A 70,160-nucleotide genomic window follows, 5' to 3' on the forward strand; every position below is an offset into this window, starting at 1 on the left:
TGAATGTTTGCTGTATTAGAAATGAAGTACTACCTTTATTTAAAAAAAAAAAAGAAAAAAAAAGCACTTTAAAGCCGTTGAAAAGTTTGTTTGTAAGTTAGTAAGTAAAGTTGTCCTTAGACATCAGACAATCAGGACTCAATTAGCAACGTCTTAAGTGGAACTTTTTACAGTTTAAACACTCATACATTCTTCTGATCTGCTTCAGGACTTGGTTTGACCCTTTTCACACTTGTTTATAATTGTATAATATGCTTGAAATCAGACCAAACTTAGATTCATAAAAACATGTAAACAATGGGAATAGAAGATCTGTAACATTTCCTTTATCTAAGCTGGCCTGCACACAAATATACTTTTACAAATATACATTCATTAAGTGGTTAATGAATGTGAAGTGTAAAAGTGATCAGTTTTTGAATTCATCAGATTTATCCGTCAGTATTTGCAGCATGAACAAACAACCTCAAACTATAAGGGTGGAAGTGATTTAGTTTCTAAGCTGAAGTTGGTTTAAGGTGCATTTTTGATTGCATTGCATAAAGACAGAAATCAACAACAGTTAAATAAAAAAAACAGTGTCTTTCTTTTATTTAATCATTGGCTTGTTGATGTTCGACCTTGCATTGCATTTTGGCTTCAAATCTTTTCGGAAGCTTTCCTGACGAATGTTCACCAAGGACGCCATCGCTAATAGTAAGAAGCTGATTAGAAAAAATGCATTTAGCCATTTATGCCTCTGACATTGTAACAAAAAGTGTCGCAGGCTGCAGCAGTGCACAGAAGTCTGCGTTATCAACACAGCATGCTGTTTCAGGAGCATGCTGTGTTGATAACGGCACTTTTGTTCTGTGTTTCTGAATGCTACAGTACATCAACCAATAATGTATCTGTCAGCAGCTGTTTCATCTTCCTGGGGTTACCTACATGCACACAACACAACATTCAAATATATAACAGAGTTACACCTGCCCTGATGAAGACCTCTAATGACTGAAACATGTTGCCGTGTTTTTATCTCTAGCCCTGATGTTTTCAAGGCTTTTTAATAAATACCCCTCTGACCCCACACTGAAGAGCACCAGAGGCACACTTTGTCAACGTTTGTTCAACCCATGCAGCACTTCATATATCAGCTTTTTGACTGTATAGCAGATTTTCATTCAAAGTTTAAATAACACTAATCCAATACTTTTGAATTGGAAATGTCACACATCAAAAGTAAGCCCTGAATAAATCATCAGATTGGAATGAGTCGAATGGTTCAGTAGGTTTGATATTAAGCTTTAGTGACACTTAGTCAGGCCATTAAGTCAAGTCAGCTATGGCAAAAGTATGTCTTTAATTATGCATCACCGTGGTGCAGTGGTTAGCGCTGTTGCCTCAGAGCTAGAAGGTTATTGGTGTGGAAACCTGTGGAGTTAATGCAGGAAGATTTGTGATCCTTCATACCGACTGCCATGCAGGTTAATCATATGCCCGGAACAAAACGTGCAACTTTCTCAGTTGAACGCAACGGTTGAACATTTGCAAATGTTGCAACACAACAAAGACCTTTAATATTGATGGTTTAGATGTGAAGCAGTGTGTTTAAATGTTTGCCAGCCCAAGTCCCTAAAACCTTAACGAGCTGTATTGCCCAAAGTTTGAAGAAAATGAAGTCGTATTTCTTGATAATTTTAATCAACAGTTCCTGGTTCTTGTTCTTGGGAACCCCATACAGAAAGCCTTTAGTTCTTTCTTTTAATCCATTTTCTTCTTTCAGTCATCGAGTCCAACCACCATGTCACCAGCGTGATCCCGGAGAGCGCCCTGCTCATCTGCTTCGGCTTCATTCTGGGTGGGATCATTTGGGGCGCAGACAAAGTGCAGACCTTCACGCTGCACCCGATAGTGTTCTTCTTCTACCTGTTGCCTCAAATCATCCTGGACGCGGGATACTCCATGCCCAACAAGCTCTTCTTCAGCAACATGGGGGCCATCCTGGTCTACGCGGTCATCGGGACCTGCTGGAACGCCGCCAGCTTGGGGCTGTCGCTGTGGGGGTGTCACATGGGAGGGGCCATGGGTAAGAGGGACTTCTCTTTGTTATATCAGACTTCCTGCCTTCAACCTAAAGCAACAGGAGATTAGCAATTTTGAAAGTATATTGCAGTTTATTTGTGGGTGAAATTGGATATGTGTGATTTGGTGTAATACAGGAGTGGCTTACAAAAGGTCTTGATCTGTTACTGATTTCTTTCTGTTCAGTCCCATGAAATCAAAGCCTGATTGATCGTATCACCTGCCCTGTGTGCTGTAGGTGACCTGGACATCGGGCTGCTGCAGTATCTTCTCTTTGGCAGTCTGATTGCGGCCGTTGATCCCGTAGCAGTCATCGCCGTGTTTGAGCAGGTTCACGTCAACGAGGTTCTGTTCATTCTGGTGTTTGGGGAGTCGCTGCTCAACGACGGTGTGACAGTGGTGAGAACGCTATAACGCTGTACTGGTGCTGTGCTTCATAATTTGTACATATCCGTAGAAGTAAAACAGTTTGTGAGTTTGCGTAGACATTCAATTTTAAAAGGATATTTCTAATATGTGAAGTGTTCTGCACTTCAAATGTAGGACCCTAACTTACCCTAACTAAGGACTATTGACCCTTCCTGATTTTATCAATTACTGGTCAGTCAAAGTGTTTTTTTAGGTTTTTCATCTAATAATCAATATTGCTCGAATTTGTTATGGTTCTGGGCAGGGAAAGAGCGGGAGTTAGTGCGGTAAGTGAGGTGCTAACAGCTAGCTTTAGTTAGGCTAACTTCAAACACACGGCACCATTTCTGGAACCAAACTCCTGGAGAGGGGCTGGACTCTCTCCTATTCTGGAGTTCCCTAGGGTTGAAAGATGCTGGGTGGTTGTGGGGATACTCACAACATCCTGGCTGAGTGCCTCTGTGTTGGGGTTTTACCTGGTGAGAGAGGGTAAGGGTTAGGGTTCCTCTCCCTGCGACTTCTGGTCATGGAGAGGAACGGAGCACACAGTCCTGGGTGCGGTTCTGGAAGTGGTTTAACCTGAGAACTCAGTATTTCTACTTGGGGACTTCAACGCCCACATGGGCAAAAATGGAGACACCTGGAGGGGGGTGATTGGGAGGCCTGTCTGGTCTGATCCTGATGGAACTCTAGACGGCGTTGTGGTGCTTTGAAGCAGAGTGCCAAGCGGCTGGGATTGGGGTTAGCACCTCCAAATCCTAGTCCATGGTTCTCTGCCGGAGAATGGTGGATTGCTGCCTCCACATGGGAAGTGAGTCCCTGCTTAAAGTCAAGGAGTTCCAGTATTTTGGGGGCTTGTTCAGTGATGGTAAGATGGACCGTGAAGGTGGTGAATCGTTTCAGCATCAGCAGTAATGCAGGTGTTGTACCGGACTGTTGTGGCGCTAAGCCTGAAGGCAAAGCTTTTCATTTAATGGCCGGTCTTTGTTCTAACCCTCCCCTATGGTTATGAGCTATGGCTAGTGACAGAAAGAATTAGATCACTGAGTATTGAGTTTCCGGGCTCAGCCTTAGAGATAGGGTAAGACATTTAGGGGTTGAGCCTCTACTCCTTTGCCTTGAAAGCAGCCAATTGAGGTAGGTTGGGCATCTGATTAGGATGCCTCCTGGACACCTCCCTTTGGAGGTTTTCTTTGCACAACCAACTAGGTGTCTTCTGCATTACGTAATGTCAATACACACATTGCAATTGGCATTACATAAAAAAATATCTTCTTCTTTTAGGTGCTGTTTAATGTATTTGATGCTTTTGTGTCGCTTGGAGGATCCCAAATTGATGCTGTAGAGATCATTAAAGGAATAAGTAAGTTTGCACATTATTTGAGACTGTAGCTGTTTTTTTACAGCAATATTTTTGTATGCAAACACTTTTCTAAATATCGTATAATTTCCTCTTTCTCTCTCTTCAGTTTCCTTCTTTGTGGTGGCGTTTGGCGGGTCTCTTGTGGGCTTGGTGTTTGGCCTGCTGATCTCTCTCGTGACCAGATGCACCAAAAACATTCAAATCATCGAGGCGGGCTTCGTTTTTGTCTTGGGTTATCTCTCCTACCTGACAGCTGAGATGCTCTCCCTGTCCGCCATCCTGGCGTGAGTACTCCATGGACAACTTCCTATTTCTCTTGATACTTTAGTGTTTCATTTTTTTCACATTTGTTCCATAATAATCATGCTACGTCCGACTTAATGTTAGTATTTCTGTATTTTTGTTTTGTCCTGTAGGATTGTCTTCTGTGGTATGTGCTGCCAAAAGTACATCAATGCAAACATGGACGAGCGGTCTGTCACCACAGTCAGATTTGTCATGAAGCTCTTAGCCAACGGATCAGAAACGATCATCTTTGTGTTCCTCGGGATCTCCGCCATCGACAAAGGGATCTGGGTGTGGAACACAGGCTTCATCCTCCTCACGCTGTTCTTCATTTTTGTGTACAGATTCATCGGTAAGATTTGCATTTTGTCGTCAATAATCTTCTCACTATCTGGTATCAGGGGTTAGAAAACAGACTGGTTGTGTTCGGTTCAGGTGTCTTCTTCCTCACCTGGATCCTTAACAAGTTCAGGCTGGTCCCCATTGAGTTCATTGATCAGGTGATTATGGGCTACGGTGGCCTGCGAGGGGCTGTTGCGTATGGCCTGGCCACCTTGCTGGATGAGAAAAAGATAAAGGAGAAGAATCTGATGGTCTGCACTACTCTCATTGTTGTGTACTTCACCGTCATTATTCAGGTAAAAACATATCCAAGCTCCAAATCTTCACTGCTACATATAGGAGTTTTCTACTTTCTTACAAAAACAGCTTAGTTAGTTCTTTTGTTTGAATCTTCTTCTACTGTAGGGAATAACAATGAAACCTTTGGTCAACTGGCTTAAAGTGAAGAAAGCTGCAGTGGCTGAGGTCGCGCTCGTCGAAAAAGTGCAGGACAAGGTAAAGCTCAACATCAAACATGGCTTCTTACAGAAACAGAAGAAAAAACTACAAATCCCTTATACTGGATCTTTCATCTTGTTTTAGGTATTTGATCACCTGCTTGTTGCCATAGAAGACATATCTGGACAAATAGGACACAACTACATGAGGGACAAGTATGTTCATTAAAAACTTGATCGCTTTGCTGAATACATTTTGTTAATGGATTGTAAGACTCTTAAGGTTTACTTCTATATCTATCAAGGTGGAATAATTTTGAGAAGAACTGGATGTCCAGAGTTCTGATGAAGCCGTCAGTGAGGAAGAACCGCGACTACGTCTTCAAAGTCTTCCACCAGCTGAACCTCAAAGATGCTATGAGCTACGTGGCTGAGGTGAGGGTCGTTTATTTGATATGTATGTATGTATGTATATGTAAGTGTAGGCCTATATAAGTGTGTTTTCCTCAACTGCAAATTTAAGGAAAGAGATTTACGATTTGGGGTGAGTCTATGGCAGTTAATAAAGGGAGTTTCCATATTGTATGTCTGTTTTATTTTTATTTTTTCTCTCTATTCAATGTGTTTTTACTCCTGATTCACAAAAGGATTGCATGGCTTTTGCTCCCACTAAACCTGTGCAAAAAGACCAGCGCCCCCATTCACATCCAGTGAATCAGGCCCTTAGTCTGTCCTACAGGATGGAAATTTGCAATTCAAGATACATTTATTTGTCTTTCAGGGTGAACGTAGAGGCTCTTTGGAGTTTATCCGCAATGAAACAGCGCTTGTTGATTTCAAGAAGAAGTTCGATGATGAGTATTCAGAAATCATGCCTGACATCACGGCTGACACGTCTGACGATCAGGGTGGAATGTCCACAATGAGGTGAGAAAACTGTCGCCCAATTTACACCAACATCACAGAAGAATTTATTAAAGCTATATATTGCAAAAGACACCAAATCTCAAGCAAAGTTTTTTGTTTTCTTAGAGCTGCTCAAACACTGCTCCCTGGTGGTCTCATCCACTCACAGCATACTTATTTCATACTTTTGAAATAAACAAAATTAGAAAAAAATGATCTTGCGCCAAATGTCTTGCTCCAATTTTCCACATATTTTATATCAGGAGCCTAACGTTGTGCTGAGTGAGTGTAATAAAGGAAATGAATTCCCTGAATTGTTTTTGCTGTAGAAGAGACCCTGTGCCTTGTGTGAGTCTGGAGATGCACAAGCAGACAATGACCGGTGTGAGGGAAACAGAAGACATCAACTCTCACCACCTGCTGCAGCAGCACCTGTACAAGGGCAGGAAACAGGTCAGCACATTGGGTCCGGTCACCATACAAATATAATCTACAATGAAAATATTACAGGGGTAATGCATACACTACATAATGGAACGCAATGAGATCTTTAAGATGCTTATAACCAATTATAAGAGTTAGCGAGTCATTTTCCTCGACAGACAGTTCCCCTTGGAGGATTTACACATATTAAAATAATACGCATCTGATATCCAATCTGAAATTTAATAAAGATTTGTATGTCTGTTTTCTGGTTTCTAGCACCGGCACAGGTACAGCCGAACTCATTTCGATGTCAACAAAGATGAAAGCGAGGTGCAGGAGATCTTCCAGAGGACCATGAGGAGCCGTCTGGAGTCTTTTAAGTCTACAAAGATGGGCGTTGCTCCACCGAAGACGATTAGCAAGCACACAAAGAAAGACCAGCAGCAAAAGGTCTAAACCTCAGAATTCATTACATAACTTGTTTCTATTAACCTATTTTTGATTTGATATTACTTTAATAATTTGCCCATACGTATTCTATTTGATTTAAATATTTTTTTGGTTTATTGGGTAAAAATGAGGACATTCAAATCTTTGCTCATTTTTGGAAAAACCATTTATGAACTTTACATTCTTCTGCAGATGTCAAATGGGAAATCAACGGACAAAAGTAAAAGCTACTACTCTGGTGATGAAGGTATGTATCTGTTTCTGTTTTAAAATCATAAATATACTCTTCATTGTGCAAGTGCTCAATGAGATATATTTCTGACAAATCTTTTCTACTTCCTGCTAGATTTTGAGTTCTCAGAGGCCTCTGAGAGCGCCTCAGGATACGACTCATCATTCTCTATGAGGGTCACGTACAGAGCAGGAGGTAAAATGAATCCAACATGTTGTTTATTTATCTTTAGCCATTCTTTAAAAATTCAACCAGATCATTTAGTTAAAAAAGTAGTCATACAACAACCTTAGGTCCAACCGAAAGTCCTTCTCCGTAGCTTCCCCCAAACTCCTCCCGCAGCAGGTTTTTGCTTCCTGCTTCTGGAGGCCCCCAATGGGCAAGCCAAGCCCGAGAGGCCACCTTCTTAAGCCTGATGGCTTCATTCACCGCAGGTTCTTAAGTTGCTGTCTCGACAGGCACCAACGGTCCTGTGGAGGCTTTGAACATGGACCACTCCATTTCCCAACCTCTTCTAACCTTACAGAGGTTGAAGCCCTCATGGACAGGGACCTCTGCCAGACATTACTAGTTCATCCACAATACCCGTTTAGGTTTACCAGTTCTGTCCGCCAGCATCCCAATCCATCTGATCTTACTCATCACCAGGTGGTGATCAGTTGATAACTCTGCTCCTCTCTTCGCCTGAGTGTCCAAGACATATGGCCGCAGATCTAATGACACCACTACGAAGTTTGTCATTGATCCTTGGTCTAGGGTGTTCTGCTATAAAGAACACTTATGAACATCCCTATGTTCCGATCATGTTGTTTGTTATGACCAATCCTTGACTTGCACTGAAGTCCATTAACAATACACCACTCAGGCGCCTCTCATATTTGGGCAACTCCAAAAAAGGTTAGAGTCCAGCCTCTCTCAATGAGATTTATTTTACATTTTTTTTATTATTATTTTTTTTATTTAACCAGATAAATAACCCATTGAGATCAGGATCTCTTTCACAAGGGAGACCTGGCCAAGAAGGCAGCAGCACACGTCATAAAAAGCATTACATGATAAAGAGACAGTTTACAAACAATAAGTTAAGAGAGAACAACGATTTACAATGTGCAAATTTATTTACAGATAAAGTGCAGAATCTTGATCACGGATTACAATTCAGAAACACATCAGGCACTGTCCAATTGTCTCGCATATTTTATCTTTTAAGATTGAGCCAAAGGCTTCAAGCGAGATGAGATCCGCCATTTTCAATTCATTTTGGAGAAAGTTCCATGCGGTGGGAGCAGCAAAACTAAACGCTCCGTGCGGACACAAGGCACAGACAGTTTAAAGACATCACAGGAACGCAAGGCATAGTGGCTTCTGGTTCTTTGAAGGTATGAACATAAGTAAGAAGAGCTTTATAAATGAGCTTCAGCCAGTGTATATGCCTGCGCACGTTCAAAGATGGCCAATCTGAGTTAGTGTACAGGTCACAGTGATGAGTGAAGCGTCTACAACCAGTCAAAAATCTCAACGCACAGTGATACACGGTGGCCAATGACTGTAAACATTTGGCCGAGGCACACATATACAGTACATCTCCATAATCCAACAAAGGAAGAAAGGTTGATGAAACAAGAAGTTTCCTTGCTCTGAGGGAAAAGCAGGATTTATTTCTGTAATAAAAACCCAACTTCACCTTAAGTTTAGAGGCCAAATTGGCAATATGTGATTTAAAAGACAGATCACACTCAAGAATAAATCCCAAGTACTTGTAGCTTTTGACAAGCTCGATTACATTTCCTTGAGAAGTTAAAATCAATGGGACATTGATTCAAACGAGAGGAGGACTCAAACGAGACTGGACAACATTGAAAGCTGACTGCAGAAACTCAAAAGCTTGTGCAACAGATGCTGAGCATGATAGTGTCATCAGCATAAATGTGATACATGGCATCTGACAAATTTTCACACATGTTATTGATATAAATGGAAAATAAAATAGGTCCTAATATTGAACCTTGGGGCACCCCTTTTGAGATTTCTAAAAAGGAAGAGGTGGTTGGTTCCAGAACCAGTACTGTGCGTGGATGTGAGCCCCACCATATCTATGTTGTAGCCTTCTAGCTCCCACACAAGCCTCTCTTTCGCCGCAAGACGTTCCACATGCCAAGAACTCCCTCTGCCTGTTCAAGAGGCCTCCTGGTTGCCTGCCTGAGACCCTAGGTTAGACCAAAAACATGCTTAAGGGATTATATATATATCCCTCTTGGAACGTTTTGGGATCCTCAACGGGGGGCTAGAACATGTCCCTGCAGAGAGGGACATCCAGGGCAACTTGCTCAGCCTGTGGCCACTGCAATTAGCCCCGGATAAGTGGAAGAAAAAGGATGGATGGATAGTCATTTTTGTGATATAATATGCAATAAAAGATTAATCTGAGAGATATTTTAGAAATTTAGAGTGTTTAGAAAAACTAAAATCCCAATTGTGACCTCAATTTCCAATTGAGAACAATATTATAGGGTCTTTCCATCAGCATGTTAAACACCTAAACCCCGTCCACACTGATTCACTTTTTTCTTCCATCCAGCTGGGATTGAGAATCCAGCCTTCATGCCAGACCTGGACCCTATGTCGGCGGTGCAGATCCCCCCATGGCTGGCGGAGGCTGAGCTGGATAGCGACATGGTGGCTCCATCCGAGCGAGCTCAGGGGAGGCTGCCGTTGACACCCAGCAATCTGCGCCGCCTCGCTCCTCTTCGCCTCAGCACCCGCTCCACCGACTCCTTCGTGATAGCAGACACCTCAGCCACACATCCACCCCCACCCAAACCTCCCGGAGACTGAGGTCGCTGGCAACGGCACCCTGCCCCTCCCTCTGCTCCCTTTTACTTTTCCCAATATTATGTGTCAGCAGAGCCAGAAGCTGCAGATTCAGGAGTTCTAGGACCCTTGTGTTTTTGCAAAAGTGCCACCTAATTGACGACTGTAAAACAGCATTCAAATCAATCCATCTAAATTCCATTTTTTGTATATTCAAAATAGTTCAAAGTTTTATTCACCAAAATAACAAATTTATAAATAGTTTAAAGGTTTATTACACCCAAATAATTAATTGAAGTCTCCTGCTTCCTCATCCTGCTCGGTGTCCTCTTCACTTGTGTCTAAGACCCCAAGAATCTGCACATATAAATGACATTAGCATGACAGGTGGTCAGTGCAGGTATCAGCTGATCTTCTTTGTCAGCCCAACAAATAGGCAAAGAGAAAAAGACGCAGAGACCAAATAAAGCGAGCAGAAATTAACATGTTGACATCTTGTCAATAAAATGCAATCATTGGCTTTCCAATGCTCAAGGTGGTGCTGTTGGAAAAAACAAGGCTCCAGCTCTGGCTCTGCAGACATGTGCCACTCCTTTACCTGGCTGCCAAAGACACAGAACCTCACCTCAGACTTTGCTCTGTCTCCTCTTGATATACTCACCAGGGAATAAGGGTGAGAGAAATTGGATGCCGAGGGTGCTGCAGCATCCCCTGTCGAAGACGGGACAAGCACACCAAATGTGTAAAAAAATCACTATTTTAATATAACTACTGCTGGACATGTATTTTTAAAATGAGAAAAACATATAATACTGTTACTTAAAGAAATATACTTTGAAAAATATGTGTAAAACGAATATAATTCATTCATTTAAGGTCAAGGGCAAAGGGTCAACTGCGGGTCAGCATATCTTGTTGAGACATTTTTCTTTTTTTTTTCCCCCAAAACACAAAATTTGGAAACCAACCAAGAGGACGCGTGATCAAGTTGCTGTAAAAGTGTATCTCCCAACATTACACCAGCTTCCTCACCTCCCTAACACACATGGCTGTGCTACTGTTCATCAGGATATTTTAGAGTGGTTAGGCATCATGCCTTTAGCTCAAATCTTTGTGCAGCACACAGCGCGACGCAAAGCCACTTTAGGCATCTTCATTTAAAGTAAGTTATTCCATTATTTTTATATTTTTGCTCTTGATATGATAATCATTTATCGGCTGGAAGTGATTGTTGCATAATTTAATTGTTGGTCATTGCAAAATGTAACAACCTTATTAATACATAAAACAGTGAATTGTGATTGGACTATAAAAACAGCATATTTTGCAGTGATAAAGACAGCATGCTATTTTAAATAAGATGGGAAAAAAGCAACACAATTGAACATAATAACTGGTGGTCTGCTTGTGCAACTGATGAAGAGTTCATAGCGGTTGTATTTGACTTAACGGACAAGAGCTACTGTATAAAAAGGCGTTAAAGCTTTATGAGTTGTGTTTGTGAAAACTGAACATTTTGTTTTGTGTGGACGCTGTTTGTGCCTTGGCAGATAAACGGGGGGATGCTGATCTCGTTTGATAGATGTTTATTATAGTCTGATATTAATGCAAGTTTAAGATGTTTCATTTGATTATGGTAGCACTGAATGTTTTCTTTTCCGTTTGAACTTAGTTTTGACAAAAACATTCACGATCCCATAACCTTTGTGCTCTTCAGAGAGCTTCTCCTGTGTCTCTAACTTCACACTTCACTGAGCAGAGGGAAGCAGCATGTGAGCCAACACATCCTGGCCCTCACTTATCAAACGTACGTACGGCAGAAAAATGGGTGTACGGTCATTTCCACGCAAAGTTCGGCACTTATCAATTTGGTCGTGAGCGGAGGGTACGCTCAAATCCCACGGCAGGTCTCAGTTCGTGTACGCACGTTTTCAACTCAGTGTGGACTTACGGTGCAGCGAATCTGTCTGTCGGAGAACAATTAGATCATACTATAACAGTGCTTGTTAAGACGGATAGATAGAGGTTCACAGATTTACTGTTAGATAAGATATCTCAAATGTATTTTATATTACGCTCCACCTCAAACGATCTCTGTAGGCTACATTGCTTTTTAAATAATGTTGAGCAGCGCGAGCTGTCAGGTGATTTATTTAGTTGTGTGTTTTATTTGATTAATTTTTGTTTGTTTAATCGATTACAAGATTGGAGAGGCTGCCTTCAGTAAATACATGTTAAGCATTCATGCTGCAGATATCGCTGCAGAAAATACTGAGACAAATTAAAACAGAAAAACTAAAAACAGTTACTTTAAAAGGACAGTGAAACTTCGAGAGGATAGGCTACTAAATACAACTTTTAGCTTCTGAAATATGAAATATTTAGGAATACAGAACATTAACATTAGATCATAATTAATCGGTATGTCCGGAGATTAAAATTATACGCTGATGTGCCTCATGCGTAATTGCGCACAGCAGACGCCCTGAGGCCAGACTACATGTGACTTAATAACGAATAAAGAAATCCGGGGGCTGTAAGACGGAGTCAGGACTTTCTTTTATGTAAGTGTTAAATTCTTATGTTTGGAAAGAAAGCTAATCGGATGAGAAGTGCACATTGCACAGCGTTTGATGAAACACTTTATTCATGTGATGCAGGATGTTTCAGGTTTCTCTTCTCTTTTAAAGTCTCATTAATGGCGAGCTGCCAGTGCAGCCGACGTTATCCGACACAGATGTAGGTTCACCTGTACCACTTGTGCCTGATATTGAGGCTGATTGATGAAAGAAGCCACTCGCTCCACGATCTGGGATAATTTCAGGTGGGGTCCGGCTGGCGTCCTCCAGTCCGCTCCGGGAGCTGCTTCTTTTAAGACCCGCAACACTAGACTACATTGTAGCGACCGTATGGTCTGACCAGGTTTTTTACACTAAAAGTATTTTAAAAAATTATATTATAGCCTATATTATGTACGTTACATATCACGGATGTTATATATTTTTTATATTTAAAACCAACGCTGTTGAAATTTCCATTTCCTACATGGACTCTGTCGTGCGATGATTTCTACACCCAAATCTGCGCTGGTTTTTACACCAGATTGATAAGTGAGGGCCCCTGTGTGCACAGTAGCATCTTATTTACCAGCACATGTTGAACATTGTCTAATATATTTACCTTGTGTTATATATTGTAATATTTACCTCTGGTTCAAAACAAACCTGTCAAATATTGTTAAGAAGTCCCTCTGGAGTGTCTTATTATCCCTGAATGTGATCACAAACCTTTTAAATAATGTAAATATTTATTAATTGTGCTGTTTAGAAAGATAAAAAGCTTTAAATCAAATCCAGCCATACAATTTATTTACTCCATTTTCCTGTGATAACGAGTGATGTCCGGTTGTTTCCTCGAGATCTCTTCTCTAGTCTTGGGGTAACAAAGTTTATTTCTGGGGATTTAATTGGTCCGGTTGCTGTGATAGGACAGACCATGACATCCCATTTCCCCCACTAATGAAGTAAATTAAGCTTCTGTATTTAGTTTTGTGCTTTTGTAACCCTGGAGATAAAAGATAAATACGCTGAGATCTCAAGAAAACAACCAGAAATGACCGGTAACCACAGGAAAACACAGTAAATATAAACTGTATGGATGTATATTCGCAAAGGGCTTCTGTACTGAATATAACAGTTTTAGGTGTTTATTATTTGTCACTGAACAGAACATACTGTTGAATTTGAAACTTGAAGCGTAAGACCTTTGTAAAAAATATCAAGTGTACAATAAAGACAAAATTATATTTATTCAAAATTGAAGTATTTGTGTTTGGACACTTCGATCATCTCAAAAAATGAAAACAGGCAAAAAGTTTCATGGGATTTCATTTAGCCCCCCCCAAAAAATCACTCTGTGACTGAGTCAATGTGTTTGGAGATGTTTGAACAGGCCACTTAACTCGGATTTGACACCTTTACACCGATTCCCCGATTGATACACCAACGTTACATATCACATATACAGCGTAACTTAGTAGCTCATCACCCTAGCCAGGTAGCTTATAAGCTAACCTGAGGGACATCAGTGTCTGTGACTGAGGTGCTGGATGAGTTTTGAAGTGTTTGTTTTGTAACATCTTTAGCAAACAGGGTAAAGGATGAAGTAAAGGATGTTGTGATTCTCGTGGACAGCAGGCCTCAAAATCTCATGTCTGCTTTTTGAGGATGGCTTGTTCAGGCTGAGTGCCAAGCAGATGGGTTAGGGTCAGAACCTTCAAGTACGAGGCCATGGTGGAAGTGAGTCTTTACCCCAAGTGAAGGAGTTTAAGTATCTTGTTCGCAAGTGAGGGTGGATGAGCGGCTGAGCTTGAAGGTTAAGATTTCAGTTTACTAGCCAAACTTCTTTCCAACCCTTACCCCCTGTCATGAGCTATGGGTGATGACTGAAAGAATCAGATTGCAGATACAAGTGGCCGAGAAGAGTTTCCTTGTGACGGCGTCTTGGCTCAGACGTAGAGATAGGGTGAGGAAGCTTGGACATTCTGGGGGGGAGCTCGGAGTGGAGCCGCTACTCCTTCGCCTCCCTTTGTGGGCTTTCTGGGCATGCCCAACTGTGAGGAGACCCTGGGGTAGACCCAGAGACTGCTGGAGAGATTATGTATCCAACTTGGCCTGGGAACGCCTTCGAATCCCCAAGGAAGAGTTGAAAATGTTGCTGGGTGAGGGAAGTCTGGGTTGACTTACTAAGCCAGTTGCCACCGCGACCCAATCGCTCATGAGGAGAAGACAATGGATGGATGGAATAATGGACAATAAGCTACAAGGTAATGTAACATAATATATATAATGTATAATATATAATGATATATGATGATATAATGCCTTGAACCCTACATGGAGTTTACTGCTTACTATTGACTCCATAACGTGTGTAATGATTAATTTGTTGTGGTTGTAACACTTACTGTAAGGAATAGATTTCATTGTCGTCATTTCCCATGTATGACACACATATAATAAATCTCCTTTATCAATCTATGATATTATATAAGTTCAATAATACCAGATTGGGCACATATCAGAGGTCAACTGGCAAACAGCAAAGGGTGTACCCTGCCTCCCGCCCAATGACAGATGGAGCCGATCCCAGCAGTCATTGGGTGAGAGGCGGGTTACACGGCTCCACACAATCTCCTGTCCAACGGTCGGTGTCTCAGAGAAGTTTACCAGAATGAAACGAGGACAAAAAGTCGAAGGCCATGATAAGATTTAGGTGCAAATCACCCCTGAAACCTAGAACTTTCTCATATGTTTTTTTCTGGATGTCATTTTCTTCTTGTCTTCGAAATTCAACGGCAGCATCTGTGAATTCTGATACAGATACAAAAGAATTGAAAATGTTATTTTAAGGAATCAGGAAATAAGTTATAAGGAAAGCACTCCACTTTTTGTAAAGTGTCTCTTTGTGGTTTTTTTTATGCTGGATTTCTGGAAAGCCCTTGCCTTCACATTTCCTCAATGTGTTATAATAATGCAATGCACAGTTACAATGCAGGACATAAATCAAACAAATTTCCCTTCAATATGAATGGGAGCTGATAGCTCTGTTTAAATTTTAACCAAAGGGATCAGGGAATAAAAATCTTGACGTCAATCAAGATTTTTATTCCCTGACTGAGGGAAAAGAAACAGCACACCCAAACTAAGGTTCACTTACAAGTCACCTAAACACACAAGCATGAAGCCATGAAGGATCAACACAGTCTTTGTTATTCAGTTTGGCAAAAGGAGGGGACGTTTGAGGGGCTGATGCTACTTTCCAATGAGGGAGACAAACGGGTCAAACTTCCTATTCTTTCTATTCTTGTATAACTGGGTACTCACTTTGTACAATTAATCCTCCATATAGTGTCTTTTTAATCTCTGCCTGTTTGATTTGAGTTTTTTTGATGTCTTTATGTGCCTGAATGTTTTTTGTCCAGTGTTTTATGTAATGTCTTAACCGTGATTGCAGCTGTTGTAACTTTAATGTTATGCAAAGGATTAAAACAGTATCTATCAATCTAGCTAGGTTATAGGTCAAGGCGGCCTCAAACAGGTCGCCAAGTCGGGTCGATTGATACTGAAGTTATGTCAGCACTCCTAAGATAGCCTACTCAACCATTTTGAACATGTAATATCTAGCTTACTGACAGGCCGCCAATAGCCATCATCTCACATTATCTAGTTATCTGAACGTTCATTTATCGAAAAAGACACACAACAACAATCAAACAATAAATAGACTTACACATCTTAAGCATTTAATCTCTCCGCAACCTTTTACCAAGCTGTCTCCTCTGATTTGATCTGAACTTCTCTACGTTCTTCATTCACTATGTTCTTCACAAATGTTGATCGGCCACAGAAAAGAAGAATACGGCTCTAATTTTTTTAGACGTTGTGTTGTCTCTTCTGGACTTCTCATTCATCCCATGAACTTGAACACTTCAGGATTGTTCGTGCCTGGCTGGAGTTAGTTTGAGTCGTGTTAGGGGAGGTTGAGGATTAGGTGAAAATTGCAGCTAATTTAAACCAGGCCAATTCAAGTAAACTCAGCCTTCGTTAGCTGCTTTCTTTGAATTCTTCTAGATGCCCACCATTGGCAAATTTCTTGTTAAATCACAAAAAGCAATTCAGGCAAACTCCTAAAAATCTAATTTAAACAAATACATTGGAAACGTGTTGGTGCATATCAATGAAGCGCAACAACAACCAAAAACCAGATCACCCTGATAAAAGAGAATTACAGTAATCCAACCCGGAGAGAACAACGCAAGAACTAGTTTTTGCGGCAGGATATAATTTAAGAGATGTTACGAAGGTGAAAATAGGCTGTCCTTGAAATGTGTTTGATACAAGAGTTGAAGGAAATATTTTGATCAAATAAAACTCCCCGATTACTAACAGTGGTGCTGAATGACAGTTTTTCATGAGAAAAAGTGAGATTAGATTAGATTAGATTAGATATACTTTATTGTCCCAGGGGCAAGAGTGCAGAGAAAGTATACACAGCTCTGCACAATTTACAATAAACACACATAACACGAGACAGGACAAGCATAAAACAGCATCAATAAATGCATTCCCTCTTCAATTTAGAGCTGATTCTGACGTTACAATAATAATTTATACTTTATTGATCCCGCGAGGGGAAATTCGTTTTTACACTCTGTCTAGTAAACATGCTACACAAACATAGGCCGAAATACACAAACAGGATCCTATGGACATGCACTAATGGAGAGATGTCGGGGTGGGGGGGCTGCCCGTGGTGGGTGCTCCTGGGCTGCTCAGGGGCACCTCAGCGGTGCTCAGGAGATGGAATGGCACCTCTCCAGCTACCAACTTCCAGACTTGGTCCGTGCCAGGACTTGAACAGGCGACCCTCCAATTCCCAACCCAAGTCCCTACAGACTGAGCTACTGCCGCCCCTGTGTTACAAATGGCAGGAGGTTAGTCATTTTGTCTCTTAATTTATATCATTAAAAAAGCTCATGAAATCGTTACTGCTGAGGGCTAAAGGAATCCATGGAGCTATGACTCTCTGTTTTTATTTTCTTTGATTAGCGAGGCGTAGTGGGCGGCTTGAGCGTGTCGTAGGGCCTTCAATGAGTTATTTATAATGACTATCTTGCCAAAGCTAAGTAGAATCTTCAATTCTGATGAAGTGCCACATTCTTTGGGATTTGGTGATGTTTGCTTTGGGTTTTGGGGGGGGGGGGGGTAGTCTGGGGACAAGTGGAGTCTGGTAGGAGGAAGTCAAGTGTTGCAAGAATTGATCTGATAAAAGGGTTTTCTGTTTCAAGGTCTTATGCTCGAACAAGGTCCAAGGTGTGGCTAAAACAATCAGTGGGTTTGTTTACACCCTGGGTGAAGCCATAAGAAGACAAGCCCATGGCATGAAAGCTGTGCTGAGGCTCGTTATCAAAGTCACTGATGATTATTATTACATCAGTGCCACAGGCTAAAGCAAATTCAAATGAAGTCAACAAACATGCGGGCCAGGAGGGCTGCAGACTTTAACAAATTAATTTGGCTGACAGGTTTTTAAAACTGGTTGAGAAATACTTAGGACGAAGCTTTCAAAATGAGTATAATTTATCTTTGGTCGAGGGTTGATCAGAAGACGTGAATTAAGAGTAGCTGCCACTCCACCACCTCCTCCAGTGTCTTGAGGTTTATGAGTATTAAAATGACTGAGGGGAGTGGATTCATCTAAACTAACATATTCATCCCGACACGGCCAGGTTCATTTATTTAATTTTCAGAAGATTTATTGACACAACTGTATTGGTAGGTATAAAGGGTCTGGGTCGGGGGACAGACACAGTCTATATAGTATGATTATAGTGTTTGGGAAACTGCTCTAAAGGAAGCACAGAGGAGCGTATAAGACCAAAGCTCTGCCCCCTTGTCTCAACTCTGCAAAAGGGCATTATGGTTATGTGAAAGAAAAATAGAGAAAATAAATCCTTCAAATGTGTTTGACTGTAAGTTGCATGACAAGTATTTTAACATGACACCTCGTCTACATTTTCTGTATTTTGTATTAACTTCTGAAAACCTGCTTTTAAAGCTTCTAAGACTTTAAAGAGCATCAAATCTCCCATTGAGATAAGTCACTGAACCCACTGATCTGGGTACAAAGTGGGAGGTTACAGACTGGCATCAGGATGGGTTGAGCTTCAGCCTCTCTAAAAAGGGTGATTCACCACGGAGAGCAAAGAGGAGGCCACCAGGCTCAGGTGTGATAAAGATGTGGACGTGTAGGAAGAGAGTGAGAGACACCTGAGAGAGACACAGGAGACACAGGGAAGGAGTACCAGTCTCCCACAGGATCTGATACGGACTTAAACATTGATTCAATACTCTGAATAAGTTTGTAGTATCAGTTGTGTTTTAGTTTTCCAAAAACATGGCAGCTACCTGGAGATTTGCACTTTTCTTCTGCATGTGCCTGATAGTGTCAAGATGCCCGAGCGAGGCCAATTCAGACACGGGACATGACAGTGCAGACACTCGACATGCATCTATCCCAAGCTCAGACTCTGGACATGTGCAGCCTGGAAACGAGGGAGGTGATCATTCAAAGCCCATCACCACTCTTCCTATTGTGAGCTGGAAGTGGCCCCATGTGTCTGAACCGTACATAGTGGCCCTCTGGATCCTGGTCTGCTGGATCTGCAAACTCAGTGAGTCCTAACAAGTATTTTTCCATTCAGGGATGATCCTCTGATTACACTCTCTTTGCACTTATCTATCAAAACACCAGGCTAAAAGTAATGCAAAGCCGTCATGTAATATACCTACCATCGTAATATTTTGATATTTAGAGTAGATATTGTCCCGCATTAAAATGGAGTAAGAAAGTAAGGTGCCTAAAAAGAAAAAGTTGACCTCCCTACCTCATTCAAAAATATGTTTAAACTAAGAAATATAGATGTAAAAATAAATCAATAACCCAATGTTTTCATCATCAATATTTCAGTTTTTAAAACGAACTTTTGTGAGGAACTTTTGGGTCGTGTTGATTTTGGCGCCCCCTGTGGACAAAGCCGTACCTACTATTTATTTGCTCATTTTGCCCTGTACATTTATTTATTTATGTATTTAATGAATTATAAAAGTGAACATTCATCAACATATCAACAAATAGCATCCATGTAAATATGCCGGAATTAGCACAAAAGCCAAATTGAATCCGTAGTCCTAAAGCAGGTATTACAACAAAACATAGAACAAATGTAGAATTACAGGACACCTCAAAGGACAGTCTACAGACACATGAGCACTCAGACAATTTTACAAACAAGTTGGACACAATAGTCAAATAAGAAATAACAGACACCTGGATGAGCCCGAAGCCCCCGGGGAACAGATACCAATATGATATTATATTTGAGTACATGACTGGTTTGTTTTCACCCAATGTTTGACTTTGCATGTGTAAGTAGTGTTCTTAAAATCTTACTTACTTTATTAAATTATTTATATTTTACAGTCAAATGTATTAGCCTACTCATTAAAAAAGAAAACCCTGCTGTGAAAAATTCTGTTTTGCTAGTTAAAAGTTTTTTCTCTCACCTAACTCGCTGCAGAGGTTCCAGGCATTTATGACTGTAAATCTTGTTTTCTTGTGTTTTTCATAAAGAGCCAAGTGTATTAATGTCAGTCTTTTTTATAAGCAGTTAAAAACTCCTTACAAGGAGAAATGTGTCAAACTCAAATTGAACATTCAGATGTGCCGACACAGAGCACGACCTCTGTTTAACATGTCATCTTATGAAGTACTGGTCTTGTCCTGTAACGTGATCATTAGCGTTTCATGTATACACAACAGAGGAAAATGGTTTGCAGCACTGTGGACAATGTCAATGAATTAGCGTGTGTGTGTATGTGTTTGTGTACACATTCACTGACATAAATATTGGACTGTATAAGAAGCAGGAAATGACTCTGTGAAGAACCAAACAGTGAAATCTGACACAGCTAAAGTGACATCAGTGGTAACATTCGATTAGTCAGTTTTAACAAAGTTTTGGACAAACAGCTATCAGCCATACTTACACATGAATACATAGAAGGACACAGGAATAACAAGTGAAACAGCAAATATTTGTCAAGATCGACTACAATCATAAATTTATCAGGCAGAACATTTACATCCAGATGTGTCTGCCTCCAAGTCCTTTAACATCTGCTTAAAAACATCCGGTGAAATCAGCTCATTAAGTCTCAGGTCTCTCAGTAATTTGTTCCAAGCAAAGGGACAGTTCAGTTCTGACCTTTGGAGCAGACAGTTAGAAAAGATCCTGAGACCGGTGATTATAAGTTCCATAATCGACTGTATGATGTAGGTCAGAAGGTATGAAGGAAGTTCAATCAGGAGAGACAAGTAAATGATTGAAAGATGAAAGGCAAGGCAAGTTTATTTATAGAGCACATTTCAACAACAAGGTATTCAAAGTGATTCACACAAGACATCAAAAGCATCATGACAGAGGAAAGAAAAGAAACATTAAAATAGAACATTAAAAAAAAAAAATCACTGGAATTATTAAATCTGAACATATGTTCAAATAAAAAGAATTCAAATGAAATTAATAAATAAATAAAAAATATAAAAAGAGTTAAAAGTTACAGTGCAGAAGCTGTTTAATGAAAGGCAGCTGTAAACAGATGTGTCTTCAACCTCGATTTAAAAGAGCTGAGAGTTTCACCAGACCTGCAGTTTTCTGGGAGTTTGTTCCAAATATAGGGAGCATAGAAACTGAACGCTGCTTCTCCATGTTTGGTTCTGACTCTGGGGACAGAGAGCAGACCTGTCCCAGATGACCTAAGCGGTCTGGATGGTTTGTAATTAATCAGGAGGTCACTAATGTATTTTGGCCCTAAACCTTTAAGCACTTTATAAACCAGCAACAGGATTTTAAAGTCTATTCTCTGACAGACTGGGTCCTGCTGGGACGTAAGTCCTCTAATTCCTGATATGTTCTTCAGGTGATAGTAGGCTGACTTTGTAATTGTCTTAATGTGGCTTTTAAAATTGAGGTCTGAGTCCATCACTACACCCAGATTTCTTGCCTGGTCTGTGGTTTTAAGTCTTACTGACTGAAGCTGATTGCTGACTCTTAGTTGCTCCTCCTTTGCTCCAAAAACAACAACCTCAGTTTTGTCTTTGTTTAGCTGGAGCAAGTTTTTGCACATCCACTCATTGATTTGCTCTATGCATTTACCCAGTGCTTTTATGGGACCATGGTTGCCTGGCGACATTGTAATATATATTTGTGTGTCGTCTGCGTAGTTATGATAACTTATTTTATTGTTTTTTATAATCTCAGCTAGTGGGAGCATGTAGAGGTTAAACAGAAGAGGCCCCAGGATGGAACCTTGGGGAACTCCACAAGTAATTTTTGTTTGCTCAGATTTGAAGTTACCTATAGACATGAAGAAGTCCCTGTCCTTTAAGTAGAATTCAAACCAGTTTAGTACTGTGCCAGAAACTCCCACCAAGTTTTCCAGTCGGTCGAGTAATATATTGTTGTCAACTGTGTCGAACGCAGCACTGAGATCAAGTAAAACTAAGACTGAGGTTCTGCCACTGTCTGTGTTTAAACGGATGTCATCAAACACTTTAACCAGAGCTGTCTCAGTGCTGTGATTTTGTCTAAAACCTGACTGGAAGACATCGAAACAGTCGCTCAATGTCAAGAAGTTATTTAACTGTTGAAAAAACCTTTTTTTTTTTCGATTATTTTACTTAAAAAAGGAAGATTTGATATAGGCCTGTAATTGTTCATTATTGACTTGTCTAGATTGTTCTTTTTTAATAGTGGCTTGATGACTGCTGTTTTCAGGGCCTGTGGGAAGACACCCGAGGGAAGAGACAGGTTTACAATTTGTAACAGATCTGGAGCCATGACTTGGGAGACTGGGAGAAAAATCCTGTTTGCAGAATATCAAGACAGCAGGAGGAGGAATTTAACTATTGTATAATGTCCTCCAGGTTTTTAAGGTTGATTTGATTAAATTGTGTCATGGTGCTTAGGTTGGTTTTAAATGGACACAGCACATATCCTGATCCTGATGATGAGTTACTGACAGTTTGTCTAATTTTCTGGATTTTTTTTAGTAAAGAAGGTGGAAAATGTATTACAGGCCCTGGTAGAATGAAATTCAGATGCTATTGACACAGGAGGGTTTGTTAGCCTGTCGACAGTAGCAAACAGGGCACGAGCATTATTATTGTTGATTGATGTCAGAGAAGAAAGATTGCCTTGCAAGTGTGAAGTCTCTCTTTGTAGATGTCATAATGAATCTGGAAATTAGTTTTACGCCACCTGCGTTCAGCTTTTCGACAATCTCTTTTTCCGTTTCTTACCAGTGTCGAATTTCTCCATGGAGATTTTGTCTTACCAGAGACAACCTTCACCTTAGTGGGAGACAGGGTAATTTGAAGATGTCTGCCCTGAGCGGCAAACAGATCTATCCCCCCCTAGAGTCCAGACACTGGTGGTGGAGGTGTCAGCGGATGATGTCGGCCGGGTTAATGCGATGAAGAAGTTGATTGAACTGTGAAGACTGGAGTTGATGAGGAGATGGTTAATGATGTCATCTGAGGCAAACTGCGAAGGCTGGGGCTGATGGGATGAAGGAGGTGATGAAACTGCGACGGCTTGGTGGCAATGGGGAGGTGGAGGGTCGCTCGTAACGATGGCATGAATGAACTAGTGGAAGAGAAAGTCATTTTTAAAAGAGACAGCAGCAATGTGATAGGCTAACAATGAAGGAGTGGAGCAGTGCTATTGGGTAGATGTGACCAAATTACCAGTGAGCATGTGTGGAGGAGTGATTTGACATGGTATGAGAATAAACAATAAAACGAGCGTGCAAAATATAGTCTTCCTGTCTGAACTTTCACTAGAGCTACATTAGACAGGTAAACTTATAGATAAGATAACGCCAGGGTGAGTCTACCTATGGAACAAAAAGAACACCATCCAACATGTACATAAAACAAACAGTGAACCAGCCTACTTACTGCTCACATCATCGAAGCAATACGCCCTTTAAACTCTATGATGTAATACAATTATTACACTATTAGGAGAAAAATGTTTTGCCTGCTCCATAATGTAATAAAAAGTTATTAGGTTTTGGGCTCGGCATCCTGTTACATTATTGACCAGTTATTACATTTTGGGTTTTATTACATTTTTATTTGTCAGATTTCGGGTCGTTGTTACATTTGGGGCTCTTACACTCCTCCTTACCTCTTCAACTGACATTCAAGCAGAAGGTGTTGTACAGAAACAAAGTATGAAGTGGTTAAACGCACGAGTAGAAATTCTTGTGTAAACATCCTCAATTTGTGATTTCATCAACACTCTCTTCCCTTCTTCTCTATTTTCAGTCATCGAGGCCAGCCACCGTATCACCATCGTGATCCCGGAGAGCGCCCTGCTCATCTGCTTCGGCTTCATTTTTGGCGGGGTGATTTGGGCTGCAGACCACTATCAGGAATTCACGCTGACCCCGACGGTGTTCTTCTTCTACATGTTGCCTCCAGTCATCCTGGACGCGGGATACTCCATGCCCAAAAAGCTCTTCTTCAGCAACATCGGGGCCATCCTGGTCTACGCCGTCATCGGGACCTGCTGGAACGCCGCCACTTTGGGGCTGTCGCTGTGGGGGTGTCACATGGCAGGGGCCATGGGTAAGAGGGACTTTTGCTTTATTTTATTCAATCAGTTTGCCACTAAGAGAGTTACAGATCGATCCAATAGATTTTAAGATCACATTCTGCAGTCTACTTTTCTACCCAGTGAGCCAAGCTGCTGTCAGGTGTCAAATTCCATGAAATCAAAGCCTGATTGATCGTATCACCTGCCCCGTGTGCTGTAGGTGACCTGGACATCGGGCTGCTGGAGTATCTTCTCTTTGGCAGTCTGATTGCTGCCGTCGACCCCGTAGCAGTCATCGCTGTGTTTGAGCAGGTCCAAGTCAATGAGGTTCTGTTCATTCTGGTGTTTGGGGAGTCGCTGCTCAACGACGGTGTGACAGTGGTGAGAACGCTATAAGATATGATAATCCTTTATTTTTCCCACAACGGGGAAATTTACATTGTTACAGTAGCAAAGAGCAAAGATTGCAAACAAAAAGTGAACACAGTACAATTTAAATAAAAAAATAATAAAAAAATTAAAAATGTACAAAAAAATAGATAGATACCACAATATAGATTTAAAAAAATAGATCAGCTGGGGCGCTGGTGGCGCAGTGGTTAGTGCGTGCGCCTCATGTATGGAGGCTGTCGTCTCAAGCGGGCGGCCCGAGTTCATCTCCCACCTGTGGTTTCTTTCCCCACTCTCTCTCTCTCCCTGATTTCCGACTCTATCCACTGTCCTATCTCTCCATTAAAGGCACAAAAAGCCCAAAAATAAATCTTATAAAAAAATAAAAAAAAGATCATCTGAGCAACAGTTTTGACAAAAAAAAGGTGCTGTTCTTCACATTTTGTGTGTATCCTTGGAAGTAAAATAGTTTGTGAGTCTGCTCTTCAAATTTAGGACCCTTTACCCTAACTGAGGACCTTCACTGATTTCATCAATAACTGATCAAAGTGCTCTCGTAGGCGGCGGATCTAATGAAAAATATTGCTTTAATTTATTGACAAATGTTGAAACTCCACTCAGTTTATTCCTAAGACTCAGTAAGAGTCTTTCTACCAGCTCCCAACAATACTCTTTAACCTTTAAAAAAGCAACGCAGTGTCATTTTAGGATGCTTCAGATATTCAGATTTTTCTATTCTGCCTTTTCTAGACATCTCTTTTTGCATTTCCTTCTTCTGTTTAGGTGCTGTTTAATGTATGCGATGCCTTTGTGTCGCTGGGAGGATCTGGGATTGACGCTGTGGAGATCATTAAAGGAATAGGTAAGACCTTTTCATATTAAAAGAGATCTTTTTAATTCAGCGATGCATTTACCAAGAGAAACAGAGTTAAAGATCAAAATGTTTGTCATATAGCGCAGGGGTTCCCAAGCCTTCGACTGGATAAATATATATCACCTAGATAACGTATGATCATGAGAATAACTTTGCCTATATGTTTCCTCTTTCTCTCTCTTCAGTTTCCTTCTTTGTGGTGGCGTTTGGCGGGTCTCTTGTGGGCTTGGTGTTTGGCCTGCTGATCTCTCTCGTGACCAGATGCACCAAAAACATTCAAATCATCGAGGCGGGCTTCGTCTTTGTCTTGGGTTATCTCTCCTACCTGACAGCTGAGATGCTCTCCCTGTCCGCCATCCTGTCGTGAGTACTCCATGTTTGTTTTGCAATTTCTCTTTCCATTTTATCACATTTGCAGCAGGCTTTGTTGAAGGTCAAGCTAAGTCCTTTTTAATTTTCATACTCCTGCTTTTTGTTTTGTCCTGTAGGATTGTCTTCTGTGGTATGTCCTGCAAGAAGTACATCAATGCAAACATGGAGGAGCAGTCTGTCACCATAGTCAGACTTGTCATGAAGCTCTTAGCCAACGGAGCAGAAACGATCATCTTTGTGTTCATTGGCATCTCCGCCATCGATAAAGTGATCTGGGTGTGGAACACAGGCTTCATCCTCCTCACGCTGTTCTTCATTTTTGTGTACAGATTCATCGGTAAGATTTTTATTTTGTCTTCAATAACCTTCTCACTATCTGGTGTCAGAGGTTAGAAAACAGACTGGTTGTGTTCCTGTGCATGGATACTTCAGGTGTCTTCTTCCTCACCTGGATCCTTAACAAGTTCAGGCTGGTCCCCATTGGGCTCATTGATCAGGTGATTATGAGCTACGGTGGCCTGCGAGGGGCTGTTGCATTCGGCTTGGCCACCTTGCTGGATGAGAAAAAGATAAAGGAGAAGAATCTGATGGTCTGCACTACTCTCATTGTTGTGTACTTCACTGTCATTATTCAGGTAAAAACATATCCAAGCTCCAAATGTTTACTGCTACATATAGGAGTTTTCTACTTTCTTACAAAAACAGCTTAGTTAGTTCTTTTGTTTGAATCTTCTTCTACTGTAGGGAATAACAATGAAACCTTTGGTCAACTGGCTTAAAGTGAAGAAAGCTGCAGTGGCTGAGGTCGCGCTCGTCGAAAAAATGCAGGACAAGGTAAAGCTCAACATCAAACATAGCTTCTTACAGAAACGGAAGAAAAAAACTACAAATCCTTTACACTGGATCTTTCATTTTGTTTTAGGTATTTGATCACCTGCTTGTTGCCATAGAAGACATATCTGGACAAAAAGGACACAACTACTTGAAGGACAAGTATGTTCATTAAAAACTTGAATGTTTTGCTTAATACATTTTCTAAATTGACTGTAACATGTTTACCTCTCTCTCTATGAAGGTGGCATCATTTTGAGGAGAACTGGATGTCCAGAGTTCTGATGAAGCCGTCAGTGAGGAAGAATCGCGACTACGTCTTCAACGTCTTCCATCAGCTGAACCTCAAAGATGCTATGAGCTACGTGGCTGAGGTGTGGCTCATTTGTTTTACATGTTCTTTTGTTTAAGTAACTTTTAACTGAATCAGGCCCTTAGCCTTTCCTAAGGTAGGAAATTTGGAATGTAAGATAATCGTATTTTGTCTTACAGGGTGAACGTAGAGGCTCTCTGGAGTTTATCCGCAATGAAAGACCATTCATCAATTTCAAGAAGAAGTTTGGCAAGGAGTTGTCAGAAATCATGCCTGACATCACAGTTAACATGTCTGACGATCAGGGTGGAATGTCCAATCAGAGGTGAGAAAATGGTCCCCCAATTTACATCAGAATCACAGAAGAACTTTTTTCTAGATGCTGCGCCAAAGGTTACGAATGTAACCATGGTCCTCTGAACCCTGGATGAGGCAATCCTTTTCACTGGAAATATCCATCTCTCACAAGCATAGGTTGAAAATTGATATCAACAAAGTCCAGTGTTACCTCTGGACAGGTATAACTGTGGGTGCCGTCTGAGCACAGTCTACTCGCGTCTCACAGATTCTGAATGGCTGAGAACACTGGCAGTCACCAAGGTTTCATAGATTAGGTACCATGCTGGCGTTCTTGGTGCCTTCAGGGGACGCAGTTTCAGTTTCAGTGTCCCCTTCAAAAAGAGGGACACCAGGCTGTGGCCGCCCGAGTGTGGCCATCAATGTTTACATGTTGCGAGGAGATTTTCTGCAGCTTATACCCCTATGGTTGGACTTCAGAATCATAGGGACAGAGCAGTGTACTGTGTAGGTGTACTGGGAAGGCGACAGGGCATCCCACAGCAGAGTCTGTGCAGTAGGCTAGTGAAAAACCAAGTCCTGGCTGGCCAGAGGCAGGCAACCAGAAGGCTACTCAGGAAAGCAAACCCTGCTACACTTGCAGCAACTGTGCAGACCTGGTAACCCCTTGATGGTTTGTATGAAACAGACATGTTGTCTGACCATACTAGCACGTGTTTCTTTCTCAGATATGGCAGGAGGTCCTTGAGTGCGAGATGCATGGCTGGTTGGGGTTGTATCAAGTCAACTTTGGTTATATTCTTTAATAATTATATTTAATTATTAATAATATAAATAACAATATCATTAAACTATGTTTAATCAACTATTGGGGCACCACCCTGTAATCAGGGAAATATAACCAAAATATCACTCAAATCAGTTTCAAAAGTTATTTAATTACTAATATTATTAATAATTAATAACTATAGTTAATAAATTGAAATCTGTACACAAAGCCTTCGCACCCAGCTTATATCACAATGCAAATACATCAGTAATCACAAACAACTGCTCTCTTATATTATAACAGAATTTATTTAAACAAAGCAACATCAATCCAAAATCAATGAACTGATGCGTCGTCTGATCCAAAAGGAGTCTCAGCTCCCGGCTCACCTAGGGTCTTGGTACACATTTTACGTGATAAAATGGAACCACAGTGGATTACTGTTAACAAAGCCGCTAAGCTAAACAAAGCTAGATCAACACAAGAGCAAATCTTATCTAGGTTTCCCAACTGATCACTGCAGTCCATCCTGGAAGCTAGGAGAGGGGATTCACACCTCAAGCCCTCAAAGGAAGAGAGGAACTCACACCTCTCAGACAGCTGGCTATGCAACAATGATGAGGATACACTCTCAACTGGAAAAATGGCTAAACTGTTGTCTTAAACAACAAAGAGCACACAAAAATTTAAACAACTCATCTCACCAAAACACAACAACACAACTAAAACACAACTTAATGTCTGCTTTGCTTGAAATGAGAATGTTCAAAACAAATACATTTCTTTAGAAGAATTACTTCAGGATAAAACTCTGGATTAAAGCAACAAACTAGTTCATTAAAAAAGTCGCCCTGGCTGCATCATTATGTTCAACAACATACGACACAAACTAAGCCACAGCTTGCTGTCTGTATTGAATAAACAACAAGCAAGAAAAGTAAATCTTCAAAAGAATAGACGATTTTTTCTCAAGAAAAATCTCTTTTAGGATAAAAGGTTCGGATTGCTGTGGATTTACAGGGCAATGAAGCTGGTTTATTGAAGGCCTCACACGGGGCACCATTTGTTGGGGTTGTATCAAGTCAACATTGGTTATATTCTTTAATAATTATATTTAATTATTAATAATATAAATAGCAATATCATTAAACTATGTTTAATCAACTCTTGGGGCACCACCCTGTAATCAGGGAAATATAACCAAAATATCACTCAAATCAGTCTCAAATTAGTTATTTAATTACTAATATGATTAATAATTAATAACTATATTTAATAACTTGAAGGCGTGAAATCTGTACACAAAGCCCTCGCACCCAGCTTATATCACAATGCAAATACATCAGTATACATCACAAACTACTGCTCACTTAAATTATAACAGAATTTATTTAAACAAAGCAACATCAATCCAAAATCAATGAACTTAATCAAACAAATAACTATTACAAACTAAGCTAAGCCAACAAACATTATCAAGCAAAACTTGTAAATGAGGTGTAAAAGTGTAGTTACTTACTTGGAGTAACTCCTGGTGATCGTTGCAAAGTTGGTTAGATCGTCACTCTGTTGAATATTAAATCAACAGATTCAGGCAGGGTTCCTTTGTGGCAGATGTAGGATGAGGGAAGCGGGATTCAGATCTTCGACCAGATCGCTGCTCTAGGGTCTTCTGGTTGCAGGAGCCGAGTTCTTTATGTGTCCTTGTGGATTCAGGGATCAGTGGGCTTCCTTCAGCGCTCCTGTCCAGTTGCGTTCAATGATGTCTTACGAAAAATCAAAGGAAAGAAACTCTTCTTTTTGCTCGAACCTGTAGCATCTGATTGCACCCAAAACTCCTAAAAATATGCCATGGAAGTAGTCAGCTAAATCCTCTGATGCTTGAATTCAGCATGTGAAGAGCTACCTAGACTGAACAACCTCAGCTCTGGAGTTTAACCTATGTAAGCCAAGATGAGGAAAGGGTTTGTCTCGAATGCTGGAGTCCATCTTGTTAGAGAGTGTGTCCTCTGGTGTCAGCAGACAACACTTGAAGAGTTTATCCTCGGGTGTCAGCAGACAACACTTGAAGAGGAGGAAGCAATGCCTGGTGATTGCTTTTAAAGACTGGAGCTGCCTGTGGGTTTACCTCAGGCCTCCTCCAATGAGGATAGAGAATTCAGACACCCCCCACCCCCACACTTTTCACACTTATTTATTAGTTTCTGTTGGGGGTTTGCTGGACTAAGACTCCTTTGTTTAGTTACCTCCAAAATAACTCTAGTCAGGCTTGAGAACTGTGATACAGGCCTGAGTCCTTTGTCCAGCACACATGGCTGAGGCCCAACAAAAGTATAAGCTGTGTGTGAACTGGCCCCCTCTGAGCCGACACTAGGTTGGCTCTAACTTAGAAGACAGCTTGATACCTCTTTAACTAATTAGCCAAATCAATTGTAATTTTCTTGCTGACAAAACTGTATCCACTAACAAATAAATGAATAGTAAGAAAAAGTGAAATGATTGAGTGTAATAAAGGTTAAAAAGTAATTGACACCTGTATTGTTTTTACTATGGGAGAGACCCTGTGCGGTCTGTGAGCCTAGAGATGCACGAGCAGACAATGGACGATGTGAGGGAATTAGAGGACATCAGAACTCACCACCTGCTGCAGCATCACCTTTACAAGGGCAGGAGACAGGTCAGCACATTGAGTCACAATTCCCACAATTCCCACAATGCTAAATTATCTTTCAATTGAGGCAAAGTTAAATCAATCGTTGTTTTGAAACTTAAGAAGCAGCTGAAGATGTTGTACAACATTGTTTATTGTCAAAGTCTATTCAACATGAGAAGTGCATGTTATGTGTAAAAGTGATGGAGTAACTTTATCATAAACTGTCCGGATGAATGCCAGCTTTAAGACCTGTTTTTCCATTTTTCTTATCAAATATCACATCCGAAATTTAATACAGATTTTGACTTCTGTTTCCTGGTTTTCAGCACAGGCATGGGTACAGCCGGACTCATTTGGATGTGAACAGAGATGAAAACGAGGTGCAGGAGATCTTACAGAGGACCATGAGAAGCCGTATTGAGTCTCTTCAGTCTTCAAGGATGAGCACTCCTTCACCGAAGACGATTACCAGGCACACAAAGAAAGACCAGCAGCAAAAGGTCCAAACCTCAAAATGAATCGCATTAATTGTTTCTATTAACATATATTTTGCCAAATCTTGTTCTATTTGATTCAAACAATTTATGTTTGTTATATTGGGTTAAAATCAAGTCTAGAACAATACATCTTTGTTGATTTGTGCAACAAACATTTTTGCAGGAGAGAACAAGATTATATTTATCAAATTTAGGCCTTTGAAAATGTCATTTTGGTTGTTTTGTACCCCTCTCATATACATGAATAAAAATAATGTACAAATATACATCATTTTGGTATTTTAGCCCAAATCTGCATCAGTGAATGATACCAATTTGTAGCATGTAATACGGTTTTTCACATTTTGTAACACTCTCTTAAAATTAAATTGTTCTTCTGCAGATGTCAAATGGGAAATCAATGGACAAAAGTAAAAGCTACTTCTCTGGTGATGAAGGTTTGTACCTGCTTCCGTTTTAAAATCATTCTGAAACTTTTCATTGTACAAGTGCTCAATGAGAAATCTTTTCTACTTCCTGCTAGATTTTGAGTTCTCGGAGGGAGGCAACATCTCAGGAAATGAAACATCATTTCCTATGAGGGTCACGTACAGAGCAGGAGGTAAAATGAATCCAACATGTTGTTTATTTATCTTCATCGATTCTTTAAAGATTCACCCAGATCATTTAATAGAATAAGAAGGAGTCGTACAACATCCTAGAAACACTTGATGAGTGAAGTCATTTTTGCATCTGAATCACTCATTAAAATGGGGTTTCTTATAAATATGCACAAGAGAGTGTATGGAAAGAGAGAAACAAATGTTTTGTTCTACTGGACTGCCTAAAGGATAATTCTATTTTTTCTTTTTTAATCGAGTGATCATTGCAGCGGAAATTGAGAACGTGTAGTAAAAGTGCAACTCTGACCTCTTGAATGTAGACAACAAAAGTAAACCCTCAAACCAACTCACCGCTGATTCCATTTTTTTCTTCCATCCAGCTGGCATCGAGAATCGAGGCTTCACGTCGGACCTGGACCGTATGTCAGGGATGCAGATCCACCCTGACCCGTCGGAGGCTGAGCTGGACAGCGGCATGGAGGCTCCATCACAGCGAGCTCAGGTGAGGCTGTCGGTGCCGCCCAGCAATCTGCGGCGCCTCGCTCCTCTTCGCCTCAGCACCTCCTCCACAAGCTCCTCCCTGATGGCAGACACCCAGCAGCCTCAATCTCCAAGTCTGCCTCCATCCCCGCCCCCACCTCACAGAGACTGAGGTCACATGTGGCAGCACCCTGCCCCTCCCTCTTCTCCCTGTTACCTGGCTGCTAAGGACACAGAACCTTACCTCGGACTTTGCTCTATCTCAAAATACTGACCGGGGAATGTTTTCTTTTCCGTTTGAACTTGGTTAAGACCAAACATTCATGATCCCACAACCTTTGCACTCTTGAGAAAAGCTTCTCCTGTGTCTCTAACTTCACACTTCACTGAGCAGAGGGAAGCAGCATGTGAGCTGACACATCCTGTGTGCACAGTAGCATCTTATTCACCAGCACATGTTGAACATTGTCTAATATATTTACCTTGTGTTATATATTGTAATATTTACCTCTGGTTCAGAGCAAACCTGTCAAATATTGTGAAGACGTCCCTCTGAAGTGTCTTATTATCCCTGAAAGTGATCACAAACCTTTTAAATAATGTAAACATTTATCAATTGTGCTGTTTAGAAAGATAATAAATGTAGTTTAAGTGTTACAGATATTATTCCAACTCTATAACTTGAAATATCGAAGCTCGAAAGCAAATCCATCCATACTATTAATTTACTCCATTTTGAGTAATTTCCTATTGTTTCCTCGAGATCTCTTCTCTAGTCTTGGGGTAACAAAGTTTGTTTCAGGGGATTTTCGTGGTCCGGTCACTGTGATAGACACGACCATGACATCCCATTTCCCCCACTAATGAAGTAAATTAAGCTTCTGCATTTAGTTTTGTGCTTTTGTGACCCTGGAGATAAAAGATAAATACGCTGAGATCTCAAGAAAACAACCAGAAATGACCGGTAACCACAGGAAAACACAGTAAATAAAAAATGTATGGATATATATCTGCAAAGGGCTTCTGTACTGAATATAACAGTTTTAGGTGTTTATTATTTGTCACTGAACAGAACCTACTGTTGAATTTGAAACTTGAAGCATAAGACCTTTGTAAAAATATCAAGTGTACAATAAAGTTGAAATTGTATTTATTAAAAAATGAAGTCTGGTATTGTTTGGACATTTCCATCAACAGGCATGAAGTTTAATGAATTTAATTTAGTTTGGAAAATAACTGACTGACTTAAAGTGTTTTGGAGCCGTGGGTATTCAAACTCTGTGCACATGGAGTTTTTATTTTTAAAGCCAACACCAATTGCTGAGTTTAGGGGGGGAAGAAAAATCACTGAGCACATTTAAAAACAGCAACAGCTGACCAAAGCGCTCCACATGGAACAAACAGTGTAGTTACAGAGAAAGGAGGAAGGGGCCTTGAAGCTTCTGACGCCCTCCTGTGGACAAATGTCTTTGCTCATCTCTTCCTGTACGTGTTAGTCATGTTTTCCGATTGAAAAAAAACATACTCTACTTTATTTCAAATGTCTTACGTGCAACTCTCAATGTATCTATTGTGTGGTATTTTTTTAAAGGGCTGTTTCTTCAGCTCATCTCATCTGACACCCATCCCGCAGCAGGGGTAATATGGGCATATAAAATAACTTCATTGAAATAATCAAACCTTCTCTCTTGGTCTCGTTTGCTTTTGTGGGTCAAACAGAAGCGTCAGTAGTTCCTCTCTAGCTTTAAGCTCCTCATTGGAGCTTTAAATCAAAAATTGCGTTAGAGCACATATTCCTTTATAAATAATCCATATCCGAGGTTTCCAGGTGTCTTGTGATGCTATCCAATAAAAGCTTCTCATTGTCAGAATCCTTCAGGTAAAAATGAGATCCATCGAACATCCTGACGCTGAAATCTCCTGATGTCGTTTCTTTCCAAGCTGTAAAAGAAAAAGATGAATAAAATGAAGTGAATACTGTAAGAACAGGGACACAACCTACACAAATGGTATTATTTTATTCATAATCTTCTACATACATAGAGGAAAAAACACCAAATCGCTAGAACATCTGGGCCCAGAATATTTCTGTTTAACACTAATTATTATTATTATTTGTAAGGTTTATTTTGGGGCTTTTGTGCCTTTATTTAGAGACAGGACAGTGGAGAAAGTCTGAAATCAGAGAGAGAGAGAGAGAGAGAGAGAGAGAGAGAGAGGGGAATGACATGAAGGAAAGGAGTCACAGGTCGGATTCAAACCCAGGCCACCCACTTGGAGGACTATGGCCTCCGTACATGGAGCGCACACAACCACTTCACTACCGACGACCCCCAGTGACACTAATCCATGTTTGAAAAATGAACATTGTACAGGCAACACCCACTGTCTGTCTGATATGTGTTTATTACTGATCTTAGCGAGCATGTAATAATCAGAGGTCTGACCTTGTAAGTCATGAGGAACGTCGTCCTTCCCGTCAAAACAGGTGACCGGGCAGGAGAGGAAGGGTTTGTCCGGCTTGCTGCACCTGCAGGAAAAATAAGAAATCAGCGTCATTAAAAACATTCACTCTGAATCATTCATCACTCCAAAGGTAACAGACAAATTGAGATTGAATGAAGTGACAGAGTTGTAAGTCCACCTGTAGTTTTCCACTACGTGCAGGTCGGCCTTCAGGGCGGGAAGAAAGAGTTTTAGTACTTCAGGCTTTGCCAACAGCTCAGGAGGAGTTCCTCCATTCGAAGTCAACCACGCGAGAAAATCCTCGTCAGACAAGTCGCTTCTCTTTGGGGCTTTGATGCGAATCTCTGACTGTAGAGGACAACATATTAATGGTTCATTATGAACACCTGTATTCTATTAAAGAGTCCTATGACTGCGTGTTCAGCAGTTTGAAGAATAAGAAGCAGATGTTTTAGATGTTGGACCGTCAGAAGATAAGATTTGATTCCAGACCATTTTCTTAACTTGTCTCAGTGAGTAGGGTTTGTTGGGTCACGAGTGTTAACATGTATTTCTCCTCAAACCGTGTTCTATACAGTTAAATATGTTTAAGACTGCGATCCTTGAAGTGGGGGGACGCACAGGCAAAGAGCTGCCTTTGGGCGGGGAGACAGCCTGGATGCTACTGTGTGTGTTTTTACCTGGAGGACTAATAATAATAATAATATTAATAATAATAATAGACTCCATTTTTAGCTTCTTTTTTTATTTAAAACAAGTCTCAGGGGTGACGGATAGCCAAGGGGTTATGATGCTCGCCCCATGTACGGAGGATATAGTCCTTGTTGTAGTTACCATGGGTTCTAATCTGACCTCTGACCTTTGCTGTATGTAATCCCTCACTCTCTCCTCCCAACATGCCTCTCTGTCTTCAGCTGTCCTGTCAAACAAAAGCTAATACCTCAATTTACTTAAACAGCACCTTTAATTTAATGTTTGCACTGCCTGTTATTTAATGTCTATTTTTGATAACTCTGCACCATCTGCTTTTTTTAAAACATTGCCGTACATATATAAACAACACAACTTCAGAAGGTCAACACTTTTTTACTTTTTATATTCAGGTCTAATTACAGATGTTTTCCCTCAACTGTTTATAGGTTCTTGCTTTAAATCACACATATATTTTTATCCATGCACAGGGTTATGTACATTTCTTGTATAAATCTATTTTTAACTGTACAGTTTAAGTTTGATCCATCGAGGCCTAGGGGGATTCTTCAAATATTTTTTCTGAGAGCACTGACCTCCATCTGTGAAGAGGCTGAAGCGCAAGACTTTCCTTCTACTTTACCGGTTAATATGTTTTTATCTCCAAGGACTTTTGACCTGAGAGGTTGTATGCCTGTGATGTGGTTTTGTTTATTATGTTTTTTTTTATGCTAATTTGGACCTTTATGTGTGAAATAAAGAAATAATATAAAGTTAAGTATTCATTCATTCTTTTCTTTACTACATAGTTTCAAGACTGGTTTGGGCACAGGTGAGTGACAGGTAGCGGATAACCGTGGCTACAGGAAGCTAAATGCAATAACTGAACTCACATAAGGCGCAGAGGCACCGGACAGGAAGATGTGAACTGGTTCGATGTTGTGCAGTCTCTTCAGAGCGTCTGCCACAGCGAAACTTGTGAAGGCACCAAAACTGAAACAGACCAGGACAGTTGAAACACTGATAGAGAAAAGTGTCAGTATGAAAATAAAACAATGAGATACGTTATCAGAGGGGGGGGGGGGGCTGTGTTGTCTTATAATGTATATAACATTACTTGTTAAGTAAACATATACCTGTGGCCAAACAGAGCAAATGGCTTCTCTTTCAGCACTGGTAACAAGGCGCTGATGACCTCGTCAACAATCTGCTGCATGTTCTGGAAAAACGGCTCTTTGGCTCGACTCTCTCTGCCGGGAAGTTTGACAGCGAGCACTAAAAGTGAAAGAAACGAGAGTCAAATACATTTAATTCAAAATTACAATCCTGCAAAAACATGTGGAGACTTTGAGTTCAAAGTTCAAGGGCCTCATTGAAAGGTTCAAACTCCCATATTATGTTTTTTTGGCAGATTTCTTGAATTTGTAAAAATACACTACTAAATGTTATAACCTGATAATTGTGAATAAATTGCAGTAGAAAGTGCAGCACTTCTGCATTTTCCTTGCAGGTGTTTTACCCTCTATGGAGCTGTTCAGGATGTTTCCCCAGCGTGCATAGTGTATGGACCCTCCACCTGCCCAGGAGAAGCATATCAGCCTGCTCACAGCATCTGGCCTCTTCTTAAAACAGTTCACCACCTTCTCCATCCTAAGGCAACAGAACAACACTTATTCACATCTGATGGGACTGCATTTTACACTCACTGAGAGATCATGCATGCCATTCTGTAGCCCTGCACCAAAGCATTTCACCTTAAAGCAAAGGAGCTTTAAACATGTATTGAGCTATGATGAAAGTCTGAGGTCTAACCTGTTTGTAGATCCATAAAAACCTCACAGGAGAACAGAAGCAAACCCTCTGTGATACTTCCTGGTTATTTTCTTCTGTGGTAAATGTATGAAGCTGTTATATTGAATATATGGATTAGGAGGACATCTACAGCTTGGACTGTGTAGTTACAAGCAAACATGCAGTTATCGATAGGTTTAAATGTCGTCATTGATACGCACAGTTTCCGCCTAAGACTCGGATACTTTGAAAGAAGATGAATTAAAAGTATCTCTAATACAAGCAGTTATTTTCAAATCATGACGTAAATAGTTGAGAAAAGTTCATCGGAAGTGACGTTGTTTTCTACAGTTGGAATTTCCTGACGGATTTCCCTCGGTGGAGGAGCAGGAACAGCTTCGTCAAGTTAGACAAAATAAAACAGGGTATAGAAATACCGCGATGTCAATTTGTCACATTTAGAAGCTGGAAGAGCAAAATCAACGAAGATGGCAAAAGTAATCTTATATCTTTAAATTGAGAAAAAGTATTGATCCAACACAAAAATGAATGACCCTCCTAATCCTGAATACACCCTTTCAAATTCTGCATTCAAATGTTATTCAGATTAAGGCCTGTCTAAAATATCACTTTACAGAATATGTACTCAGGGTATTAACAGGACGTGTGTTTCATACACAATATGCCTTTAAGTATATCTATATTATCAGCAAAATGTTAAAACAATCTGAATAAATGTACATACCAGTAGGTAGTCACCGTGGTGGTTTACTGTCTTAAAAACTGTATTTCCACTTGACTTGCATTCTTCAGAGTTTTCTAATCCAAGTTTTTATTTGTATTATATACCCTGAAACTATTGAAATAAAAAGAAAACAACTTGTCGATTATTGAACCCCCCCCCCCCCCCCCCCCCCCCCCCCCCCAGGGACATTTGCAACATATGATGAGGTGTTGAACAGTTTAATGGTGTAGGAGGGAATTCATTTGATTTTAAATTAAATTCTGAGAAAGAAGCCAGTGACAACTTGTGTGCACAATAAAATGATCTTGTGCTCACAAGTTATAATGTTGTATGCACTACAAAATGATCTTGTATGCACCATTAAATTATCTTGTATGCACTATAAAATTATCTTGTATGCACTATAAAATTATCTTCTGCACCCAAAATAATTATCTTGTACCCTCAAGTTACTATGTTGTGGGCACAAGTTATTGTGTTGTACATGAAAGTTAATATCTTGTGTGCACAAGTTATTTTATTGTATATGCAATATAATTTAATGGTGCATATAAATGTCATTGTGCCAAGAAAGATAATACCTTGTAATAATAACTTTCTCTGCTGATAATATGTCTACACTCATGCCCTTTAACTTATGTCAATACTGTCCATTTACAACTCTGTTTTTGCACATTTACATTTAATCTTTCATATTTAAGACTAGTAATGCTAAATTAAATCCTGGTTGTATATATTCACATTCATTGTTTTGATATTTTTTGTGCTTATTTACTTTGTATTTAATATTATATTGTGTTTAAATTTGCTAATATTGTGTTTTTTGCTCATATTGTGTGTTGGATAACCTGCTGCTGTAACACCACAATTTCCCAGTTTGGGATCAATAAAGTAATTCTATCCTATTCTATTGTATTATTGTGTACACAAGATAATTTTATAATATTATTACTATTATATTTTTATAAGTTTGATTAATTATTTTGCAATCACTGGTTTCTTTTCAGATTTAAATTAAAAACAATTCACAAAATACACTTTCAGGAACTTCAGGGGTTCCGTATCATTTGAATAAAATAATAAAAATATATATGTAAAATTGATACTAAAACATGAACAGCGCACTATTTAATCGTTAATCATGCTTTTGTTTTGAAGGAATCTACCGGAAGTCATTATTTTCTATCCTCGCCAGATTTATAACAGGGAGCAAGAGGGCGGTGTAAGTGCAGATTTTAGACCGGTTTCTCGCCGATACCGAGAGGGAGGACGCTGGACAAGTGAACCCCCTCATATCTATTTGCTAAAGCAGAACACCGGATCGACACGTTAACCCACCGGGACGACGAATTTGACTCACTGTTCCGGTAATTATCTGTACATTTAACGTGTGTCGAGTTGTCAGTTAGTCGCTAGTTCCGTCGGCTAACGCTAGCTAACGCCGTTAGCTTACCAACCGCCGCTAACGACTTCGTGAAATGAACCAACTCTGTGGCTGAACTGTCACAAACAATTCCAGCGCCGCTACTTATCTTATTTTCCTTCCAGATACAACAGCAGAAACTAGAACGGACGAACCAGGGGACGTTTTGTACAACTTGGAGCTGTCTTTTGGTGGTAAGGCAGGTCGGCGAAGGGGAAGACTTCCAGCCGAGAGGAACCCCGAGCGGCCCGGTTCCACTTCAGCGACCCGAGCCGGGGGAGCGGGGGAGCAGCGAGGCCGGGGGAGCAGGGTTGCCTGTCAGCGGATCTGAAGTCACGTTTTTGACCTGCGAAGGGAGAAGTAACAACTGGGTGCCGGGTCATCCGGACTGAGACCTCATGAATGGAAATCGGAACAACAGGTGGGATCCCCCTGACTAATGGCCATGCTGAGTGTGAGGGTGCTGGGTTTATGTGTGTGCAGATATAAGTTTAACGATTTTGATCGAACATTTAGGAATTTAAATAGGTTTTCCAGAGCCCAGTTATTACAAATGTAAACTTTATTGGATTTTTTAAAGACTATTTTGCTATCATGGATCCACTTTTGTCCTGATATTTTCAAGATAATAACATTTCTTTTTTAAGATTACAACTTCACAACCTCTTTACCATCCCTCCAAATGAGACTACATATCACAATCTAGGCTACTAGCTCTCTAAAAAGGACCAGAAGCTAAACAGTCAGCATGGGGTCACTTCAAGTGATTTTAATTTAAGGGAGACCCCCCCCCCCCCCCACACACACACACACACACACACACACACACACACACACACACACACACACACACACACAAACAAAAAAACGTCCATGCTTAATCACTTTCCAGCATTGAGACCTAATTTGAGTAAAATCCGAAATACAGTATACAAAGAAACAAATATATATATATATATATATATACCTGATGAACTGATTAACAGACCTGGGACCAAAGTAAAATATCCCAGGTCAGATCTTGTGTCACTGGGTCCAGGTCGACCCATGAAAACCTTTACATGAAATAAGGGCATTAGTTGTTAGTAAGGAATTTTGAGTGTGTCATAGGGTTTAAACTAAAGTGATGAATGAAAGGTATTTTGGTTTTATTTCGACAGCTATTTTACCAGTCTGTTTGTCAATATGACTTGTTGTTACCTGGTTTGATTACATTTTGTTCCGGAAATCCAGCTGTAATCCAGCCTTCTCCTGTCATCATTATTACTTTGTGTCATACACAAATGTTTTGAACATCACACAGTGGAGGTTTGAGCTGTATTGAAACTAAAACTCGATTACCAGACCTATTTTTAAGGTTTGATCCGATCGCTACGCTGCGATCTGATTACCTTTAAACAGAGGCTTTAATGGGCACTGGGCCATTTCCAACAAGGACTTTATACTGGGTTGATTGTTTCTCACTAGTGTTTTCACGGTCACTTTTGCTCTGTGATGTGTGTCTGTGTGCATATGTGAATGTCCCAAACCAGTCTCACGGGTTATTTGTTCTGTCTTCGTCATTCTTTGTCGGCTGTCAAAGGCAGGTGGTGATCACGTCAGGTGTGTCTGAAGCCTGAGAGAGTCTGGCTCACATTCAGGGAGGTGTGTGTGTGTGTGTGTCTCGTGCATTTGAGGGTGTGTTCATATCAGTTTGAAGGGCAGCCTTTCACACCAGCTGCTGCCATAGTTACCCAAGCTATCGAATAATGTTCAGTTAACCGCTGCCTGTGTTAATTAGAAATCAATTGAGCATGGCAGTGCATTATTCAATTTACTTTGTTGCCAAGGGGCACAGTTTGTGAGTCACGGCTTGTTTATTATTGATGTTGTAGGGGGCCAGTGGTGAACTGGAAAAAGGGTCAAACTGGTTAACAGAAACTGACCCTTTCATACTTCTAACACTCCACCCATTTCTAACCCTAAGAGCAATACAGACTGGAGCCTTATCTGTGAATAACATCAATGTAGAGGTTTTAAAACTGTGTCAGAGATGTAAATGAGCTTAGCCAATTCACTGCTTTTACTTGCCAAATCTGAGTGACAAAGATATTCTTAAAAGCAGGCCTGCTCCTTTTTAGTAATAAATAATTTACCAGTTTTGTTTAATATGTAAAATTACCCAGCGCCAAAGGGGAGGTCAGAGAGCTTGTTTGTTTGGACAACATTCTTTGATTTAAAAATATTTCAGATATTTAACCAGCATCTCTTTGTATTTCATAAGCTGTAGCAAGTAAATGTCTGAGATTTATGCTAATTGAATGACTGAAATGCGCAACCCTGACAGAACGGGGAGTACGGATAATGGATGGATGACTTTAAATATACGTTGTAAACGTTCTAGTTTCTATCAATTTAAATGAATATCAGAATGTATTCACTATCCTGTGCACCGCAGTGGTTAGCTATATTCCCTTACAGCAAAGAGGTCCCTGGTTGAATCCCTGTATGACAGGATCTTTCTGTGTGGGATTTGCATGTTCTCCCAGTATACAGTATGTGTGTGTGTGTTCCCTCCAGCTACTCTCGCTTCCTCCCGCTTCCTCTCACAGTCCAAAGACACGCTTCTTAGGTTAAGTGGTGACTATACATTGGCCGTAAGTGTGAATGTGAGTGTGGCTGGTTGTCTGTCTCTATATGTCAGCCCTGTGATTGACTGGCGACTAGTCCAGGGTGTACCCCGCCCCTCGCAGCTCAAATGACAGCTGGGATCGTCTCTAGACCCCCGCGATCTCAAACGGGAAAATGGGTTTAGATGACCGATGGATGGATGGATTCACTATCCTCATTTTCTCAGTCATACATGCTCAACTCATTTTGTAGGACTTTTTGACAGACTCATGGGTGCCTGTTTAAAATAGGGGGGGATGGACAACTTGAAGACATGAAACCTGATGAAATTATCTTTCTTGTTGGAGGACTAAATAGTTGACACTACCTCCCCCCCCATCCCCCTGGGAACCCTTTTCAACAGCCCCAAAGATGTGTTACATTTATAAGGGACAAATGTATTTGTCACAGCTGAGCAGCTTGACTCTGAGAATGTTTTCATTTTTTTTTTTTTATGTCAAGCAGATTTAACTTCCTGGGGAAGAAAAGTTTTCCCTCACCATCACAAGTGTTTCATACTTGATGTCTGTAAAGTAGAGGAGGTTATAACAGTTTATTTTAAGAGTACAACTGAAACACATCTGCAGTCCTCCTCAGCATCGGTGAAGTGATGTCAGGACTGGACAATATTACATCTGTGGAGTACTCTCTGTGTGTGTGTGGGTTGAATGTCGGCTGTGTGTGGGTTGTGCAGTGCGTTTCTACGATGCAGCGGTCTGATAAGTGCAAATTAATCTCTCCATTGTTGCTCATTTTACAGTGAACCTTTGTGATTTTGGGTCATCACTGGAAGAGGGGTTGCTGTCTGTCTTCTGCATAGAGAAGTGTGTTCTCTATATTACATCAAAGAGAGGCTAGATTATTTTTTTTATCGCCTGTCTTTACTTCTTGTCATTTAAAAAATGAAGGATTTTATTCTCTCACACTCTTAGGCAGAGCAGGCGGTGGACCTAAATGCCTTTAGTTGTTGACACATGTTAGAGGAGATGCAGAGGCCTTTGACCTCAGGGGGGATTAAGTAGAAACGGATGATTGCACCCGTTACTCTAAATAGATAACTGCGCTGGAAATTATTAACATCAAATCTCAGAAGAAATTAACCAACAAATACAAAAACCTTAGTAGAGGCCTTTACAACATGAAGAAGTCATATTAACAGATGTGTTTTCTGTGTTTGTTTTTGTATCACATATCTCACGGTTGGTATTTAATCACAGATTCTGGTCACTGAATGGGTTATTTTCCAATTACGTTAACACAAGATGTTAAATAAACCAGAACCCGTTGTGTTTTATATTAAAAAGCTTAAACATTTTGATAACAGTAGCTATTTGTTACACCCCCCCTCCCCTCCAACTAAGAACAAACACAACAGAAACAGATCATTTTGATTTCTTCTTTTAATAAGCAGTAAAAAAAACATTACTCAATCCTGATGATTTTCAAAATAGTCAGTTTTCTTAGTTCTGTAGTTGACAAACATCTATAAACCAATTATTGAAGTGCTACGGTCTGAAAATAAATGATGACCATACCATAAATACACAGTGACATAAAGTTAAAAACAGGCTCAAAATAGTCCGTGTTTTCTGTCTGCAGAGTCTCCAGATGAATGAGACAAATTTTTTGTGCAGCTGTTTTTGTACCTCCTGTCGGCGTGCCTGTAGTTTCCATGGAGAAACTGTTGCAAAATGAGTGTCGTCTCCATGGCAACGGCACAGGGGAGGAAGCGACCAGGGGATGCAGACAGATAACACCTCGAGGCAGGTTCAGGGTCAGCTCTCGACCCCGGACAGAAAGTTAAATCTGATACAGTTTTATACTTTTCCCCTCACGGCTGCTCTAACGCGCTGATTTCAGTGTTTCCCTCCGTCTGTACTGTCAAACACACACCTCCTGATAATTCACCAGCTTGTACTCTGTGTGTATGTGTAGAGTAGACTTATGTGTTAGTCACTGTTGTGTATGTGGGTCTTCTGAGTCACAATTGTGGAAATTGTGTGGCCGCGTGTGATGTCATTTCATTTCTTTCACAGAGTACTTTCCAGTTTGGCATTTATAAAAATTGGTGTCAAGTTGTTGTGGTGTGTCAGCCGCCTACTTTTCCTCCCGTCTGGCAAAGGCCATGTCAATCAGGAGAATTCATCCTTTTATTCAAAATGTCACCAAACCCTGTAACCTTTTTATACGGTCATTATCAGATCGGCACGGGGAAACACAGCGTTGGCCCGTTTTTGTTTCAGTTCAGTCAGTTTGATATGAGGAAGTCGTTCAACGTCCCTGACCATCTTCAGTCCCGTCACACACACCTTCTGCTCTTTCCTCCTTATTAACCGCTTCCTTCCTACAGTTTGTGGTCTTCACAGAGCTCTCTGCTTGTATGAAATCATCATAGATAGTATTCAGGATAACTTGTTTGGGCTCTCTTTTAGCTGTTTTGAGACATTCAAATTCGGTTTAAAAGTCAGAAATTGTTGCTTAGATTATAGAATGTACTGGTATATGGAGAAGATGTAGAATTTTGGTTTTGTTCAATTTTAAAAAAATATTGAGGATGAGATAGACAAATACAGTTTTGCTCATGAAATAAATGCAACAAAATCAAAGGAACAACTTGATTAACTAAATCAAACAAACTGATCTTATTTTAATAAGAGTAAAGATGCATCTATTGTGAAAAGCTGGGCCGATACAAATATAAATGTTTCAAATAACAATTTAGCTGTTTCTGGTGTCATTTCCATTACTTCCTTGTATCCAAATGATCTATGAAATTTCCTCTTTAATGTCACTGGAACATGTCCTACAAACTGCATGTGGCTGATCTTTCCCAGAGACGGTGTAGACCAGGGATAGGCAACTTTGGTCACGGCAAGGGCCACATTCATTTAATTCTCCCTGCCAAAGGGCCAAATTGTAGTATACAAAAATGAATAAAATCAATTATGTCTCAAATTTTAACATATGCCAAGGATCAAATATTATTATGGACATATTTCTGGTTTTCATGATTTCATGGCAGATTTTGTAACATTTTCTTCATGTTTCCAATTAATTGATATGTACAAATTGACATAAGGGCCACATTGAGGGATGATGGGGGCTGCATGTGGCCCTCGGGCCGCCAGTTGCCCACCCCTGGTGTAGACAGTAGAGATTTATCAGTCAATAAATGTGCAATAATTGATCCATTTTGGCCTCTAGGGGTCAGTAAAATGAGCTGTAAACACACAATTGACATACAGTATATTTCCACCTATCTAATATGGGAAGCAGTTCATGTAACAGTTGTCAACTTGAGCTGTAAATGATTGCTCAAATGTTACTAAGCTAGTTTCTTTATATCACTACAGTTTGGTGTTTGTCAGTTTGTGGATATCAGGTGTTTGAAGCTTTATTGACTAGACCTGCTGCCTGCTGCTATAAACTAAGCTAGTAAGATTGATTAGAGTGACTCAGACATTTAAGTTACAGATGTTTAGCACTAAACGATGGCTCAAAGACTCCAATTTTGTGTGATGCTTGGAAGAACTTCAGATTCAAGAGACATTTTTCTGAAGGTTTATCAGCATGAGTGATTGGTTTCACAGCACATGATTCCACTGTTGGTAGCACCTTAAAGTATGCACATCTGTGTTCCTTTAGGAGACGCTGGAGCCCAAGCCCTTTTTTCGCTGCCACGTCGACCTGGCTATGGCACCATCGGGAAGCCCATCAAGCTTCTGGCCAACTGTTTCCAGGTGGAAATTCCCAAGATCGACGTCTATCTCTATGAGGTGGACATCAAGCCTGACAAATGTCCTCGCAGGGTCAACAGGTAGGAAATCTATTAACATATCAACACTTCCCTTTCTTTTTACTTTACTCTCATAATGTCATCTTTTAGTGTTTGCAGATTCAGATATAATGTTTTGTTGTTTTGGGTGGTTTCTCCAGGGAGGTGGTGGACTCCATGGTTCAGCATTTCAAGGTGACCATCTTTGGTGACTGTCTTCCAGTTTACGATGGGAAGAGAAGCCTTTACACTGCTACTCCACTACCTGTGGCCACTGGTGGGGTGAGACTCTACCTATACGTTTGAATGCTGGTGTTTCTTTTATTCTAGACCACCAAAAAATATTGTTTAGCTTGACAAAGAATGCCAAGGACTCGAGTGTAGCAAGTGTATTGTCTTTTATTTTGCCAGTTATTGTGTCTAACACACTCTAGCTGTTTTCACATATGCACTCCTGAAAATTTCTAGAGGTTTTAAGGCGGGCTGCCCGTGAAATCATTCTAATCTGGTCGTTCAAACATGCAACTCACAGCGGGAGACTTTCCCTGTCTGACGGTCTCCGGAGGCAAGACATGGCATCCACACAGAGACACAGAAGTGGCAGATGAAGCAACAGAGTCCGCTGTACGATGCTATGATGAGAATATTTGCCTTTATATCAAGGCTATGTATAGTTTGACAGAATGAGAATATTGGCAAAACAGCAGAGAAAAACATACTGGAACAGAAAACTTAATGCAGCAGTTTGATTACGAGCACGGAGATCAAACCTTTCACGTCCATACGGTCTTTGATTGTGCACTGATCACAGGGAATAAACGTCAACCCCCCTCCCACTTGGTCACAGTGAATTCTCCTGATTATATTCTGCTGCGTTCACACATCGGCTCCCTCAGGCTTGATGCAGAAGAAACTCTGGATAGAGTCAGAAAGAAATTCAGCTGTTTGCGTTCACAGAGGCAGCTCTTACCGAAAACTTCAGGAGTTTGTGCACGTGTGACCAAGGCTTCTTAAATAAAAATATAAATTATTATTTCACAAAAACTAGTGACACATCCTTTTTAATATTAATCAGGAGGCTACAATAACATTTGTCTTCCTCTTCAGGTGGATCTGGATGTCACCCTTCCAGGTGACGGTGGGAAGGACCGCCCATTCAAAGTCTCCATTAAGTTTGTGTCTTTGGTCAGCTGGCACATGCTGCATGAAGTTTTGACAGGACGCGTCATGGCCGAGCCGGTGGACCTGGACAAACCGATCAGCACTAATCCTGTTCATGCCGTGGACGTCGTCCTCCGACACCTGCCCTCCATGAAGTGAGTTTCCTCTGTTTGCTCTCATAGTGAAATATTTGAGATAATTTCTAGTTTTTAAAATCTGAAGTTCAAATAGTGACTATTTCTAAAGATAATTACAGATGAGTACATTAATGCTGCAGCTAACCTTCACCATGTTATAGTTTGAATTGTCAGTGAAAGAGAATAGTAATGAATTAAGCATGTGAAGAGGATTTCTTGCAGATTACTTCTGGTCATGAAATATGACCCAAGGATACTTGCATCCCGGAGGTCCTGAAGCTCCCTTAATTTATTATGCAGTATTTCAACCACAATGAGTCACATATTGTAACAGGTGCAGTTTGTTAGAAACAAACCTACAACCTGCATACCAAATATTTCTGTTTTATTAGCTAGCCAAACTCCGCTTTGGATTCAACAACGAGCGAGTGCTCAAATTTCATGTAACCAAACTCCGGATATGCCATTTGTTGAATCCATTAACCAGAATAGTATTTTGTGATCTAAAACCTTCCTATCCTCCTGTGGTTTCAAGCATGTAACCCAGACAGCACTTGTGTCATGCTGCACTCTGTGAACCGCCCACGAAATACAACTCAGTCATTTTTATTTTTGACCCTAACTAACCTCTGAGTCACCTTTCTGTCATCATCAGGTACACGCCCGTCGGGAGATCCTTCTTCTCGTCCCCAGAGGGCTACGATCACCCGCTAGGTGGAGGACGAGAGGTTTGGTTTGGTTTCCATCAGTCAGTACGGCCAGCCATGTGGAAAATGATGCTCAACATCGATGGTAAGTCAGCACTGTTAAACTATATTATATAATGTGTCTGGTTTATCATTTTGAGAAATATGATTATCCACCTACATGGTGAGAGTTTGATGAGAGGATCGATATGGAGGCCTGCGTCCACTAACAGCATTTTACTGGCTAGCAGCACCTGTTTTTATACATAATCAACACATTTGGGTGGCTTAGTGGTTAGTTTGTGCCCCCCGTGTACTGTTTCAGTCCTCAAAGAAGGCGGCCCGGGTTCAAATCACATAGTGATTGATCAAAGACAAGTTGATCATAGTCTAGCATTTTGTATGTGAGTGACAGGCACAGCTTGTTTCCAACATCCAATATAAATAAAAACGTTTGCCATTTCCAGGAAATTAAGCAACAAAACACAAAGATGTACATAGGCAATAAGGCAATTACATCCCCCCGCTTACTACCGACTGGGTTTTCACTGCCTGGTTGGAAATCACCCAGGGCTTTGAACCGAGAAGTGACCTTTCTAATTTAAGTCTCCAAATAAACCACAGTTTGAGTTTGACCTTGTCCTGTATTGTTTCAGTGTCAGCCACAGCTTTTTACAAAGCCCAGCCAGTCATCCAGTTCATGTGTGAAGTACTGGACATTCACAACATCGATGAGCAGCCGCGCCCGCTCACTGACTCCCACAGGGTCAAGTTCACCAAAGAGATCAAAGGTACGTACAAAGAAAAGGCTTGTGCTTCAGTGCCAGGCCTTACCTTGTGTGGGAGATATTTGTATCATTAAGTGAAATGCTTCTTCAGATGTTCTAAATCTATGAATAAAAGCTTGTTTACATTGATGCTTCTCCATCTTCACAGGTCTGAAAGTAGAAGTGACACACTGTGGAACCATGCGTAGGAAGTACAGAGTCTGCAATGTAACACGACGGCCTGCCAGCCTCCAGACGTATGTCTCCATATCACACCACTAAACCTGCCATCAAAGCTGTCGTTAGCTCAAATTAACGGGAGATTCTTGTTTCCTTCACATGCACAGATTTCCCCTGCAGCTAGAAAATGGTCAGACAGTGGAACGGACTGTGGCGCAGTACTTTAGAGAGAAGTACAACCTGCAGCTCAAGTACCCCCACCTGCCCTGCCTGCAGGTGGGCCAGGAACAGAAACACACCTACCTGCCCCTGGAGGTAAGGACTACAGCTTCAGCAGCTTCCGTGTCAGCTGTAAATTGATGCATCACTTGCTCTTTGTGAAATTAAATTATATCCGAGTCAGATTGTGTGACTAAGTTCTGTTTCATCTTCAGGTGTGCAACATTGTAGCTGGCCAGCGCTGCATTAAAAAGCTAACAGACAACCAGACGTCGACCATGATCAAAGCTACAGCTCGCTCTGCACCAGACAGACAGGAGGAGATCAGCAGGCTGGTGAGTGTCCTGTTGACCCGAGATCAACACCATCAAGATTTTGGTTTGTTTGTTTATTCTTCTCCCTTTTATTTCCTCTTAATTAAAACTACATTTCTTGCCTCTCAGGTGAGGAGTGCAAACTACGAGTCGGATCCGTTCGTCCAGGAGTTTCAGTTCCGCGTTCGAGATGAGATGGCTCAAGTGACGGGCCGAGTCCTTCCCGCCCCCATGCTGCAATATGGCGGCAGGGTGAGCTCTGAGCCATTTATGGTACCTTCCCCTTTTAAATCACGCTTCTTATGCATGAGTGTTTTTTTCTACGTGTGTGTGTGTGTGAGAGAGACAGCATGATTTCCTTTAGTTTAAAATGAGATCTCAAAAGTTAGTGTAATTGATCCTCATCCTTCACATTCACTCTTGATTCATTTGACACTTAACGGCTCAGAGTTATTTTCACACTCCAAAATGAGCTGCACTCATACAACATTTAGTTGATTCTTTTTTTCTGTTTTGTGGGAAAACCCTGTAATGTCACCCTGTTATTTCACTTCTTACATTGAATGCAGTGACACTGTTAAAATCACTGAATGCATCTTGTTAAAGTCAAACATCTTTTCTATTTGTGTGTGTGAACTTTTACTTTTTAAAATTTGCTGTGGTTTTCTGCTACTTTACTGTTCTGTGCTGTTTGAGCTGATCATATCTAAAACTGCAATTTTAATTTAAAAGCTTTCCCTGTTTTTAACCTCTGCCATACCAAACAATCATTTGCACTACAATCTTAATGCATGACTTAAACAGAATCCAGCACAAATGAAACCTAAGATTTAATTTCTCCTGATCAGCCTGTCCATCATTTTTAGTTTATAACGTAATCAGTAGCCCTTGATCCTGAAATCCCACCATTTCCTTTTGAATTCTTGAATCCATACTTTGTCTGTGTCCTTGTACTGTATGTGTCTGTGTGACTGTCAGCCCCAGCAGATCAACCCTGCACTGTCGTTGCAGAACCGCACGGTGGCCACACCCAGCCACGGGGTGTGGGACATGAGGGGGAAGCAGTTTCACACCGGAGTGGAAATCAAGATGTGGGCCATTGCCTGCTTTGCCACACAGAGGCAGTGCAGGGAAGAGATCCTAAAGTGAGTCAAGATACAATTTAAGATGTGATACGATACATGACTGTTACTCGCTCAGTTTTGGCAAAACTATTAAAGTCATAGTCCCAGAGTGAACAAGAGAGGGGAAGGATAATCCACATGTTGGTACATGTTGGAAGTTATACAAAATGAATAAAATATACAGTTCAGATGTACATTTTAATTAGGAGACAGCCTTTATTTTGGAAACTATAAAGTCTAGCATCGATTTATTTAGAGAAATCGTACTAGAGTCTAAAAGTGAATTTTACACTTATACATTGATTTTCAAAACTGCTTCAGGCAGAAATGTTCCGTCTATTAGTTTAAAATATTAACTTCGTGTCAGATAACGGACTATTCACTGATATGCCACATTAACCAAGAAACATCCCCCCCTCATGTTTAGGAGCTTCACTGACCAGCTGCGTAAAATCTCAAAGGATGCTGGGATGCCAATCCAAGGCCAGCCATGTTTTTGTAAATACGCCCAGGGAGCTGACAGCGTGGAGCCCATGTTCAGACACCTGAAAAACACCTACGGCGGGCTTCAGCTCATCATCGTGATCCTGCCTGGAAAGACGCCCGTATATGGTACACAAATGAAAAATAAAACTACGCTTCTGGTAATGTTGACAATATAAGAAAACAAGACTGGTACTTGAAATTTATGTGTAAACCGTTTGGGTGCTCATCTCTCTTAATGCTGCTATTCGTAAACATTGTAAAATACGTTATAAAGAGAATGTAAAGTGAAAGGGGTGTCCGCTCTCCGACCCACAGCTGAGGTGAAGCGGGTTGGCGACACCCTCCTCGGCATGGCCACTCAGTGTGTGCAGGTCAAGAATGTAGTCAAGACGTCTCCTCAGACCCTCTCGAACCTCTGCCTGAAGATCAACGTCAAACTGGGAGGAATCAACAACATCCTGGTTCCACACCAACGGTAAAATCAACACAAGAAACTATTTCTTCTCAAATGTATTAAAGTTTTTGTCATCTGATCGCTGAATTTGTCTGTAGGCTGTTTGAAAGACGTGTAGCAACATTTTACCTTGTGTCTCTTAAATCCACGCAGACCCTCGGTGTTCCAGCAGCCTGTCATCTTCCTCGGGGCAGATGTCACTCATCCTCCAGCAGGAGACGGGAAAAAGCCATCTATTGCAGCGGTGAGACTTCACCTAGAACAAAAAACTACTTTAATTGCAAGCTTGTATTTTCTATCAATGTGTTCTCAATCTGTAATGTGTTTGCATATGATTTAAGTTTCTGACCTTTCTGTAATGTTGTTGTTGCTCTCCAGGTGGTAGGCAGCATGGACGCCCACCCCAGCAGGTACTGTGCTACAGTGCGGGTCCAGAGGCCCAGACAGGAGGTCATCCAGGACTTGGCGTCCATGGTGCGAGAGCTCTTGATCCAATTCTACAAATCGACCCGCTACAAGCCGACTAGGATCATCTTCTACAGAGACGGAGTGTCGGAAGGACAGTTCAGACAGGTAGAACCATTCACCTGTTCTGTTTTGCACTGAGCAAATAATTCACGCCTGTTTTATAAAATTGAATCCCTCAAAGTTCAAACTATAAATGAGCTGTTATTTTCTTTCTATGGACGAGGTTTGAGGTTGAATTCTTGATGATTAACAGTGTATCTTTAGGCTAGTGAAATTATTCTACCAATGCGGACTGTTCAGTCTGTTTTTTAATGTAGAAATTCTAACTGTGTTTCACTGTGCAGGTGCTGTATTACGAGCTTCTGGCTATCAGGGAGGCTTGCATCAGTCTAGAAAAGGACTATCAGCCGGGGATTACTTACATTGTTGTGCAAAAACGCCATCACACGCGACTCTTCTGTGCAGATCGCAACGAGCGGGTGAGTAACACAACTGGGTTCCTCTCAGGTAGCAGATATCAACAGAACTTTGAGAATCTTGTAATGTTTATGGATTTCCTCTCTCCATCTATCTGATGTCTTTGGTAAATTTCAGTTGAAGGTTTATCTGCCAAATGGAAGACAAGTGAAACGTTTAGTATACTGTTGAGGCCTGTTCAGTGTTTCTTTTAGGCAGCGTGACCTTCTCTTTAACGATTCTGTTTAATCACATCTCCCTCTCAGGTTGGACGAAGTGGAAACATTCCTGCCGGCACCACAGTGGACACAGACATCACGCATCCCTACGAGTTTGACTTTTACCTCTGCAGCCACGCTGGAATCCAGGTAAAATACACCGGTCAAAACTAATCTTAAAAGGTATAATATACAACATTTCTAACATTAATTAAGCAAATATCATAAACTATCATATCTACAAATATTGTTAAGTAATGACCTACTAGACAAAGAGTGAAGACAAACTGCCTCTGTGTTTGTTGTTCTCAACACTGTGTTCACACTGACCGGAGCTTCCTCATGAAACATGTTTGTGTCACTCAGAGGCTCAAACTGTTTTCATATGTTTTTGTTCCATGAATCCCTCCCTCTCCAACGGTTAGTCCTGCCACCATATGGGGTTGAGAGAGACAGCCCCTCTAACTCAGGGGCGCTGTATGTAGAGGCTCATTGAGTGACAACTGAAGGAGAACCAACAGACTTTCCAAGCATAAGAAAACAGGGAGGGAGGGGAGGCAGTGTGCTGAGGTGTGGCTAAAGAAAAGTTTGTTTTGGTCTGAGAGACTGGTGCTAAAGTGCCACATCTACTGGATATCTTCTCTCAGAGTCCCCTATTAAGCATTTAAAGGTAGTCATTGTTTTTGAGATTTGAGGCGACGACCAAAGACTGAATATGAATTGGACACTTAGATATCACCTATTGGTTTGTGTACTATTTAAAGCCTCAAGTTTGGGATTGAATGGCCATGTGACCATATTTGTACAAAGGGGGGGAGGGGATGTTTTGCTGATTAAGGTCTATTTGAGGTTTCTGTTGTAAGATATTCTTTCTAATTGTGAAACTTGCTTTATGTTATGCATACTAAGATTACCTTCTGGATAAATATCAGAGTATCTTAGTTGTTGGGTGAATGAGAATGTATCCTTTTCAGTTTGTCAAACACCCAGAACTATATTTAGCAGCTGGCTGTTTGTCCTCTCTCTGTGGAGCGTTGTCCTCTGAGATGTTATTAAGTCTAATGTGTAACCCCCCCCCCCCCTCCAGGGTACGAGCAGGCCCTCCCACTACCACGTTCTGTGGGACGACAACTGTTTCACCGGTGATGAGTTCCAGCTCCTCACCTACCAGCTGTGCCACACTTATGTCCGCTGCACGCGCTCCGTCTCCATCCCAGCACCGGCCTACTACGCCCACCTGGTGGCCTTCCGCGCCCGCTACCACCTGGTTGACAAAGAGCATGACAGGTGGGGAGAAATCTTTTAACAGCATTCACTTGTGGGCGCCAAAACTGACGCAAACATTAAGTTCCCCAAATGTGACATAATGTAGACTTTGTTTCATGTTACTGATTATTCTTTCCCTCTCTTTTCTTCCCGACAGCGCGGAGGGCAGCCACGTCTCAGGGCAGAGTAACGGCAGGGACCCCACGGCGCTGGCCAAGGCTGTCCAGATCCACCACGACACACTGAGGACCATGTACTTTGCCTGAGCCCCCCACATCCCTCCATCTACTCGGACAGTCCTAGTGCCCGCCTTCCATCAGCTGGCTCATCTCAAATGACGTGCCCCGACTGTTGCGACTGCAGGCTGTGTAAGGATGTAATAAGCCAGAGAGGAGTTACAGCCACATTATGCAATAAGAAACCAGCCAATCGTTTCTGCTCTCTCTCTCTCACCTTCATCTCCTCTGCTGTATTCAGTTCAAGTGGATTCTGTCTCCTGTTGACACTCACACGTCACAACAACGGCTTCCAGTTTTCACTCAGCTCAAAGTTTCTTTTTGCTTTCTTTTCTTTTCTTTTTTTTCACGTGTTAAGAAATGGCAGAGCAGCAGGGAATCCAAAAACTTGGGCTTGAAGCAGAACCAGTGAGGACCCGCCTCGCTCTGTCACCTCACATTGAGCCTCATGTTGCTGGTTTATAGTGTAGACGGTTTTACATGTTTGTTTGTGGGGTTTTCTGCTTCTTTAGATGCAAAATTGTTTGTGTTGTTTCTCTCTCTCTATCTCTCTCTCGAGCAAATGTGTGATTACAATGGCAGCATGTTAGTCAAGTACGCTCGTGACACAGAAGTTTCGCCCTCTTGCTGCCTTTGTGGTTACTCTTCTGTCTCCCTTTAAGCCCGTGGGTCCTCACAGGTGTGACTCGGCACTCTACCATCACAGACAGTGAATGATATCTTTATTTTATTTTACGCAAAGCCACACACAGCCATCGATTGTGTATCGCATGAGGCCTTACTGCGAGGCGAGGTGCACAAACAGGACTGTTAGAATACAACGCCATGACCACAAAATGAACAATTTTAAACTTTTTTTTTCTTCTAGTTCAGCTCGGTACAAAGTGTAAAAACCAAACGGTCTGTGTGTTTTATTCCTCTTACTATTTATACCTTCTTTAATTCTTTTTAACTTAAACTAACATCCAGCAATAGTTCAGAGCAGACGGATTATTACCACCTCAAAACCTTTGGACTTCTCCCAATTTTTAAACGAGGATCTGACCAATGAAGTCGTCACGTTCTCCTTCAGTGCAATAAGGTGTTAGTGCAGAGCGAGCAGGGTCAGCGCTGAGTGTTGTCGACGAGGATTGGCGTGCTGAAATAGTTTTTTTTTTATTTGTTGGTTTTGGCAAGTTATGTGACTTTGGATGAAGGATGTTCAGTGTTTGGCATTCTGTTGATCATTAAGGACTGCGGCTGCTGATGTGAGCGTGTGTGGCTCAGTCCCGATGTCGGACAGTGTTTGGAGAGATTCCACAAAGTGCCTGAATTGTTGGTTAGAGATTAAGACGTTGGAGGGACAGAAGGTTTTTAACGGTATGTTGGTTCAGTTCTCTGTAAATGCAGAATCCGAGTGAGCCTGTCAAAACATTGCACTGCCCGACACATGGGGCTGGACTGTAGCTGATCTCGAAGCATGAGCGCGTATTCCTAATAATAATTTCCTCTCTCACGATGAGGAAATACTCACTTTCATATCCTCTTCAAACTCTTTGTTTCCACAATATCCTGTTATCAAAAAACATTTAATCATCGCACTTAAAAAAACAAAGCTTATACTAAAGGGCTGCAACGATTATGTCATTTGTTCACTAATTAATTAATTGCTAACTTTTTTTGATATCTGTTAACCTGAGACATTTTTGAAGAACTCTTTGATTCCATGTTAAAATGTAAGGCCCTCTTTTCATCTATGACGGGGGGAAGAATAGCTTTGATAATATCGCTAAACGCTGATGGGGTTTTAAAAATATTAAAAGACATGACACAGCCGTATCTACGTTTTTACCCATCATCACAAAAAGGATAAGTTTAGGATCATTTACAAAAACATTTATCATTTGAGACGATAAAAGAATCTCCTCCTGATCACAAAATGATTGAAAGCAAAGTTTTCTTCTCAAACATTAACTAGTTTGAGCATTTTGTTCCACCGATCATCAGCGAGGATATAAATCATGCACCGCTTCATTGACTTTTGCATAAAAGAGATTAATCAATTCTAGTTGTATATTTTTCTGTCGATCAGTTGTCGCTGTAGTCCAGAGACAGAACCTTTTGTAGACATGACTTTATATAATAAAACAAAACCGAAGAAAGTGTTTTCTGCTGCACCCTGGAGGTTTATTAAAGAGCAAATTCTAACAAACTATTGAGAGTAGAATCATGTGAAAGAGGACATGCTCTGGCAATAATCAAACATTCTGAAGTGTGTCAAAAGCTTTTTAAGCCTTTTATCAGAAAACAGTCGCCAGACGATTGTCTTAAGATTTTCAACACATGGAGAGCGGTCTGTCGAGGCCTCGCAGTGTAAAACAGACACAGCCTTCAGGTTTCATCACTTGGACCAAACCAACGTGCCTGGTCAGGGGAGGAGGAGGAGGAGGAGGAGGAGGGGGGGAAGAGGAGGGAGGACTTAGGGGGAGCTGAGGGATTGTTGCTGTATCATGTGTTGACAGCTCTTTACTCTCACAGACTTACAGCATGGTGTTGAACGGCTCTGCTAACCGCTAACTGTGCTAGCTACTTGTCACTGAACCAAACTGAAGCTGCTATTAGAAAAAACACATTTATTTAATATGTCATCAGAAATACATATAGGCTTTATTATATTAATATTAAGAGAACAAGAGGATATGGTATTTGACTGCACTTAAAATGATGCATGTGTTTATTGCTTTGGAGCAGAGTTTGTGCTTGATTATTTTGCCTCTAGATAAAGCATTTTAATTCTAAGAAATCCGATACCCCCCCCCCCCCCCTCCCCGTGTGTTTGATGTCAGTTTGAAGTTGTTTCTAATTGTCAGACATTACCAGCATTTGATTTTACTTGAAAGAGAAATGAGTGGAGGGCATGTTTATTGTTGGTTCTGCTTGATTTCTGAAAGTCTATAGAGGTATAATTAGAGCCTTATTAAGAGATCCATTTCTGCGCTCGTGATGCCACGTACAGTAAATCCACCTCTGGAGCCTGTACGCAGCAGGACTCTGTCTTATCAGATGCCTTTTTCCTTCAAATTAAAAGCATTTTTAAGTCCGGATTGAGATATATTTATATGTAAAGATATTAATGTAATGCACACACCACTTATTTTTTCTAACAAAATCCTATTAGAGACAGAGGCGTGCTAGCTGTAGTGAAACATGGCGTTTAATAATCGTCTGTGAGATTTCTTTTTTTCCAAATTTAATAATGCAATAGGTTTACTTACTTGTGTGTTTGCTGGTTGACCCGCTACAAAGTGGAGACTGTTTTTAGTCATGTAAGTGATCAGATGAACCTTCACCCCTCCTCTGCATAGACCTGTGAAATCCTCCCTCTCGTTGTATCATCTCAAAAGCTCCCTCGAAGACGTTTCTCAACGAGAGCTGCATTAAAGATTGTTTTTTTTTTTGGTTCATTCTTTTTGCATTTTCATGAGCGGAGGAGGGATGAAAGTTCATCGTCGGACATATTGGTCCGTTATCAGACTGTGCCTTTCATGATGGTGCTGAAAACGAAACGAGTTAATCAAAGAAATCTTAACTTTCAGAAAGGCCGCAGAGGCCCAGAGTCTACATTGATAAGTATATATTGATACATGACGATACTGTAAGGTGTGATTGTCTGTGTGTGTGTGTGTGTGTATATTTTGAGTGTGTGTGTGTGTGTGTGTGAATTCCTCTGACATATGCCAAGAACACATAAATATGCAGACCTGATCAGTGTGGAGCTGACCGGACCAAAAGGCCTGTGGGGATCAGTTTCAGACGACGGGCACTCTCAGCACAACCCAAAAAGTAGAACTTATAAAACGAGGGAAACGTTCTCGACTCTGTAGGTAACGAGTAGATCTGTGTAGACCTCATGTAGCATTATTTATTCAACTCTTGTTTCCATAGGGGAAATGGCGCTTCCCATACTGCCGGTTAAACACGTTTCTCCTCCTTTTCAGTGATTCATCTTCGATTGGGCGGCAATAATGAAGATTCTTAGTATGCGTGACGCCATATCTGACCCATTTCCGACTTTATCTTTTAATGTGAATTGTCCGCGTTTACAGACCTGGGGTAATTCTTCAGTTAGTTTGTTCCTTCACGAGTGCCCGTCCCCAAGGTTAAGGGATTCCCCACAATAAATAAATCTTGAAACCTCTGTGGTCGGCTGCATATCATATTTAAAAACAAGACAAATGATGTTTGGGTTTCACAGTTTATTAATGTGCTTGTATTATGTTAAATGGTGTCACTTTTAGAAGTCAAACTGTACGTCAAGACCTTGTCTTAACACTCATCTGATCCTGGTCCTAAGTTGAGCCTTTTTATTTGGTTGTCATATTTAATTTTTTGGAATAAATACTCAATGTATGAAACGTGTGTCAGTTGTGTTTTGCTTCATGCTGTTAGAATTTACAAAAATCAAGGTTAAGTGCGCCTAAATTTAGTAGAGCCCGACCGATAAATCAGCCAGCTGATATTTGCGTATCCAGTGACTATCGGTATTGGCTATTTTTATCGCTGATATTATTAGATTTCTTCACCTAGTGCACTGCTTCACCAACATGTCCATCTGTTCTCAGCTCAGGAGACCATCTCTACAGAGGGATGTTATCTGTGTTTTCATGTACTCACCCTGCATAGGAGCGCTTTATTCTTTATTATTGACAGGAAATGGCCACAGGGCGGTTATCAGTGTCTCTCTGAAGTCACCTCAGAGCAGGACTTTATAACAGCAACATCGTGTCCTCTCTGTGTTTACACGTCCAGCTGTCTGACCTCATAACTCCAAATTAACTCTGCAGTGGACCTGACATCCCCTGGTTTTTAATTGCTTTACCCTTCGCTCCTATAAAACTCTCATCTTCGATGAAACAGTGTTGATGTTGTGCTGTGAGTCACAGAAAAGGATATTTACCCATGACACTGTGTGACCTGGTGGGAAACTTTCCCAGCATCTCTTATACACAAAGGTCACAGAGTGCGGCTGTGATTGGAGATTAAAATGAACATGATTAGGTTACCATGATAACCCCAGTTCTCTGAATCAACACATCTATTATTGCTTGTTTGACTGAGTTACATAACTCACATTGGAGCGCTTTGATTGGCATGAACCTCTTCTGAATTATTCATTAGAAACGTCCCACTTCGATCTGGTTCTTCAAGAATCTTTTCCACATTTATTCCCATTTATTTCTCTTTTCTTTGAAAGGTTTCCAAGTGGCAACCTACGGAGATGAAAAATGAAGTCAATGTAGAAGTGCAAAATCCTGCAGTTTGCAGAGGGTCCGCCTGAGGAAGAAGAAGTCACACACAAACCACATTCAAAAAAGCTGTTTTTAGAGCATAAATTAACATGTTTACAGCCTGGTATAAAAAACAAAATAGGTGTAATTAGTTATTGTCATCATCGGCACACACTGTACGGGGGGGGGGGGGGGGGGGTTCTTATAAAGCATCTGTGTTGATTTTATGAATGATACGCGTTATCCATAGTTAAATGCAAAGCTGACCTGACTGACAGACGGTCACGGTTTAACAGTTTGTCAGGAGGCTTAAACCCCGCCTCAGCTCCAGCTTTCAGCTTGTTGTTAGACTGAAGCAGCATTTCCAGCATGGCGGCTGCTGCAGATGAGCCTCCAGAGCGCCCTCTAACAGATGGCTGACATCACTCAGGCTTCATCCATTAATATTTACAGTCCATAAAGACGTCACAAATATTTATTAACACTGATGTGTGATGGTTAATCTCAACTATGTTTACCAGGTTTAATGATGTTGACGATGTTGATGATGTTATTTCTGGAAAAAGTCAAGTTTATCACTTTATCATTGGTAGGTCTTAAGCACCACAGCACATACTGTATGAGCGTGCTAAGTAAACAAAATAATAACTGAGGATTCACTTGCAAAAGGAAATGTTTATTTCATCTCTTAATGTGTCTTTACACAATTTTTTTTCTGTAAGTTGTGGGACATATAAAATTCAAACTGAGCTCTGTTCTCTGTTAAAGTGAAATAACAATTATCAGCCCTTTTATAAATCTTTACATTTTTGCATGAAATAAAGAAAACCACTCTGTAAAAAAAAACCGCCTGAACTTTAATTCTCTCTCCAGAACTTTCAAGGAACAGGTGCTTTATTGTGCTTTTCAGTCTTTGAGGGTTTCTGCTGAGGAGCCCCCCCACACCTCAGGATGTGCAGCTTGGCCATGATGTTCCTGCAGCAGTGTTTCAACATGCTCCTGACAGCCGCTGACGAGAAGTAGAAGATAAACGGATCCAAGCAGGCGTTCAAGGTGCTGGAGAGCAAAGCCACATTTCTCCACCCTTCGCTCTCGTGGCGAACGAAGCCCACCACATGGGAGGCGTTGTACGGCACGAAACAGACGGTGAACACTAGCAGCGTCCCGAGCGCCAGACCGATGGCGCGCAGCCTCCGTCGCCTGCTGATTTTGGGTAGACGGGACAGGATACGGATGAAGTTGACGTAGCAGAAGCAGCATATGAGAAAGGGGAGGCAGAAGAGAACGAGGAAGAGCTCCAAGCGGACAGGCAGCAGGATGTGGAGCTCGTCCGTGGTAAATTCCAGGTAGCAGGTGGGTGGAGGCGGGGTCGGGCTGTCGGGGATGCTGCCATTGTTGAAGCTGTCTGCTTCTTTGTTCCACTGGGAGTAGGCCATGATGTAGACGATGATAAGGTTCAGACAGGTGACCAGCCAGATAACGATGCTGGCTAACACGGCGTATCGAGGTCTGCGCCACACAGAGTACCTGAGGGGGAAGACGACCCCGAGGTAGCGCTCCACCCCCACAGCTGTGAGGAGCAGGGTGCTGTTGTAGATGGTGGCGTAGAACACAAAACCGGTCAAGGGACACAGGGCGTAGGGCAGCATCCACGCCATGCCGTCAGAGGCCTCCTTCATTTTGAAAGGCAGGAACGCGAGGAAGATGAGGTCAGAGATGGTGAGGTTGAGGAGGAGGACGTCGATCGGGGCTGCCTTGCGACGCACCTTGCGGAAGAAGGTGCAAAATGCCAGGATGTTGGCAGGGACCCCCATCAGGAACGTGAGGATGTAGATGGAAAGCAAGAGTCGGTTGCACACCATGGCAGCTGCCATGATCAGACACTGGGAACAAGAAAACAAGAAGCACGACTCATTGAAGGAAAATATTTTAACACAGGCATCATCATATCTTCAAAGAGCTCAAAGTGCCTCGTTACCCCTCTGCAACATCACGCTCTCAGAATGCACGACTGCTTGTTGTACCTAAAGTCTCCAAAAGTAGTATGGGAGGTAGAGCCTTCAGTTATCAGGCTGCTTTTCTTTGTAATCACCTACTAGGTGAAGTCTGGGAGGCAGACATCCTCTCTATACTTTAAGGAACATGTTACATTTCCTCTTTTGATAAAGCTTAATGTTAGTTTTACTGTTTGGCACCATGTTAATTTAAAAAAGGGAAAGATTCAATGGAAGATTAAAGTCAGATTTTCTGAATAATTAACACTTTAGACATTGGCTAAATCCATCCATCCATCCATCTATTTATCCATCCATCCATCCATCCATCTATTTATCCATCCATCCACTCATCCATCCATCCATCTATTTATCCATCCATCCATCCATCCATCTATTTATCCAGCCATCCATCCATCCATCCATCTATTTATCCATCCATCCATTTATCCATCCATCCATCCATCTATTTATCCAGCCATCCATCCATCCATCCATCCATCCATCCATTTATACATCCATCTATCCATCCATCCATCCATTTATACATCCATCTATCCATCCATCCATTCATCCATCCATCCATCTATCCATCATCCATTCATCCATCCATCCATCCATCCACCCACCCATCCATCATCTATCCATTCATCCATCCATCCATCCATCCATCCATCTATCATCCATCCATCCATCCATCCATCCATCCATTTATCCATCTATCCATCCATCTATTTATCCATCCATCCATCCATCCATCTATCATCCATCCATCCATCCATCCATTTATCCATCTATCCATCCATCTATTTATCCATCCATCCATCCATCCATCCATCCATCCATTTATCCATCTATCCATTTATACATCCATCTATCCATCCATCTATTTATCCATCCATCCATTTATACATCCATCTATCCATCCATCTATCCATCCATCCATTTATCCACCCATCCATCCATCTATCCATCCATCCATCCATCCATCCATTTATCCACCCATCCATCCATCTATCCATCCATCCATTTATCCATCCATCCATCATCTATACTGTTAATCCCATTCAGTTAAACCAGTGAAAAGTGCAAAAACCTAATATTTATGTTTAAATGTTTAAAGAAGATCTACACTGCGTTGCACCAAGCTAACTGGTTCAGACTAAATAAGTACAGTCTCACAAATGGGTAAGATACAATTCAATAAGGCTACACAACTAACTAAAACAGCTGTTTTCAACATTTATAAACTATTAGGACATTGTGACAAGACATCTTGGTCAATATGACAATGAATCATTTTCAAATAGGCTAAATAATAAGTTCACAGACAAACCTTATTTAAAAATACATAGGCCTATGTAAAGACTTAAAGCTAATCCATGAAAGGTCCTGAACACAATTCTAACTTATGAGTGATTCAACTCACCTCTGTCAAGCTTTAAAGACGTGGCTCTCCATCACTGTGTAGCCATCCTGTGTGATGTTGCAGCTCTGTGTTTGTGTGCTCCTGGAAGCAGACTGTTTGATCAGATCATAGTACGCATGTTCTCATGAGTATCCGCCATCTCACCTCCAACAGGGGAAATTTAATAAGCTTCTGGACACAGTCTTTGTTCTTCTCTCTCTTTAAACATCATCACCAAGCAACCGCTCTAAAGCTGGAAGTGATGTTGGCAAAAATGTGTCACAATAAATACAAATACAGTATTTATGTGAAAGTTCCCGACAGTAGCAGAGAGGAGGGCAGATTCTGGATCTGAGCATAAAAGACGTTTTTTTATCCGTCTTATATTTCACATGAAAGTATTAGTGACTTTAAGGATCATTGCACACTATAAGAAAAACACAAATTAGCATTAACAGCTTTAGCATACGTTAAGTAGTAAAGTACTTAAGTAAAGTCTGAGTGAAGACAGGTTGACTTACCTGTTATCTGTTACTACAAGGGACATGTTTTTAATTTTAGGTGACTCAGTCCAAGGTCTGACACCCGGTCCATTTGACCACAACCCATCCCACCAGCCCCTCTTTTTAAACTGTCTGTACACACTCCAACTTTAACAGCAAACGTGTGATTAGTGTTCAGGGTGCTGCCAAATGATCCCTGGATGATCTTTACTAGCTGAGGTTGAACATTAAAGACACATTAAGACCAGACGTGTTTATGGAGTGGTTCACGTGCACGTGTTTATACACGTTTTTATACAGCAGGTCAGTGAAGAGATGGACTGACCTACTGACCAACACTGTTCAATAAACCCGTTTTTTAAATGCAATATGGCCAAGTTAAAAGAGAAAAACATAACATACTAATCTTGGGACTCACATCATTTCCATCTATTTCACTCTTTCTCTGTCTTTACCATCAATCTCAGTTTGAACATGTTCATTATTAGTCTTCTATACACACAAAGTTATCCATGGAGTTCCACAAGGTTCTGTGCTTGGACCGATTATTTTTAAATTATATATGCTTCCATTTACTTGTGTATTTTGATTCTACTGTCGTTGTGTGATGATTTTTCCTGCTGGGGATTAATCTAATCACCATGTAATATTATGAGGAAACATTCCATCAATTGTCATTGTTATGCAGATGATACTCTACGTATCAATGCCAGATGACACCAATCAGTTATGTAAACTGAAAGCATGCCTTATGGACATTATTTTATTTTTTAATTGTTTATTTAACAGGGACACATGCAGTGAAAATTGCTTCATATGTAAAATACAAAGTAGAAGACCCTGATGGGATCCTAATGACTAGAAATGTTTTGCTGCTTAACTCAGACAAGACTGAAGTTATTGTGCTTGGCCCTAAAAAAAATACTTTTTCTAATGATATAACTGTCTTTCATGGCATCAGCCTGGCATCTAGCACCACTGTTAGGAATTTAGGAGTTCTATTTGATCGAGATATTTCATTTAGTTCTCACATAAAGCAAGTTTCAAGGACAGCCTATTTTCACCTTCACAAAATCTCTGCAATCAATCAATCAATCAATACATTTTTATTTGTATATCGTCAACTCATAACAAGTGTTATCTCGAGTGTTCTGGCAGGCCGTCAACCAACGATCTTGAGGAGCCTAAGAGAGCTCAAGAGCTCCCAGGAAAGTAGGTGGTTAGTGACTGAGATTTAGATAGATACATGCAGTAATATGATGTACTGTATATGCACAGAGAGAGAGGGAGAGAGAGAGAGAGAGAGAGAGAGAGGAGCTCAAGGTGCCAGTTCCCCCGGTAGTCTAAGCCTATAGCAGCATAACTAAGAGCTGGTCTACACCAGCACCAGCCCTAACTATAAGATTTATCAAAAAGGAAAGTTTTAAGTCTATTCTTAAAAATACAGACTGTGTCTGCCTCCCGGACCCCGGCTGGAAGGTGGTTCCAGAGGAGAGGAGCCCGATAACTGAAGGCTTTACCCCCCATAGTACACTAGTAGACTGTAGGTACCACTAGTAGGCCTGCATTCTGGGACTGTAATGTTCTTGAGGGACAGTATGGCACTAGTAGCTCCTTAAGATAAGATGGTGCCTGGCCATTTAGAGCTTTGTAAGTGAGAAGAAGGATCTTGAATTCTATTCTAGACTGTATAGGGAGCCAGTGCAGAGAAGACAACACAGGAGTAATGTGGTCCCTTTTCCTAGTTCTGGTCAGTACACGAGCTGCAGCGTTCTGGACTAGTTGAAGAGTCTTTAGAGACTTACCAGAGCACCCTGACAAAAGAGAGTTACAATAATCCAATCTGGAGGTAACAAATGCATGAACTAGTTTTTCTGCATCATTTTGCGACAGGATATTCCTTATCTTAGATATATTACAAAGGTGAAAATAGGCTGTTCTTGAAATTTGCCTGATGTGAGAGCTAAAGGACATATCTTGATCAAATAGAACTCCTAGATTCCTAACAGTGGTGCTAGATGCCAGGCTGATGTCACTAAGGACAGTCAAATCACTAGAAAAAGTCTCTCTGAGGTTCTTCGGGCCTAGCACAATAACTTCAGTCTTGTCTGAGTTAAGTAGCAAAAAATGTCTGGTCATCCAGGTCCTAACGTCCTTAAGGCACGTTTCTAGCTGACATAACTGACTGGTACCATCGGGCTTCATTGATACATAAAGCTGAGTATCATCTGCATAACAATGAAACTGTATGGAGTGTTTCCTTATAATATTTCCCAGAGGAAGCATATATAATGTAAAGAGAATTGGCAATCAAACACATCCTGGCGCATAAACAGTGCTTTAATGTCTTAATTTTCGTCATAAATGAGTATAAGGATTTTTTTTTTAATCAACAATACCAAGGCCACTGAGTTTTTCTGAAGAGGTGAAGTCGCTGTAAGCATTTCTTTAAAATATAGGCTACTACTAAGTCTTTTCAGAGTAAGCTGGCAAACACAAGTGTGTGTGTTTGTTCGGTGAGTGTGTGAGTCTGTTTGGGTGGGGTGTGAAGGTGTGGGTGTGAAGCTAAAATGAAGAAAAAAACTTGCAAAGTATTTTTACTATTTTTATTCTTAAAAGAGAACAGACATTTTTCAGAAAACATTTCATGTTGTTATATTGATGGATATTTAAGAGCACGTTCAAATTAAACAGTTTATTGAAATAGCCTATTAACTCGTGAACAACTGCACAAGCAGATGTTAATTCAAGTGCATGATTATTACTTTATTTACATTGAAGTAGACATGTATTGACTTGTCAAGGCCAGTAAAGCTTGCAGGTAAACATCTGTCGCATTTAGGTGTGGCAGTGAGCCACATGGTTGAGCCAGAGCTCTGTCCAAATGCAGTCATGAATGCTGATATCTGGTCTATTAGAGGGGAAAACATAGAAAACACTTACAAGGCAGAGAATATGACTCACTGTATGTTCAGTGTATTCCTCTATCACGGCTGGAGAATCTGTCATGAAACCAAAAGTCTGATGTCAAGTTCATCATAGACTGGTTAAAAAATGAGACTCCAAGAAGAACAGTTGGGGTCCTTGGTCTGAAGCAATCTATTATCAGGTCTGTTTGTAGTCCCTTGTTACAGTCGAGTTGACAACACCTTCTACCATTCATCCCAGTTTGTGACAAAACTATCAGGAATAACTGCGTTTGAAGTCACCATTGGATATTACTGTCTTATTTCTTTAGAATCAATTGATGGAGTGGATTTGGATCAAGTTCTTGTACTTCCATGGAAAGGATGTGTGTGAGCCAGGTAGAAGTAGGGACTATATTTTCATTGCCTGTTAGATGGCAGACACAAAGGATGGTTGTCTTCCACCAGACGGTCCTTGATGATGATTTTTCCCAGAAATCCCTGGGGTCTCCACTTTGTTTGACCTCACTCTTGACTTACTTTATTACATCAGTCCCCGCCTGGCTCCTTTCAGATACTGTAGGTGGCGCCCTTTTATTTGCTGCACCATTGGCACTATAATGTCGATGCCTCCACCCTTCCCTCCGGCTGTATTGACTTTGCCGTCCACAGATTTTTCCCATGATTCCCCGCGACACAGCCGGCGACAGCATCAGCATGATGACCGGCTCCAGGAAAACATTACAGGAGCTTGTCAGCATAGCGTATACCCTCCAATCAACATTTTCATTCAACACAAACCCTACAAAGTGTGTGGCATTGTAGGGCGCATAGCACACCACAAACACAGCCAGCGTAGACAGGGCAACAGTCAGAACTCTTCTCTTCCCAATAGGGCGCAAGTTTGAGCGCCACACCAGAGTAACACAGCGTAAGGTGCAGAAGGACGTCAGAATAAGTGGCACAATGAACAAAACGATGGCCATCTCGAGGCGTAGAGGCAGCAGAATAGCCAGCTGTGAGGCGTTGAAGTGATCATAACAGATTGAGGTGTCACCCTCAATGGAGACAAAGTTAGCCCCTCCTTCAGCAAACAGGCTGATACTGAGGTGGAGGAGCACGAAGACCCATAAGGCAGCAGCGATGAAGCAGGAGATACTAGCGCGCCGATACTGCTTGTAGATAATCGGGAAAGCGATGCTGAGGTAGCGTCCAACTGTCACAGCGGTGATGAAGAGGCAGCTGCCGTACAGCGAGGAGAAGAAGAAGAAGTTGTAGATTGGGCAGACAGGTGCAGGAAGGGTCCAGTGCTGAAGCAAAGTCTCCACAACCTTGACGGGCAACCAGGCCACGAGCGCAAGGTTGGCCATGCACAGGTTGAGGGCGTAGACCACATTGGGTGTGGCGCCATGCTTGCGGGCCTTGCGCACATACACGAATAGGACCAGAACGTTAGCAGGCAGGCCCAACAGAAAGGTGAAGCTGTAGACGGAGAGAGCGATCCAATCCTCCAAAGACACTTGCATTTCTTCAGTTTAGGCCATGGACGTTGCTGAGAGGCATCGGAAGTCCAGCAAAAAGGAAGCACTGCCTCCGATTTACCATGGCAAGGATAAGTCTTCAACCAAGGTCAAACTGGCTGGAAATCATTGACCAAACAGGCGACAAAAAAGTCTGACTTCACAAATATTTATGGACATAGTTGTCCTTGAGTACGATCCATAACCATCAAAAGACTCTCTATTTGTTGCAGAAAATTCCTTTTCCAATCTGAAACAGAAGCTGCTGTAGGGACAAGTTTCTACCTTTGTCATGTTCAGACTGAGCTCTGAGTCATAGGAAACATCTCTCACACAGCTGACGGAGAGAAAAAAAGAGGCGTTGGCCACTTAGTTGGTGATGCATGTGGGCACGAAGTGGGCTAGGCACATACGACATCATGACAGAGAAGCAGATAAAAAGATGCATCCACTCATGCAGAAGTAGGGGGCATTTAGCCGGCACCAGTCTGCCTTAATTGCCCTCTCAGAGGAGGACAACAGACAGGTAGCATCTGGGCCCTTAAGTGAAATGATTCAGAATAATCAGCGCGTCAGGAAACACATGGACATACCTTTAAGACCGAGGCTGTCTAAATGAACTGGAGAGCCGGGCAGTTAAGTCATAAATGTGCTGAAGTTGATGGTCGATGCGAGGATGGGATGGGCTGGGCTTTGGCAAACTGTGACTTGTTTTGTGGCACGAAGGCAGTTTTATGGTGGAGATTGAGTTTTTTAGTGTGTGTGTGTGTGGAAGTTGTTGTGAGACAGGACGTGGGTGTGCCATGCAAAATGCTTTTGGTGGAGTAAATGGAGCAGAAAATCACGGCGACTTGTTGAAGAGGCAGAAAAACAGATACCAAGAAACCAAGTACCAAGAAGAGACTAGCAGTCAAAACATTGCTGCTAGATGTTTGATCAGAGTATTGACTCCTTGTTACAAACAAATGTGTGTGTACAGTTACACAGTTACAATATATGGTTGTCCTGACTTGTGTGGTAGAGCTTTCGATTCCCTGCGGCTAAATATCGATGTTTTAATGAAAAAAGGAGAGGCCTGCTCAACGGATTTACCTGCCAAATTATATCACTGCATCACTACTTGGAACTTTTTTTTTTTTACAAACTTTGAAAATAAAAAGAATGACGTTTCATGGCTCACAGATTTGTTTGAAAGGTTGCAAACTGGGCTGATTATGTGTAGGTTTTATTAAAGGGGACATATTATGAAGAATCCACTTTGACAGTGTTGTTGAACATATATTTGGGTAACCTGAGTGTCTACTGACCCACAAAATGTGAAATAAACCCATCCAGTCCTTTGTTTGTGGTCTGCATAAGTCTTACAACACAGAGAAAAATGCTCCGTTTCAAATGTGCTCTCCTTGTGATGTCACAGTGGGATTCTGGTAAAAAAAAAAATCCCCTCCACTCCCCTGGTATCTCCACCCATGGACTCCACCCCCAGTCTAGAACAAAACTTTTGCGCAGGTCGGCCGTTTTTATTCTCCCTACAGAGGAGTGATGTCTAGCAGGAAAACTCAGGGGGGGGGGGGTCATTTCATTTAAAGAGACACACACACCACAACGGAGCGTTCTGAGAGAGCTGGTTTATACAGGGTCACAAACCTCCTCTGGTGCTTGATTCATGTTATATTTTGACCAAAGCACAACAAAGATGTTTCATTTAGACCACAGGGGGACTGTTTGAGAAGGTGGGAAAGGGGGATAATATGTCCTCTTTAATATAAGCAACTTCTTTCACATTTTTTTACTTGTTAGTATAAAAATGTCAATGAAGCCTCTTTAACAAGTCAACGATTTCACAAAGAGGAGACTCTTTAGATCTCAACGATGACCCTTCAGAGGTCGATTCCTTGATCTGTAATGTGGTCGTAATTACAGGACAAATGGACAGCGTTTCAACAATATATTTTCCATGAATTGATCCTAACGAGTCTTTCAGTCTTTCAATTGTGGTAACCTGGCTCACACAGTCAGTACAACGCAGATCAGGTAAGTAAGTATGTTAATAAATGTGTCCACAGATAAGCTTTCATATGTACATAATTGTGATTTATTGAAGGTGGTGGAAAGGTGATAAGATTTTTTACTCTGAACAGACTGTAAAACATCCTGTCTGAGATGAACTGACTTTGAAATCTCTCAGAGACAAAGAAGCAACCAAAACTTTCATGAAAACACTTTATTTTTATTTTGAAAGTCTCTTTAAAAAAACACACAAACTGACAAAAACATCAGGGGGTTAATTGTCTGAGGGAGCGTGTTATATGCTTGTTTATCAGATTTGTTTGATCTAAACCACACATACTGTATGAGTCAAAGTTCAGGTCATTATCACCGTTGTTTTCATGCACCAACAAAGGAGTCAGCTGATCAAACACTATAAAGAGGCCAAACGAAAACCATGAAAGCAAACGTTCACTAAAAGTAATGACCTCAACAAGCGTGAACCTGAGCACTTAAACTCGGGATTCTTTCTTTTACACGATCACTCAATTTTAGAAGAGGAAGAATGTGCGACATTTTACACATAAATACAGCAGAAATCAAGTATACGCTCTGTAAATGTCTCTCTGAGTTATGAGTCTACAATGAGTGAGAAGCTCGAGTTTCGCTGGATGTGTTGTTGTCAGAGCCGTGTTTACATGGACGGGACGGCCTTGTGTATAAAGCTGTTTTAGTAAAGGACTAGAGAAAAGAAGAAGAACAGACTCAACGCTTATTTGGATGTCACCTAAGTATCTTTAGATCACGCTCATTCCGTGTCAATTTATGTGCAA

General features: G+C 41.1%; 6 protein-coding genes across 8 annotated transcripts in view; 3 read left to right on the forward strand and 3 right to left on the reverse strand.

Annotated features, from left to right (window-relative positions):
- Positions 1-11,085, forward strand: part of LOC132990990 (sodium/hydrogen exchanger 3-like) — an 18,014-nt gene extending 6,929 nt beyond the window's left edge. For both annotated transcript variants that reach the window (XM_061059539.1, XM_061059540.1), the window contains exons 2-16: positions 1,766-2,068; positions 2,303-2,463; positions 3,757-3,835; positions 3,942-4,119; positions 4,252-4,472; positions 4,556-4,758; positions 4,868-4,957; positions 5,045-5,115; positions 5,205-5,334; positions 5,681-5,826; positions 6,135-6,258; positions 6,508-6,681; positions 6,874-6,928; positions 7,028-7,108; positions 9,492-11,085. In XM_061059539.1, coding sequence (XP_060915522.1) covers positions 1,766-2,068; positions 2,303-2,463; positions 3,757-3,835; positions 3,942-4,119; positions 4,252-4,472; positions 4,556-4,758; positions 4,868-4,957; positions 5,045-5,115; positions 5,205-5,334; positions 5,681-5,826; positions 6,135-6,258; positions 6,508-6,681; positions 6,874-6,928; positions 7,028-7,108; positions 9,492-9,748 — 2,273 coding nt within the window. In that variant the 3' untranslated portion in view covers positions 9,749-11,085. The remainder of the gene's footprint in view (positions 1-1,765; positions 2,069-2,302; positions 2,464-3,756; positions 3,836-3,941; positions 4,120-4,251; positions 4,473-4,555; positions 4,759-4,867; positions 4,958-5,044; positions 5,116-5,204; positions 5,335-5,680; positions 5,827-6,134; positions 6,259-6,507; positions 6,682-6,873; positions 6,929-7,027; positions 7,109-9,491) is intronic.
- Positions 11,086-18,432: 7,347 nt separating this feature from the next.
- LOC132991332 (sodium/hydrogen exchanger 3-like) lies at positions 18,433-33,199 on the forward strand. The gene is made up of 16 exons (XM_061060075.1): positions 18,433-18,959; positions 23,681-23,983; positions 24,172-24,332; positions 25,125-25,203; positions 25,401-25,578; positions 25,704-25,924; positions 26,020-26,222; positions 26,332-26,421; positions 26,510-26,580; positions 26,663-26,792; positions 26,911-27,056; positions 30,354-30,474; positions 30,777-30,950; positions 31,330-31,384; positions 31,471-31,548; positions 31,930-33,199. Exons 1-16 carry the CDS (start codon positions 18,683-18,685, stop codon positions 32,199-32,201), a joined length of 2,559 nt encoding a protein of 852 aa, XP_060916058.1. The 5' UTR covers positions 18,433-18,682; the 3' UTR covers positions 32,202-33,199.
- Positions 33,027-37,215, reverse strand: olah (oleoyl-ACP hydrolase). Its single transcript, XM_061060074.1, has 7 exons — positions 36,998-37,215; positions 36,705-36,835; positions 36,322-36,460; positions 36,079-36,178; positions 34,674-34,843; positions 34,477-34,559; positions 33,027-33,970 (listed from the first exon to the last, which is right to left on the reverse strand). The coding sequence occupies exons 2-7, from the start codon at positions 36,832-36,834 to the stop codon at positions 33,828-33,830; spliced, it is 765 nt and encodes a 254-aa protein (XP_060916057.1). The 5' UTR covers position 36,835; positions 36,998-37,215; the 3' UTR covers positions 33,027-33,827.
- A 1,710-nt stretch (positions 37,216-38,925) lies between these two features.
- Positions 38,926-58,134, forward strand: ago3b (argonaute RISC catalytic component 3b). Of its 2 annotated transcripts, none has more exons than XM_061058994.1 (20): positions 38,926-39,088; positions 39,270-39,565; positions 45,439-45,610; positions 45,730-45,850; positions 46,676-46,884; positions 47,522-47,658; positions 48,209-48,343; positions 48,489-48,576; positions 48,667-48,814; positions 48,934-49,053; positions 49,162-49,305; positions 50,011-50,177; positions 50,584-50,768; positions 50,958-51,117; positions 51,250-51,340; positions 51,475-51,669; positions 51,909-52,043; positions 52,287-52,388; positions 53,326-53,525; positions 53,662-58,134. In XM_061058994.1, the coding sequence occupies exons 2-20, from the start codon at positions 39,547-39,549 to the stop codon at positions 53,768-53,770; spliced, it is 2,637 nt and encodes an 878-aa protein (XP_060914977.1). In that variant the 5' UTR covers positions 38,926-39,088; positions 39,270-39,546; the 3' UTR covers positions 53,771-58,134. The 2 variants fall into 2 exon arrangements, with proteins under 2 accessions (XP_060914977.1, XP_060914978.1); XM_061058995.1 differs by having other exon boundaries at positions 50,044-50,177.
- A 1,531-nt stretch (positions 58,135-59,665) lies between these two features.
- Positions 59,666-62,530, reverse strand: LOC132990654 (free fatty acid receptor 3-like). Its single transcript, XM_061059006.1, has 2 exons — positions 62,431-62,530; positions 59,666-60,890 (listed from the first exon to the last, which is right to left on the reverse strand). Exon 2 carries the CDS (start codon positions 60,879-60,881, stop codon positions 59,886-59,888), a length of 996 nt encoding a protein of 331 aa, XP_060914989.1. The 5' UTR covers positions 60,882-60,890; positions 62,431-62,530; the 3' UTR covers positions 59,666-59,885.
- A 3,459-nt stretch (positions 62,531-65,989) lies between these two features.
- On the reverse strand, positions 65,990-67,883 carry si:dkey-211g8.9 (free fatty acid receptor 3). Its single transcript, XM_061060340.1, has one exon. It carries the CDS (start codon positions 67,342-67,344, stop codon positions 66,355-66,357), a length of 990 nt encoding a protein of 329 aa, XP_060916323.1. The 5' UTR covers positions 67,345-67,883; the 3' UTR covers positions 65,990-66,354.
- Positions 67,884-70,160: the final 2,277 nt, after the last annotated feature.

The sequence above is a fragment of the Labrus mixtus genome, chromosome 16, assembly GCF_963584025.1.
Source record: "Labrus mixtus chromosome 16, fLabMix1.1, whole genome shotgun sequence".
Classification (NCBI taxonomy): domain Eukaryota; kingdom Metazoa; phylum Chordata; class Actinopteri; order Labriformes; family Labridae; genus Labrus; species Labrus mixtus.

Bases quoted from the DNA above. Each gene is read 5' to 3' on its own strand.
- LOC132991332 (XM_061060075.1), top strand. From the start codon at position 18,683: ATGGCAGCTACCTGGAGATTTGCACTTTTCTTCTGCATGTGCCTGATA. The intron at 25,925-26,019 runs GTAAGATTTTTA...TGGATACTTCAG, and splicing joins TTTTGTGTACAGATTCATCG to GTGTCTTCTTCCTCACCTGG. The intron at 26,223-26,331 runs GTAAAAACATAT...CTTCTACTGTAG, and splicing joins ACTTCACTGTCATTATTCAG to GGAATAACAATGAAACCTTT.
- LOC132990654 (XM_061059006.1), bottom strand. From the start codon at position 60,881: ATGGCAGCTGCCATGGTGTGCAACCGACTCTTGCTTTCCATCTACATC.
- ago3b (XM_061058994.1), top strand. The intron at 50,178-50,583 runs GTGAGTCAAGAT...CCTCATGTTTAG, and splicing joins TGCAGGGAAGAGATCCTAAA to GAGCTTCACTGACCAGCTGC. The intron at 53,526-53,661 runs GTGGGGAGAAAT...TCTTCCCGACAG, and splicing joins GTTGACAAAGAGCATGACAG to CGCGGAGGGCAGCCACGTCT.
- si:dkey-211g8.9 (XM_061060340.1), bottom strand. From the start codon at position 67,344: ATGCAAGTGTCTTTGGAGGATTGGATCGCTCTCTCCGTCTACAGCTTC.
- olah (XM_061060074.1), bottom strand. From the start codon at position 36,834: ATGGAGAAGGTGGTGAACTGTTTTAAGAAGAGGCCAGATGCTGTGAGC. The intron at 34,844-36,078 runs GTGAGTTCAGTT...TGTCCTCTACAG, and splicing joins CCGGTGCCTCTGCGCCTTAT to TCAGAGATTCGCATCAAAGC. The intron at 33,971-34,476 runs GTCAGACCTCTG...TTTCTTTTACAG, and splicing joins CGTTCCTCATGACTTACAAG to CTTGGAAAGAAACGACATCA.